The 72,089-nt window shown below is 41.7% G+C and overlaps 1 protein-coding gene across 4 annotated transcripts; it reads right to left on the reverse strand.

The window, feature by feature from the left end:
• Nucleotides 1–1,160: 1,160 nt before the first annotated feature.
• Nucleotides 1,161–56,443, reverse strand: LOC125454049 (SH3 domain-binding protein 4-like). Of its 4 annotated transcripts, none has more exons than XM_048534317.2 (6): nt 56,288–56,443; nt 35,139–35,282; nt 33,458–33,691; nt 23,822–26,190; nt 12,769–12,957; nt 1,161–6,213 (listed from the first exon to the last, which is right to left on the reverse strand). In XM_048534317.2, exons 3-6 carry the CDS (start codon nt 33,573–33,575, stop codon nt 5,989–5,991), a joined length of 2,901 nt encoding a protein of 966 aa, XP_048390274.1. In that variant the 5' UTR covers nt 33,576–33,691; nt 35,139–35,282; nt 56,288–56,443; the 3' UTR covers nt 1,161–5,988. The 4 variants fall into 4 exon arrangements, with proteins under 4 accessions (XP_048390274.1, XP_048390273.1, XP_048390276.1 ...); XM_048534316.2 differs by having other exon boundaries at nt 35,076–35,282; XM_048534319.2 differs by lacking the exon at nt 56,288–56,443 and adding an exon at nt 55,740–55,802 and having other exon boundaries at nt 35,076–35,282.
• Between the last annotated feature and the right edge of the window lie 15,646 nt (nt 56,444–72,089).

The raw sequence follows: 72,089 nt of genomic DNA on the forward strand, positions 1-72,089 counted from the left end.
TTCACTCTATCCGTGCCTCTTGTGACCTTATAAGCTCTCTAAAAGGTCATCCCTCAGCCTCTGACGCTCCAGGGAAAATAGACCCAGCCTATTCCGCCTCACTCCACAGTTCAAACTCGAGGGTCTCAGCAACATCCTAGTAAATCTTCTCTGCAGCCTCTCATTTAACAACATCCTTCCTATAAAAGAGGGACAGAATAGCATGCAGTATTCTATATGTGGCGTTACCAATGCCCTGTACGGCCGCAACGTAATGTCCCAAATGCTACACACAGTGCACTGACCAATGAAGATGTTGAGATGATGTTTTGACGAGTGGCATTCTTGTGCATAAACCACAGACAGCCATGATAGACATTTAAGTGAATAATACAGAATGCAAATGGAATGTTGTCCTTTATTTCAAAGGGAATAGAACAAAAAAAGTGGAAAATCCTTGTTAAAAACTATAGAAGGCACGAGTTAGACTATGCCTAGAATACTGTGAAGAGTTTTGGTCCCCTTATCTAAAGGAAAGATATATTGGCTTTGGAGACAACCCAGTGTAGGTTCACTCGGCTGATACTGGCAATGGAGGAATTTCTTAATGAGGGGAGGTTGAGTAGATCCTGTACTCATTATTAATCAGCAGAATGAGAGGACATTTTATCGAAAGGTGTAAGATTCTTAGAGAGCTCAACAGGATAGACGTGGAAAAATTGTTTGCACTTGTGGGAGAGTCTAGGGCCTGAGGGCATAGTCTCAAAATAATTGGTTACCTATTTAAAACAGCAGAGGAATTTCTTTTCTCTGAAGGTTGTGAATCTGCAGGGGGCTACAGAGGCTGGGCTGTTAAGAAAATTCAAGGTTTAAATAGGCAGATTTTTAATTTGAAGCGGAGTTGAAAATTATCAAATCAGTCATGATCTCTTTAAATGGTCAAATGGCTTGCTCTTGCTCCTGCAATTGTGGTCTTATGTTCTTAGGTAGTAGACATGGTAACAATCATCCTTCAGAGTTGGAGGGAAGTAGAGTTAAAGTTCCAGGTACATTTTAACACAGCTTCAAAATCATTCCAAAAGAATGCAACGACAAACTACATAACAAGGGCACGACCCCATCAAATAATGTGTGTTAACGAAGTTCACAAAAATGCAATGAGAAATGCAGAGTTACAAATTTTTTTATTTCAAAATGAAGATGTTTAAAACCAGACAAAGTGTGTCAATAGGCTAGAAATTACTTTTCATAAATATGTAGAGAAATGGAAAGCAGCGGCTTAAAAAAATTCACAGAAATAAGGCAATTCATATCTCCAAAAGAGCAGGCTACAATATCAGTCAGCGTAACAACAATGTGCTGCGTTGTGTCAGGAAGCAAGTGAGTGGCAATATTGCAGCAAATTTCAGTTAAGAGAGTATGTTTTAGAAAGTGCACTGAGGTGAAGATCCAGACTAGCTTACTGATTAATTTGCTGATGTAAGAACACGGATGGAAAAAGGAACTGAAGCATCACTTTGATCGAGACTGAATAAACAGATATTACAACATGGTTGTGAAAAATGGGAAGACATGAAGAGCTCAATGTAAATTAATCAGATCATTTCAAATTGCTTGCCACCTCAAACTGATGCATTTAATTTTCAACTTCCTTTTCTTTGTTCTTGGGATCTGAGCATCACGGGAAAGGACAGCATTTACTGTCCATCACTTCATGGAATGGTGGTGAGCCACCTTGACCCCAGCCATTCATGTGGTGCAGGTACAACCAGAGAGCTATTACAGAAGGGGTTCCATGATTTTGATGCACAAACAATGGAGAACTATTGCTTGCTCAACACAACTCCAGCATACAAAATCAATCCTTCTTTCAAAGGGTAATATAGTGGTAAAATCACAACTATGTTTGCACAATAACGTTCAAAATAAATATTTTAAATTTGGGGAAGTTGTAGATTTAGTTGTGTAGTTGTAAATTTGGGGCAAGTTGCATGGTGACATTGAACTGTGAAGAAACATGCATGCACACCAAGAAAGCTAAGATTGATCAATTTTGGGATAAAAGATTTTTGCTGGTATGCAAAACCAGAAACTACCATTCGTCTGACTGGATGACAGTCCACTATGGCCAGAATAGTGAACACATGACTATAATCCTGTACGCTGTTGAAAACCTGTATATTAGTCAAAGATCATGACAGTATGTATGAAGCAATACAGATCAGTGGAAGAATGTATGTTGAGGTTATGGCCTTCAAGTTTGAGTTGGAGCAATCAAAAGTGGTCCGCTTTTAAAAAAAAAGTCTGAACCCTACACAAACTACAACAGGCACTACGATTCTCTTCACAGGTGATATAACAGATCTTGAACTACCTTCAATCATCTTCCCTTACTTACAGCAATAAAACACTGAAAACAGGCCCAATCACAAAATATGATCAGAACTGCAAAGAGGTTACAAAAATGGTAAATTTACATTAATTTACAAGTTGTAGGTAAATATTTCAGGGTTAAAAACCATCAAACACTGAACAACACCTCACACTTAAAAAGGCTAATCTGGAAGGGTCACTTCGAATGTGCACGAATTGGGTTGAGATATGGACAAAACGAGCACTTAACTATCAAAGGATAGCCTTCGCACAGAACAAGAATTTAATCAGACTGCCTCAATTAAATAGTGTTGTTATTTCCAGAACAACCTACCATTTGAAGATAGCCTTCACCTGCCATGGCAATGAACTCACTTGATGTTGGTCCCCCGCCAATTCCAGCATCACAAAATATTCACCTAACCAAGCTAGTAGAAGGATAGGTCTGCTGATCAGACATCCATACATAGAATATTGTCATAAAAACAACTTTTCCAGTGGCTTTGGTCAATTTGATGACACAGTGCAGTGGGATCAAACCATGTGATCCAATTTCAACACCTTTACCAATTATTCAAAGATTTTCCAAATCCTCTGCGAGGATCAAAACAAAAAGGCTCAGAACAGATAAAAATTTATCAAGTGTCCTCTCAGAGGAATAAGAAGTATTTTATGACATCAATAAAAGTGAACCTAGAATATCACCTGCTAGATCAGGCCCACGAGCTAAAAGGAAATAATGCTCAATTCGAAAGAGTTTTAAATTGACCACAGGCAAGAAAATACTTTGTAAATGTTTTATCATGCTTTGACTTATTGTTCTACCAAGTATTGCCACGTGTTCCTACAGTTTAGGGGATTTAAGATACGGATGGTCAGTAGCGTTGGTTATTTGAGAAACACCAAGTGATGAGTTGGATAGGACGAACTGGAATTCGTAATCCAGACTATTCCTTCACTAAATTATTACTAACTCTAGAACAAGTTGTACATTATTTTAATATCAACAACTACTTATAAATATACAAATTCCCTTTACAAATCAAAAAGATTTAAATGAGTCAAGCATTTGGCACCAGCGTTTTTTGATAATTAAGAAAACTGGCTTTCTTAGAAAATCAATGCCTGGTCTTCAGATAGGTGGAGGAAACCTCCCACTCTTCTGAACTCAGTTAGGTATTAAGTATTAGAGTGAATTAAATCATTACTCAAAGGAAAAATTCGTCATCAGCTGCATATTAATTCCTGGCATCATGTCTATCAGTTCTCACCGAAATAACTGTCAATTAATCAATATCAATACTTCAAACTAATTTATGAGTCTGGCCTCAAAACATTAATAGCTTTACCAATGAAGATAACAACATTCAGTATACAATTTCTAGACACCAGTTCATAACCTTGCATCTCATAGGGAAATAAGTCCAGACAAACTTATTACAACTTAACTTAGGGAGTTGTCATTTCTGCAGAGTTTCACGGAGGTAGTACCATGCTATCAGCCATCGACGGAAACCAGAGCCTAACCAGTGATTAGAAAAAAGGGTTTCCCTTGTCAAAATCTGGGAGGTAGTTGGGCAGACTTCCAGATTCAGTTTGCATGATCTAAAACCAACAGGGAAAAACACTTTGGACTCTGCATTCTATGGTGCCTGATATACGTTCCACAAAATTACATATGGGGAAATAATATGGAATCCACGAGCAGGCATACGACCTACAAGACCGTCGAGTTAGTAACGCAGACAGAAAACTACCAAAAGAAATTCTGATTGCAACAATCTTTCACATTCCAAGAAACATTTTTACAGGCATGGAAAAATACGGTGGGTGGGGAGGTAAGTTCAAGCTGTACTGTTTCTCAGGGCGGAATAATGAAAAGGAAATTGCAATTGAAAAATAAAACGTTCCCAGGTCATTACAAATATTTGATAATCAAAAGTTTCGGAAACGAGTGATTATTCTGCCCAATAAACCCCAGCTATTCTCAAAGAAAATTGTGTGCTTTGAAAGCATTGACATTTTTGGCCGCAAATTAGATTTTTTTTTCTGCCGATTCGATTTCCCCATAGAGAACTAAGCGTTTACTGGATATCATTGGTAGCCTCACAGAGGCCAATTAGACCAGACTATAATTGGGTAGCTTAGGCTGGAAGGATCGGCTTCAATCCCACCTGCTACAGTGGTGTGTCATAACGTGTCTGAACATTTTGATTAAAAACATATAAAAATATAAAACTGGATCGCCGGATGTGATAATGTTACACTAATTAGCAAAACCTCAGTTAATGAAGAGGAAAGCCCAAAAGCGCACTCATTCTAAATCTTCAGAATTAAACCCAACAAGGAACAGCAGATAGTAATAATTCCATCAACTGCTACAGTCTTCACCTTCATCTCATGCCTCATTTAAAAGCCGTTAAGAAATTGTGACATTTAAATCGGAAATTCCAAATAACACACACCTTCAGCATTAGCAAGAGGGTTAACAAAAAGCAGAGTATGTGATGAATTGGAATAATGCGCAAGACTGGAGATTCAAAATGGCCTCTTTGTTTTAAAATGCAATGTGGACAGTCCTGGTTGAACCTTCACGGCACTTTTGTGTTTTCAACGAGCTGAATTCTTTTCTCTCATCTCCCCCAGGCCAGCAGCGTTTTCAATTCTTTAGTAAACATTCAAAGCTATGCCACTTGAAGACTGGAGGGAAAACACGGCCACAACTAAATGGCAACCGTTGAATAACCTGAATGGGACTTGCCAGTGGTTTGTCAGTGTTTCAGCACGCAGTAGCTGGGACTAGCTCCCTGATGCAAAGTGCAAGCATGTCTCAACATGTCCAATTCCCCTCTGTAGATTTTCAACCTACAGCCTCATAAGGTGGAATAACTTGGTAAACAGCCAGGACCAGCAAATAGTTGACCACAGCACAGGGTTTCTACAGCAAAGGAAGAAAGGTTAAGGCATGAGCATTCATGGTTAAAGCAGACTAGGGAAAAGCTTAAACGTACCTGAGGTAGTTAGGACTCCTGCAGTATACACAATGCTCAAAAACCACATTCAGTCAATTCTTTAAAATATAGGCTTAGGAACTATTCTTGAACATTCTTTGACACTGTTTAAAGTAGTACCAGAAAGTAGTGCTATTTAAAAGGGGGGGGGGGGTGGAAATCACGCAGTGAAAGTTTTGCATGTCTTTATAGTAAAGCACAATTGTAATTGAATCAGAAACAATATCAGGATTTAAGTTAGGAATTTGTTTATGACCCATTGGTGAATTCATTCTCACCCACCTCGCTATATTGAATTTGATTGATTTTGTGTGCAAAACATGCTATCAGGATTCACTCAAGTCACAAGATGAGGTGGCACTTTAAAATGACTTGGAAACGAAGCTGAAAATTTCCCTTGATGGCGAGTGTTTGAATACAGAGTGACAAAACTGATAACCGAGGCTCTTTACAATACAGAAAGCCCCACAGTATTCCATGTTACAAGATCTGTCCATCCAGCTGGCAATCTTGAAAAACTGGGTCCAAATGGCTCAAGCCATTCAAAGCGATGCTGTTTCAGTCACTTTTGCCTGGGGCCGGACTTACTCCACATCTTCTGGTGACAGGTTTGAGAATATCCAGGTTAAATAGCGATGTCATCCTGGTCAGGAGGGCTGAAGGCTGCAGCCCTGAGGATATCCAGAGCATGAACCAAGATGAGGGTTCCTGTCAAGTGTTTCCAGCGCTTGGTGATGGGATGCTTCATTTTATCGAGTCCCAGGTGCAGTTCCTGAATCACATCCCTGTAGCTGTCTCCAATCTGTGCACTCCAGGTCAGCAAGAAATCATATGCTGGTTTCCACATAGCCTGGAAGAGTACAAATCAATCAGACCTATGATTTTGTACAACTGCCTGCGTTTACATAACACTATTTACGTTGCAAATCATATTGACCCTTCCAGTGGCAGAAGGTAGTTTCATTTTACTAATCTTGTCACATCTTTGTAGTCTAATAATAGATTAGAAGCCGAATACTGTAAGACACAACTAGCCACTTTTGAAAATTGTCATTCATTTTAAAGGATTGCTGTCTTGGCGGTAACTATGTAGCAGATAAAGGGAGTGTTTAATTTAGAATCAGGTCCGACCTTATTGCTAAATACGCTTCTGCACATAACAAGGATGGGCTTTACCCAACACTGGCTCTTTGCTCACCCAATCAAACTGAGTCACTTAAACAGGAAAGGGGCTGACATTGTTAACAGCAGAATTAATTCTACATACCTAGGTTATAATCAAATTCACAGTGACCCATGCCTCAGAGTCAGCAATGGAAAAAAATCAGCTAGAACATTCCAAACACAGAGAACCAAAAACCAAACTGGTTTTCCAAGGCAATTAACTTGTCAGCGGCCACGCTCGATATTTTGGAATTTCTCGCAGTTATCACAAACGTTCATTCGCTGCTCAGCTGTACCGTATCCCAAGAGAATAATAAAATTCAATGCCTAGTTTGTTATGTAACCAAGGACAGAGGGAAGTAGAGAAAAATAAATGCAAGACTCCTGCTAGTAAGCATTATTACTATGACTACACTGCGTGTGCTATCCTTGACTAAAGACAGGATCAGCTTGGCTTTTATATCCTTAACAACAACTTACACCTATACAGTGTCTTTAATGTAATGAATGACTTCAAGGTACTTCCCAGGAGCATTATAAAATGATGACAGATGCAAGCCACATAAGCAGTTCTTAGATCAGACGGCAAAAAAAAACACAGGTCAAACATTTTCGAAAAGTGCCTTAAAATGAGAGAGGGGAGGGGAGAAAGAGGATATATACAGAGGAAATTCCAGAGTTTAGGGCTTAAATCTTGGCAACAATGGTGGTGTGATCATACTTGCAGATGCACAAGAGGCCAGAATTAGCAGTGCACAAATATCGCAAGGGAATGATGAGGTGGAGGAGACTGTAGAGATGGGAAAGGATAAGGCAGTGATGGAATTAGAAAATTTAAATAAGAAGTTTAGAATTTAAGCAACAGGTGAAGCTACTTCACAATGCTATAATGCAGTAATGAGTGACATTCACCATGATACCGCTGACAAGCCTAGGAAGCATTCTGCCTATCATACAAATGTCTTGTATGAATGCCGGTGCTGCTGTTATGCACATTGTATGTCTCAAAGACTGACAGATCATGTCAGACAAAACATTGGTTCGGTTGTTCACAACTGGTGAGGTAATGACTACAACCCAACCAACCTGCAAAACTGAAAAAGTATCTAACATCGGATGTGAATCTGTGATTGGACAATATGTGCCAAATAATCCTTGATCTGTGAATAATTACACTGACGACCAAATGAGGATTCTCATTTGGGTTCATAGTGTGATGCATTTGCATGCAATGGAAGCTACACATATTGATGCAGCAGGCCCTGCTCTTTGCAAACAGAAATAATATGCACAGGTATCAACCTAACAAAACAGGTGACAGCCAGTCTTTGGTTCATTTCTTAGGGCAATACCATAACAAACCAGAGTCTACATACCTGGTTAAAATTTAAACAAAGCTTGGCAGTTAACTGTCAGTGGTCATTTAACTGGGGGATTCTCCACAGCAATGCCTATAACAATCACAGTTCGTTGCCAACCAAGCAAGATTTTCTTCTCATACATTATTAAAATATTACTTTCCCTGTAAATTGACATTATTTGCCAATTGCCCTGATGAGTTCAAGGCAAAAAGGGAGAAGTTGAGTCCATTCATGGAAGAATTGAGAACCAGAAGGGACAGATTTAAAATGACTGGCAAAAGCAGCAATGGAGTTATCAGGAAAAACCTTGTTTATGCAGCGAATGATTAGGGCCTGGAACGTGCTGCCCAATAGAGTGTAGCGGTGACAGATTCAATTGTTGATTTCAAAAGTGAATTGGCACTTTATCTAGAAAGGAAGGAGGTGTGGAACTGAGGGGAAAAGATTGCTACTCAATATATTAGTCTCAGAGAGCCAGCACAAATGTGGCGGGCGGAATGGCACCGCCCCGCATCATGCTGTAAGCATTTCAAGATTCTACGAGTATTGATATACCTGCAATATCACTCAAACACTTGACGTCTTTGCCTCTTCAGTCTTTACGTCAACTTTATCACTTTAACAAGCACACTTCCACATTCTCAGTATCAAATTCTTGAACTGTTGAGTCAAAACCCATCGCTCAACATCAGCGATTCAAGCAGCCTGACAGTTAACTTTTTCCAAGCAGGCTTTGTTCCTCTCATAGCTGCGCTATATAGTGATATTTCACCATCTGATAAATCTATGTAACTGTTAAGTTTTCAAAATAAATACCACTGGGTTTCTTGCCAGAAGCAAGAAAACTCCAGATGAAACACAGAAAACATTCAAGGACACGGGCAGCACGGTGGCTCAGTGGTTAGCCCTGCTGCCTCTCAGTGCCAGGTGCCCAGGTTCAATTCCACCTTTGGGTGACTGTGCAAACTGCACATTCTCCTTGTGTCTGCCTGGGTTTCCTTCGGGTGCTTCGCTTTCCTCACACGGTCCAAAGATGTGCAGTTTCGGTGGGTTGGCCAAGCTAACTTGCCCATAGGGGTCAAGGATGTGTGGAATAGGGGTAGGGGTCTGAGTGGGGGGGCTCGAGGCATTGATTTGGACCTGTTGGGCCGAAGGGCCTGTTCCCACGATGTAGGGATTCTACGATTCACACTGGATATCATGCTGGACACAACAGCACAAAGGTCATCACCTTAAGCTGGAAACAAAGCCTTTTGGTATCTCAATTGGTGTTCTTTCAAGGCTTGGCTTAAGGTGCAACAAAGCAGCGAACATCACCAAAAACAGATTAACTAAATGTTTTTGGGGTCTTGCTACATACAAATTGGATCCCACAACTGCCCCCTAATTAGCACATCATTATTTTCGGACATACTCTTTTTGAGGACAAGGAATTTCTGTCCTTTGCAAAGAGATGACCTCTTTGTTAATGTGGTCAGGACAAACAGAGATGTTCACTGTCAAGCCTGGGCTAATATTAGCAATTTTGTTATTCACAAGTCAAGCTGTCCAGCTGTACAAATATACTTTGTTTTAGCAATGCCTGAGCAGTTAGCTTAGCCTAAAATGAGGGACCGTAGTCAGATTAGCAACAAAACAAAAATTATAGTGTGCCTCACACAACTTCACCCAGATAACAGCTTGATGGAGATTAGTAATAGTCGCTGTTTGTTACTGCTTACCCGGACTAAATACATCAGATAGAACAGCACAGTGTGTGTGGAATACACAGCAATTCACAAACTTCCCTACAGCTTGAGGGAGGGCGATATTAGGTCCGGTCTTTGTCTATTCGCATAGACATTACTTCTTATAAGAGTAAAAAAAGAATGCTGGAAAGCAGGATGGGTGCGAAGAGAAAGAGAAAAAAAAGAGATGGGGTAGGGACAGAGAAGGAATAACGAAAGCAGGAAACAATAAGCACAAACAAGATGACCTCAAATTGAGTTACTTCCAAGAAACTTAACCCACCTGGAAACAGAGTCTCCTTTGCACTGGAAAGAGGGGACACAGGAATGGCACATTGTCCTCCAGGTCGAGGAGGAGGAAAAGGAGCAAATTGAGAAAGAAGAAGAAGTAGGGACGGGGTTGTTGGCCAACTGCAGGTGAAACGTTTCAGGCGAGCATGCAAAACCATGAAGAAGCACTCATGCTTCTCCAGATCCTACAGAGCTGGAAGAGATAATTACATGGCTGATACTGAAAGAATACATGGCACTCTGCAGTGACACCTGGAATCCCCGCAGTACCATCGAACCATTTCAATATGGTCCAAAACTGCTGTTATAAAGTGGAGATTGTAGCCCTCTCTGAGAACTAATATCGAAGCATCCAAAGAGGGGTACTTTGCCCCATAATGTGTGAAAGGTGGTGTAATCTGCCTTTTGGCAACTTCTAATGGTTGAACAAAACAAATGCCTGACATTCTTTAAAATCAACAAGTGAGTGAACAAATTAGCTAAACTATTGACAAACCAAATAAATCCTTTCAAACTACTAACTATTCTCGAATAAAGCAAGATTCTAATGTATGCTGTTTTAATAGATACAAATCCCATGTATAGATTAAAAAAAATTCAGTCTTTCAAAATTACAGCCAGTTCTGTGCCTTCCAGAATGTTCTGTGCTTTCTCCATTGATTCTCCTGTCAGAAGTATCAATTAATTGTGCCGTTGTTATTCAGATGATAGTTTCTCTGAGACATTGTAGAGGCTGTGAGAGCCAGAAATTCTCCCTCGTGATCCAAGAGCCGTTAGCTCTGGCGAATGGCAGCTAGCTGTTGCATCTTTATCCAACTGTCACCTTCTTCTTATACCCTTGACGACATAGCAATATTTCTTACAATAGGATTTGTCCTATGTCGTTAACACATCAGACTTAAATTAAATAGGTTTTTGGTATCTAAGTACCTGGTTCAAAATGATTAGCTTAATTCAAAAGCCTGTTGTCATGGTAAAAAGGCTACTGCTTGGCCTGCTGACTGTACAGCCTTTCAATAAAATGTTTCAATTTGGATGCTGTCTCTGTACTTGAAAACTTTCAAGCTGCTGCTGCTCACTCTCTTCCATTCTTAATGTCTAAGCCCTGAAAAAGCACATGCTCTTTTAAAGGGAGTACACAATGCTATTCCCCCTAGCATTTCACAAACACCAAATTCTAACTTCCTGCATCCTATTCCAGCAGCGCTCTACCCAATTTGGCAGGAGTACACTGTTGCAGTCTTGTTGACAAAGTGTCATTTTCCACACTTTCTGGCACATTTTACTGGGTGGAATGGCTGAAAGATCAGCCCTGGGGTCCTAAAATAGAAACAACAAATTAGCCCGTTTTGAAACCATCACTCTTCTCAATAGAAAAGGATGTGCAGTTTAAATATATGTAGTCACATGGAACCAGCAAATATTATGAATTATGAGGAAGACAGTGACAGGCTTAAAGAGAACACACAAGGCGGTAGAATGGTCACACACAAGGCAAAAGAAACTTAACGTTGAGAAATGTGAAGTTATATACTTTGGTAGGAGGATTAAGATGATAGATCTGAACTAAAGTGTATAATTTTAGGAGCCAAGGCAATAGGGAGTACAAGCACATGCAAATCATTGAAGGTCAGGTAGAGAAATTGGGTAAAAAAGGCATACAATACTGAATATAACAAAGAGCTGCGAATGCTAGAGATCTGAAGTGAAAACAAAATGCTGAAGAAACACAGCAGGTCTGGCACATCTGCGGAGAAAAAACAGAGTTAATGTTTCAAGTACAGCGAACCTTCTTCAGAACCCCTCTTGCAGATATGAAGGGTCAGCAGATTCGAACGAATAGCTCTGGTGCTGCCAGATCTGCTGAGTTTCTTCAGCAATTTATGCCTTCAACACAGTACAGAATCCTGAGTTTATGCGGACAGCTCAGAAGAAATGAGCATTATGATGAACCTTGATGAAATAGGGCAGCTCAGCGAGAATACTGTGGACAAGTCCAGGTCCACGCTTTAGTGGTAATGCAGAAAGGTTTACAAGAATGGCTCGAGAGACGAGGACTTCAATTATGTCAGCAACTGGGGGCTGTCTTCCTTAAGGAAAATTTTGAGAGGGAATTTGTTAAGAGGTGTTCCAGTCAGGTGGTGTGGACAGAGTAAATGAGTAGAAACTGTTCTTGTTGACTGAATGGTCAAGAACCAGGGGGCACCAATTCAAGGGTATTAACAGAAGTGCCAATGCCAAGTTAAGGAAAAACATTTCTTTATGCAGTGAGCAGTTAGGATCTGGAATGCTATGTCTGACAGCATGGTGGAGCAGATTGTATTGTGGTTTTTAAAGAGAAAGGATAGAAACCACACACAAGCTATGATTAAAGGGCAAGAGCGACTAGCTGCACTGCTATTGTCAGAGCTAGCACAGATATAATGGACTGAATGGCGGCATTCTGTCACCATTCTATCACCCAGACTTGGAAAGAGGTGACACCGTCTGCAAACCTGCGCAAAATGTAACATGAGGGACAGCTTGAAGTGTGAAGGAAGCAGTGATTTTGGGAAGACTGGTGAGATATTTTGGAGCTAAATTACCAGGGGTTTTAAATAAAACAATTTGAAAGATAATATTTCAACTGATAATTACTAATTTGACAATGTAAATTCAAAAAGTTTCAAGGCTAAGGTCCCTTTGGGGGTTCAAGAAAAAAATTCAAATTGTTGCTTGAAGATAAAACACCTACCAGAGCCAAACACTGAAGACAGAAGTGTTTTTAAAAAGGATAGTTGTATCAATACAGTGCCAAAAATGTACCCTCTGATAGTGAGTGCTGACCCAGACTGTGTTTTGGTGCTGGCTGAATAATCTCACCTCGGTTTCAACAACTCCATTCTTGTCCCTGTGTGGGGCTTCATAGGCTTCCATCTGCTGCCGGGAAACTTTGGCCAGTTTCTCAGCCAACTCTCTCCATCTTGGGGCCACTTCAACGGCAGTGGTGAGGAGCACAAAATCCTGGATGAGCCTGGCAACCAGACCCTGGCAATCCAGTTTCAGCAAGGCCTGGGGATGACAACAGGGAAAAATTTAGTAGCTGAGAGACCACAAACATAGGGTGGTCGGGGAAAAGACCAACACGCCCATGAAACCCAACCCATGCACAACACGTGGAGCCCTGTGATTGATATATGAACCAACAGTAGGAGTAGGCCACTTGTATACTCAATCGTACTCCTCCATTCTATAAGACCCTGACTGTTTTATATCCCAGCCTACCAGAGAACCATTCACCTACTTGCACATCAAGAATCTATCTCTGCCTTAAAAGTAATCTAAGGTTTGGCTTCCAGAGACTTTGTAAATCTTTGGAATTCTCTTCCACAAGTGTCTGAGAGAAAACAATACTTCTCATCTCCATCATAAATGGGTGACCCCTTATTAATAAGCAGCGATTTCCATTTCTAAATCCACCCAGGACAGGAAACATCCTTTCCACAGCCATTGTGTCAAGGCTCCTCAGAATCTTATATGTTTCAACCAAAAGGCACCTCTGAGTCTTCTAAACTCCAGCAGATTCAAGAACAAAAACAAAGTTATTGGAAAAGCTCAGCAGGCCTGGCAGCATCTGTGGAGGAGGGAAAAAAAAAGTTAACGTTTTGGGTCCAGTGACCCTTCCTCAGAACTGGAGGAGCCTCAGAACTGAATGCAGCAGATTCAAACATACTTCATCTAACACTCTAGGTTTTAATCTAATTAGGAGACATCCTTAAACATTTCTTCCGGCCGCCCTATAGTTGCTTAGACTTCAGAGAGAGGCAAAAAAATACAGTAAAAGAAAAACACACAGGACCGATAAAGGAAGGTTATTCTGGAAAATTCCTGAAACTAGTCTGGGAGATCACATGGGCCAACAGTTAACTACGAAAACACTAATCTTCTTTATTTCTGCCCCAGTCAGGAACCCCAGCTGTCTGTCAATGGGTTACAGAGTATACCAGCTAGGAACACTTTCCTGACACACACTACAATCTGGGGAAGGAATTACCCAACAATCACTGAATTCCTACTCTCACTGTGAGTCATCTCCCTTGGTAACGCAGACTAACGTATCAATAGATTATCCAGCCCTTCATTATTTTATTGACTGTGATCCGCTCAGCTTCAAATCTGAGTTTCTCTGTAAACACACCAAGATCCTTGGGGCTGAGCAGATCAGGTTTCTTAAGCAGGTGTTCATCATTGTAATTCTCCATTGAACTCTTTCCAAGGGCTACATTCAAGGTCAGCAACCTTGTGGATGGGATCTAAACTGGACCCCGTACCCAAGCTGTGCCTTACTGTGGAATGTACTGCATGTCAAACCAGTGCCCTTTGTCATGTGCACCAAGATCTTTCCTCTCTTAAACTTTCAGTAATGTTCTCAACAAATAACACGATATTCTGTGACCCAAATGACATGCATAGCATTTATTTAAATTAATTACCATTTAACATTGTGGTGACACCAAGCACAACTCAACTTGTCTGCAGTTGACGGCACACCTACACACATTTCATCCTTAAGTTGATTTTGGCATCAACTTGCTGGCTGCCTGGAGTCACAGACAGCCTACAAGTGAACTGTCAAAATCATTGCCGCAGTCATTAATATAGAGAATTGCAGGCTTTGCACCAATCCCCTGGGTGGCCACCTCCACAATGATACTCATTCCCCTTCTGGGTCTTGGGGCTGGAGCCAATTCCCATTCCAATGTTACAAACTGCAATTGATGTCAAAAGACTATAATGTAAAATCTACATCAAACACTAAAGTGTTAATTTGACGAAGGGCAACACATAGCGGGGGCACAGTTGTACTCCCTTTTGCTAAAATCCTGCTGCTTTTGGAGGATAGAAACATTTTCTGAATTAGTCCTTTCATGGTGTTACAGGCACAACAGTACCAACAACTAACAGCAGGGGAGAATCAACGATAACAATAAGATTCTAACACAAGGCATTCAATCAATTGAGCACGTACATAATCTACTATGGCTATCAGTGCAGCCGAGTTAGGGAAATCATACAGCTTCAGGGTATATTGAAACATCTTCCATACTATTAAGCATATCTTTTCCAATAGCTTGCTTTACAGTTACCCTATGGAATTTGTTGAACTATAGAGTCATGCAGCTCAGATGAAGGCAACTCAGTCCATCAATTCTAGGCCAGATTAGATTAGATTAGATTTGATTACCTACAGTGGTGGAAACTGGCCCTTCATCCCAACAAGTCCACACCGCCCCTTGAAGTATCCCACCCAAACCCATCCCCATTCCCATTCCCCTATAACACACATACCCCTAAACACTACAGGCAATCTGGATGTGAGTTTGCTCACTGAGCTGCAAGGTTAGTTTTCAGATGTTTCGTCACCATTCTAGGTAACATCATCAGTGAGCCTCCGGCGAAGCACTGGTGTTATGTCCCGCTTTCTATTTATCTGTTTAGGTTTCCTTGGGTTGGTGATGTCATTTCCTGTTCTTTTTCTCAGGGGATGGTAGATTGGCTCCAAATCAATGTGTTTGTTGATGGAGTTCCGGTTGGGAATTCTCATGCGTGTCTGTTTGGCTTGTCCTAGGATGGATGTGTTGTGCCAATCAAAGAGGTGTCCTTCCTCATCTGCACGTAAGGATACTAGTGATAGTGGGTCATTTTTTTTTGTGGCTAGTTGATGTTCATGTATCCTGATGGCTAGTTTTCTGCCTGTTTGTCCAATATAGTGTTTGTCACAGTTCTTGCAAGGTATTTTGCAGATGACATTCGTTTTGCCTGTTGTCTGTATAGAGTCTTTTAAGTTCATTAGCTGCTGTTTGAGTGTGTTAGTGGGTTTGTGGGCTACCATGGTGCCAAGAGGTCTGAGTAGTCAGGCAATTTAGCATGGCCAATCCACCTAGTCTGCACCTCTTTGGACTGTGGGAGGAAACCGGAGCACCCGGAGGAAACTTATGCATACACGGGGAGAATGTGCAAACTCCACACAGGCAGTCACCCAAGGCTGGAATCGACCCCGTGTCCCTGGCCCTGTGAGGCTGTAGTGCTAACCACTGAGACACCGTGCTGCTGATCCTTATCCATTTAGTCCCACTGCCCAACTCCCTTTGTTTCAGGATATCCAGTGATATACTTCTGATATCCCTGCAGAAGCCAAGAAATATGTAGGCAGATAAAATGTGGGTTTCGCAGCTTTCTGACTTGGCTCAGTGGTAGCACTCTCACCGTGGCAGCAGAGGACTATAGGTTCAAGTCTCAGGGCGTATAGTCTGGACACATCCATATGTTCAAAGCTGGCTGCCAGAACAACACTCCCTTTAGACCAGAAGGTGCTCATCATTGAGGTTACACCCCTAAATAATATAATGGTTGATTTAATGTGGGTGGATGGGGTAGTAGTAAATTCATCACGTGTTTTCCTCTCTCCTGCCACTTTTACTCAGCAGCTTTGATGTCCATTCTTTGTGGAAACTACCTTCAAAGAGCAGGGAAAAAGAGGAGACAGATCCTGCCTCAATCAGGACTTGGAGAGGTTATTCCCATAGCTGTAAAACAATTTCTATCTGAAATGTGTTGAATAATTGTGAATGGCTCAACAGTTTCTTGGTTATAGGGCTCCTTCAGTCTAAACAGTTCAGCAACCTAGAAATTTGCCTGTAATTATTCATCCTTTTGGCTATTGCAGTGGAAAATGAGATGATGAATGATTTTATACGATTTTAAATTAGACAGGCACTTGAAGGAAATAGATGGCAGTGTTATGGGGTCAGCAGGCAATTCCCAGGTTGGCTTTACAGAGGCACATAGGATAGGATGGGCCAAGTGGCCTCTGTCAGTGTTGCAATGATAATATCATTGCTTACAGTGCTGTTTACATATTTGATTCAATCCACTTTGAGGAGGCAGGGTTGACAGCTGGGACAGCAGAAGACAACTGTAAATATTTCATAGTACAGAACTAGCAAAAATGAGTCCAAGCAGTTCATGCTAGTGTAAGATTGACAATTGACAGACTCACTTGGAATAGTGAGTGGACAACAAAAAAAATACCGCGAGTAGAGATTACACCAAAAGAAAACTGCAAAGATGAATTCCCACGGAAGACTGACATTAGAAAGACAGAGCAATTCAATCAGAGCAGATAATACACCCATTCGGATCAATGCACTGTGAATATAACAGTGCCAATGCCCTGAACTCTAAAACAGACAGGCCAGTTGTATCCTTCTCAAGTTCAATTTGCAATGTGCAATTTCATTTCGAGGTGCCTGTGTCAGAATGTGATGTGTGTAACAGCAAGAAACAATGAAGTGACCTCCCCCTCGCTTCCCAAGCTAAACTAAAGAAACATAACAACAGAGACATGTTGAGACAGCCAGGATTCAGGAATCATGACAACTATGCAAGGAAACTAAAACAACTGCAGAACAAAGAGATTAACTTATCCATGTAATAGCTCAAAATAAAAACAACGCAAAGTTGCTGCACCGGTTTATTTCAGTCCAATGCTGTAACGCGATATAGTTGCACTGTTCAGGACAGGCATAGCATTCACCTTAAGATGTAACATCTTATTGCATGGAGGAGCCTTATGCATTATATATCCAATAATTAATATCACCACTTTCGCTCCTCACAGCAGGTGGAGTGTCATAATCAGGGGAAGTGGAGATGCCCATTGCCAAAGTCTATATAGCCACGGCACGGTGAGGTGCAGAGCAGCACAGCGTGACGCCAGACTGCACAGTAAGGTCTGGATAAACCACTGCATGGCAATATGCATGGCAGCTGGGGTATAGCCAGGGTGAGTGCCCTGATCCTGGTTTCTGAGCTTATCGAGCAACGGAGCAATATGGTTGTGTTAGATTTTCCTAAACTGAGAAACATGGAAGAGAATTACTTTGGCTTCAGCCCCACTCCAATATTGGATTTGGGTTGTTACTCCAGTGTAGTACTGACCAAGAACAATGCTGCATTTTGAGAAGCACAAGCATTTGAAATGGAGCAACAATCCAAGGATGGGTCCACCTAAGCAGTCACTCAGGGGACTGTTAAAAGATCCAATGACTGTAATTCAATGACCATGCCATAAGTCATTCCAGTACTTCCCAACAGTGATGTGGATCAGGAGAAAGAGTTTGTTTTAAAACACATCCAGCCGGCTTGCTTTAAACTGATTTGTATGGATAAAACAGTAAAGCAATTAAGGATGCACTAAAGGTGTGTGGCCATTTGCTCTTTTAACATTTAAGAGACAATACACTATTCAGGAGAATTGGTGTACCTGATAGCATACAATGGAATTTAAATGGTTCCAATAATTGAGCATCATAGTGGAGGGATGGAGAACGCATCTTGGAGAATATACAAAGGTCTGCTCCCAAGAGCAAACAGAATGACTTTTAACATATGTCTCAGCGAGCATCAGTCACATTGTGGTGAGCTTTTTGCACCACTTCAGCATTGAGCTTCTAGCAGCCAACATATAGCATCAACGGCATGCACAAATTTTCATGAAAATTAAGGCACATGAGCGTTGCCTGGACATCTGTGCCCACTCTGCTAACATCCACGCTGAGATTACATTTCAAATAATTTTCACTGCTCCACCCATTAAGATGAAGGAACAAATACTTATATTTCACAGGCCGTGGTGAAATAAATATGGTGGGTGGCCTGGAAATGGCATGATTTCATCAAGGTTGGTACAGAAAATGGGGAGTATTTATACTTGAAAGAAAAAGGGACATGTTGACACAATTACCTGTAGTGACTCCTAACGTTACAATCTTATTGCATTGTCATGATGAATGCTACTTGATGAGTAAAGCCCCTGATGCGTTCCACTTGAACCATATCATGAAATGTCATTCCCCCAAATTGAGTTGTGCAATTTTTGGCTTGAACTGCGGTTTCACCATGATTATAAGAAATTATTTAATTTAAAATCACGACTTGGTGCATGGTAAAGTTTCCCTCCACAGTCTTCCATGAAGGCATTTTCACAGAAGGTGACCAATGAGTACAGTTGATTACATTAATTTAAAAAGAAATCTGCGTTGAAAAACTTGCACTGCCCCAAGACAATTTTGACATTTAATGATTTGACATTTAAATTAATACGAGGCTCATAACAACATTTTACAACAATTGAGAGGAAGACTGCAAGCTTCAGTTAATGCCCCGCCAACATTCCTCTGTATTCTATATAGAGTACACCCTCTCTCCTTGACGCACAAAACAGCAACGTGCTTTCTTCAGTTTGGAAATGCAATCAATTATGACAAGAACATCCTGCTTGCAACAATGCCAATAAATCCTTGAAAACAGGTCATTTCCTTTGTCGTCATTTCTGCTGCCGACCAAGGCAAGACAGAAAGAGTACTGAATGTTGCTTCCCATAGATTCTGTCACCTCAAAAAGGCTAGCGAATGGAGAGCCCATGCTAAATGCACGGATATGAGAGAAAGCTGAGGATCAGATGTATAAATGCATTGACACAGTTCTACCAGTTGAAAGAGGCAAAATTAAATCTGGTCCCATGAATGCGTTAAAATGACTCTGCATGTTCAAACATTACTAGGATCTTGACCCTGCAGCCCTCCAGACTCAATATCGAGGTCAATAATTTCAGGGCCTGAACTCTCCCTGTCCGAGATCCCCACCCCACACACCAGGCCTTGTTATCACATAAAAACTGAAAGAACTGCGGTTGCTGTAAAACGGGAACAAAAACTGAGGATGGGTCACTGGACCCAAAACATTAACTCTTTTTTCCTTCATAGATGCTGCCAGATCCATGAGCTTTTCCAGCAACTTCAGTTTCTGTTCCTGACTTACAGCATCTGCAGTTCTTTTGGTTTTTGCTAAGCCAGTATGGAGTTTTAGTCGATGTTATTCTAACTCTTGAGATAGGAGTCATGGCTGGCAACTGTACAGATGACAATAACATTGGCTAGTCTTCAGCACAGTGACACGTGCGACTCTGATTATTCTATAGACAATTCCTCACTTACCAATTGTTATTTGTAAACATGTCTGAAATCACAGGCTAAATGTAGAGCAATGCAACTTATTTTATTGTCAAGTGTGCATTGGAAATGCACGGAAAATCACAGTATGCGCTTTCTATACTCCTGAGTCATGCACAAAGTTGTATATCAAGTTTAGAAATATGTTTCTGGTTTAAGAAATGTGGTTAACAGAAACAGGAGTCAACAGATAAATTCACTGGATTTGGAAGCTAGAAGAGCTCTCGGTCCTTCTTTTCAAATATAAGTCAAGAAGAATGTTTTCTTGAAGAGTTTGCATCCTTAAAAAAACATACTAAGAAAGACAACTCATTAAGCTCTGCCTGTACATATAGCAATATAGCAAGATGACATCCAATGAACAAAGAAATTTGCACGTAACTACACGCAGTTTCTGTCTGCTGAATTGAAGATCGAAATTCCCTTCTAAAGTACTACAGCTCCCTTCTTTACCCTTCAGAAACTGACTGCAGCTAGTCACCCAACCCAGGATGGATCAAAACAGAGCTGTGAACTAGCAGCTCTAATATCTCTGAAGGCCTGATAGAATTTTAAGTGAAAAACTGTAAGGATGAGACCAAGATATATAATATCTGATCAATTGTGAGATGAACCTCCATTTCACATACCTGGCCCCAGTGTTGGATATCTTTGTAAGTGATGAAAGTAAGGCATTCAAGGCAAATAAAAACAAAGTTATGCAGAAATAGAGGCAAATTGTGAGTGAGGTAGGAGGCACAAAGGAATGAGGGATGTTGGTGCTAATTGGCAGGATGTGACCTCAGCTAATCACCATATTTAGAAATGTCTTGCATGAAGGAATCAAGAGCCATGAATTCAGATTCACTGACACCAGCAAAACGGGTGACACAGTAAGTATTTGGGATGACAGCAAAAGTTTGCAGAAGAGGCACTACTGGACTTAGTAAAGTCATTGATACTAACGAGTTTAGTGTGGTCAAGCCTGCGATCATTCCCTTTGGAGCCAAGAAAGGAAGGCAAGAGTATTTTCTAAATGCTGAGAAGCTATAAAGAGTGGAGGAACAGACAGATTTAGGGGTCCATAGACAGATGTCACTGACAACTATTAGACATGTTTAAAACAAAACTAACCAAAGAGAGGTATTTCAAGAGAATTGGATTATATTACAGCTGCTCAGAGCTGTATTATTTCTTTCCCTCTTTGTCTCTCTGTCTACATACCACGTCCTTCTCCCACCCTGAAAAACCCCTGAAGCTAAACAGGAGTAGAAAATGATGTGTTTCCATTTCCTCAGAACAGGACAGCCCAGTCAGTCAGCTTGCATTTCTGCCCTTACTGGAAATAGTTTACTCTAGGAAAGTTTCACACAGGTGCAGCAGACACTGCCAGTAAGCAGTGTTCAAAGCCCAGAGATCCAGATCACACAAAACATACACAAACATCTGCACAAGGCTTCATGGATTCTGTCAGGGTCCTCAAACTCAGATTAAAAGTGCTTCCTAGTACAGCGGTCCCTGAGAACACAAGTGTACTGGGCCTGTTTTGCCCTGGTTAGGCTCCATTTTACAAATCCACAATGTATTTGTCAGATTTCCAACAACACGCCTGGCAGACTGAAAGAGAACAAAAAAAAATCCGCCTTCTTCTCTGGCTGGAGACTTTTTAAAACAGTCAGCATGGAGAAATTTCACATGCAGGTTTATGGTACATATCATCGACAGACTGTTCTAAACAGAAAGGACAACCACTTCCCAATCTTGTATTAGTCATACAAATACTAAATACATTTCAGATTGCAGCGTTGAGGATATTTAAAGGGAGACGGGTGAAAATTGTCACAACCTATAACGGTGCATGGTGGCATTCACTATTTTGAACAAACACTGTTCTGACTGTTGCCAATTCTGAACCTTATAGAATACAATGAGTCCATTTCGCCTTGTTCCTGTCTCTGAATCCCACATCTCTGTTTTTTTTTTGTCTATAACTCTGTAAAATTCCTTGTCTTCAAGCAACTCTCTAACTCCCTTCTAAAATGGTTGATGGTATCAGCTTCCAATGCCTTATTGGGTCAAGCGTTTCAAAACTGAACAACTCTGACTGAAATCAATTCTCATCTCCCCAAACGATCTCCAATCGATGATTTAAAAATCACTGGCCTCTTGACTCATTAGCTAGAGGGAATAGTTTCATTGTCTCTTTATCAAAGCTGTCGACATTTTGGAATTAGGTCACCCGTTAACCCTCCAGTTCTAAAGAGAACAGTCCTAATTTTTCCATCCTGTCTTCCCAAGTGAAGTCCCTCATACTTGGTGAGAAATATATTGAACGTGACAGGGCAGATTGAGAAAGCAGTTACTAAAACACATGGGTTCCCAGCCTTTATAAACAACTGCACAAAGTATGAACACAAGCACACAATAACAATCATGTGAGAACCTCTGGCTTGGGCTCAATCGGAATATAGTGCCGATCCCAGCCCCTACAATTTGGAAAGGTTGTGGGGGCATCAGTGATGGAGATGGAAAAATGATTCACAAGTATGGTTCCAAAAGCAAGGAACCAAAAGTTGCTTGTTAAGATCGGAAAAACAGGGAACATTTCCTCAGTGGAGAGATTAGCAGAAAATTTTATTGAGGGTTCCAAACCCTGGCCTATACATGGTAGATAGGGAGAAACTGTTCTCAATGTGTCAAACTTCAGAGGACACGGAGGGTGGTACATGTATGGAATGAGCTGCCAGGGGAAGTGGTGGAGGCTGGTACAATTACAACATTTAAAAGGCATCTGGGTGGATATGTGAATAGGAAGGGTTCAGAGGGATATGGGCCAAATGCTGGCAAATGTGACTAGATTTATTTAGGAAATCTGGTCAGCATGGCCGATTTGGACTGTAGGGTCTGTTTCCGTCCTGTACGACATTATGACTCTATAAATGATTGGCAAAAGAAGCAACAGCAATATGAGAGAAAAGGTTTTTTTCAGGGATTTGGATAATTATCTGGAGACAAACAAAAAAATTGCAGGCTATAATCATTACTGCGGATTATGACTAGGCGTATTGCACATGCACACAGCAGGCATGGATATAATGGCCTGAAGGACCTCCTTCTGTGCTACTATCATTCTGTGATTCTACCTCCTGTTTCCTCCCAAAGATCTTCAAATCTTCCCTGAACTGGGTGCCCTGAACTGTTTTTGGTATTCCATCGGAAATTCTTTATGACAAAATAATTTAAAACAAGACTGATTATTTAAAAGAGCAGTCTCAGACAGGTTTCTTCTCCATATGACAGAGTTGCAGGGTCTGCTTCTCATATTGACTGTCAGCCAATTAGAAATCAGAAGTAATTCAAGAAAGATTTTGAATCTCATTGGACTGGTGCGCACACGTGTAAAAAAATCACAATTTTTCACATTCCTGACCATTGTTTGACACTTTCTCTTCATCAGACAAATCAAGACTAAACTCAAACAGAGGATTTTGGCAAAATATTCACATTTGTTTGTCACCGTGATATCAGAACAGCTGCTGCGCCAGGTTAAGTTTTAACCTCAATCCTGCTTTGGAGTATTCATTGTAGTCGGTCTCACTGACAGTGACAAAGTTTTTAAAAAAGAGCTCTTGCCATTGAGCAGAGCAAAAAGGCACGTGTTCTTCATAAATATGAAGTTATATTGCAAAACAGAGCGATTTTGTAAAGATCACATACCATCTTAAATTACGCTACACCAGACGGTTCATACCCATGAAAAATGATTGCACTGCAATTCATTGAGGAACAGCGAGTTTCCACAGGCAACACTGCAAAGCCAAACTTATAGCTTAGCAATTTAGGCCACTGCAGAGACCATACCAAAGCTATTAACGGGTACTCACAGTCATCAGCTCTTTTTGAAAGGACTTCTTTTCCTTGTTCTCAGTGTCATTGCAGTCCTCCTTGAGCTTTTCCAAGACAGATGCCACACGTTCTGGCTCACTGTCGATCTCTGTCCTGCAAAAGTGGACAAGTGGTATGTTTTTGTAACCCAGGGCATCTGCAAATGCTCTCCAGCTGCTGATATTTTCCATCAGCGTCATCCTTACAGAGGCATAAATGTAGGTGAGGAACTTGCTGGGTCGCAGAATCTGGTCCAAGAGTGTCGAGGTTGTGAGATCAGGCCCAGCGAAGAAGCTTGGCTTAATTTTTCCAACCACCAGCACATTCTTGGCATGCACCAGGCCAATTTTGCCTTGGTAGTAGCCCATGTACCATTCCTTTGTTCGCAGCTGTCCTTTAAACTTAACCTTCTCTTCGCTCAGCAACGCAATCACATCTCCCTTTTTGTACTCCAAGAGATAATAGTTTTTGTTCTGCCTTACTACAGTCTTCAGCAGTTTGCCATACTTGAGATTGTTTACACGGCGGTCCTGAAAGACGGGGTATTTACTTGTGACAGCTAAGGGTGATAGAACAATTTTTCCGACTTCTTTCTTCTTCAGAAATCTCCTCTGCCCGCTGTTCCGGGTCCCAGACTTTGGAGGCGGCTGCGGTGTCCTCACGCAGAACTGCGTGATCATCGCCTCCTGGTCGCTCTTCACCTGGATCCTCAACGTGAAGTCCGAGAGTTCTTCGGGGAGCCGCGAGTGGATGGGGAAGATGAGGCGGCTGACCTTCCCAAGCCTCACCTGGAATCCACGGACGACCTTAAACTGGTCGGCAGTTTTTACCTCGTAGTTAGAAATATTGGGGTGGATGCTGATCCTCAGGTCCTGCGGCCTGGCTAGCACAAACTGGTGCTTGCCCCATAGCTGCAGTGCCACCGGGGGTGCACTCAAAACCTCTCGGCCTACTTCATTGACCAGCAATGACTTTGGTGCGCTGTTATGCCCAAAAACAGCTACCACCGCCTTGAAAGAGGGGTGCATGTGCTTAGGTCCATAAACCCCGACTGTGATGTTTTTGTTGATGCAATCCCACACTGTGTTGGGGTACTGCAGCGTCTTGGCCTGAGATACCACAACAGCATACATGCAAGGCTCCAGACTGTCCAGCTGCACCTGCACCGTATCGCCGTAGTGATAAACCTGAGGCATGGGTGAGAACGGCCCGTCTTTGCTGTCGCTGAACAGGCAGGTTATCACCGCGTCCTTCCTGCTTGCTACATCTTCTTTTAGCTCAGCAGAAATTTTCATTTCCAAGGTGAGGAATGTTTTCACTTCCATGTTACTTAATTTAATCTCAACCACAGGGCTAATGGTTGTGCATTTATCATTGTTCAATTCCACAGGAGGGTCCAATAAGGCTTTCATTGAGATCTGCTGGCTTTCTCCAGGAAGGACATGCCCTTCTGGTACATGAATAGTGATATTGGTGTCTGGTAGTTGAACTGCCCCACCGCTGCTATCCAGTTTACATGCAATATTAGTCTCCACAGGTTGAGTCTGACCCCAGCCAGGGTTTTGTCCAAGAGAATTTAAATCATGGCAAGAGCGTGCCATTTTCCTGTGGTTAAGCCATGCTGTACGAAAGTCCTCCCTGCTCTTGAACTGTTCGGGATCTGGAGACTGCATGCCCATGAAGAAACCAGATGAGGAAGCTCCTTCAGACCTGGCTTGCAAGACTGAAAGCTCAGACATACTGTATGATCGCTTGCTTCTGAAGAAGGGATTGTTCCTATTTAGCAGCGGATCAAACTCGGCCTTGGAGCTGGTTGACAGGTCTTCCTGAAAAATATCTTTAGTTGAGTTGTTAGATGTTAATGGTTTGGAACTAGTAAAAGCTGGTGTTACAGAGTCAAACAAAAGTAAATCCACTTCTGATTTTGCTGCTTGTTGATTGCTGGAACTGACGCTTGGTCTGTTTCCATCTAGAAATGGATTAGAAGATGCCAAACCATTCAAAAATGGGTTGTTATGTTGGGGCCTCGAAGTCATTTTGTCAAAGACGTCTCCCCACTCTCCAAGTAAGTCCATTTCTTTGGCACCTTCATCAGAACTGTCCCCAATGTTGTCCACCATTCCACTGTCTCGAAGGGAGGAGCTCCTGCCCACAGGTTGAACATATGAAGCTGGAATGTACCCCATTTCAGTGTTGTTGTGGGCATACCACCATTCAGGTCCAGAAGTGTCCAAAACATATAGAATATCCCCCTTGTTAAACTTAAGTGTGGTAAAATTAGTGGGGCAGTAATCTTTGATAGCCACAACTTCACGAGCATCTCCAAAAGATGTAGATGAATCCAACCTCAAGGCACTAGGAGAAGGCCCTGCAAATTTAGAAAAAAGAAATAACAATTAAAAGCATGGATACCCAAGCACCAAGATTATATCTTTTGACATTAATATTCTGTTTGGCAGTTTCAAGCAAACAAAATGCCCAAATTTAACAACAGTTCTAGAAGAAAAAAAAATACCCGATACATCAAAGCTTTTGCAAACTGATAAATGCAGTGCTACCTACAAATACAATAAATGGTATATGACAGGTAAAAGCCATTTAGCCTATCGTAACTGCAAATATTTCGGTGAGCTGAACCAAAGGCAAATATAAATACACGAGCACATGAACAAGGAAAAAACAAGAGTAGGAAACTCGGTCCTTTAAGCTTGCTTCGCATTCAATAAGATCATGGCTGATCTGATTTTAACCTTAACTCTACATTTTTGCATACCCATAATAATTTTAATCCCCTTGGCAATAAAGAATCTATTTAACATTGCCTTATTCTTTTGAGGAAGGGGATTCCAAAGCCTCTCAATCCTCCACGAGAAAATGGTTCTTCCATACCTCTGCCTTAAATGGGTGACCGCTTACGTTTAAGCTATGAACCCTAGTTCCAGATACTCCCACATAAGGAAACACCCACCAGGTCAAGTTCCCTCAGGATCTTATATGTTTCAATTAAGTCACTTTTGACTCTTCTAAACTCCATATGATACCAGCTAAGCCTCTCTTGACGTCCCTTATAAAGCAAACCTGTCATTCCAGGTATTTGTCTCGTAAACCTCTGAACTGCATTAGCATCCTTCTGTAAGCAGTGACCATTACTATACACACCTCTCCAGATGCAGTCTCATGAATGCCTTGTATGACTGAAGCATAACCTCCCTACTTTTGCATTCTATTCCCTTCATGATAACGCATTCTATTAGCTTTCTTTATTACTTGCTGTACCTGCAGATTAACCTTCTGTGATCCATGCACTGAGACACCCAGATCTCTTTGCATCTCAGAGTTCTGTAACCTCTCATCATCATGAGATAACCCATATTTTCTTTTGTTCAGCCAAGACTGACAATTTCACAAGTTCCCACATTATACTACATCTTTGCCTGCTCGCTTAGTCTAATTTCCTTTGTAGGTTTCTTATGTCTTTGTTGCAACTCACTTTCCTACGTACCTTTGTGTCATCAGGAAATTTAGCTACCATACCTTTGGTCCCTTTATTCAAGTCAATTATTTGAATTGTGAAGAGCTGAAGTCTTAGCATAGACCTCCGTAGGAAACCACTCATGGCATCTTGCCAGCATGAAAAAAAATACCCTCTTACGCCTACTCTCTGCTTCCTGTTAGCCGGCCAATCAACTTTCCATACCAATATGTTCTGCCCAATACTGTGAGCTTTTAATTTCTATGACAACCTTTGATGTGGCACTTTATCAAATGCCTTCTAGAAATCTAAACAGTATACATTCACTGGTTTCCCTTTATCTGCAGCACACATTGCTTCTTCAAAGGACTCCAAAAATTTATTGTACATGATTTCCCTTCAACAAAACCATAGTGATTCCCTTGAACTTGGCCCAGTGCACTGTTATAATGTCTTCAATAATAGTTTCTAACAGTTTCCCTATGACGAATGTTAAGCTTACTGGCCTGTAGCTTCCTGCATTCCTTCCTTTTTCAACAAAGGAGTTACATTAGCTATAGGGAACCTTACTGAATTTAATGAGTTTTGAAAAATTAAAAACAATACATCAAATATCTCACCAATTGCTTCTTTTAAGACTCCAGGATGAAATCTTTCATGACCTGGGGACTTATCAACGAGCAGTGCCAACAATTTACTCAGTACCACTTCACTGGTAATTGTAATCTTGTTGAGTCACTCCCATTTTAATTCCGGATTTACAGCTTTTTCCAGGATGTGACATGCATCCTGTCTTGTGAAGGCCAACACAAAACATCTGTTCAATTCATCTACCATCACTTTATCCTTCATTACTAATTTCCCAGACTCATCTTTTGTAGGGTTAACACCTAGTTCATTAACTTTCCTTTCACTTAACTATTTGAAGAAACCTCTCCTGCTTTTATCTTTTTGGCCAAATTTTTCAATAATCCATTTTTTCCCACCTTATTAATCTTCCAGTAATTATTTGTTGTCTTTTATATTCTGTCCAATCACTGACCTGCCACTTATCTTTGCATAATTATATGTCTTTTAAGTTTGCTACTACCTTTGGCTTTGTTAGTTAACTGCAGACGGCAGGTCTGTCCCCTAGACTTTTATTTGTTGGAAAGTATTCTGCGCTTTCTGGTAGATCCCCTCAAAAATTTGCCACTGCATGTCGATTGACCTATCTCTTGACTTAACTTGACAATTCACTTTCACCAGCTCTGCAGTCAAGCCCATATAATTGCCCTTGTTCAAATTCAACACAGTAATCTTGGTCTCTCACTTCTTTTCCTTACATTGCATGTAAAAGTCAGCCATATCACGGTTGCTGCTACCCAGGAGTGCTTTCACTACAAAGTCAGTAATTAATCCTATTGGTCAAAACCAGATTTAGTACTGACTGCTCATCTATGGATAGTTATATGTCTGCCAAGCAAACCAGTATTATATTGTGCATATTGACAACACTTGCAAGTGAGCAACATTTAGAATAGCCAATTCTGTCATGTGCATTTTGAATGCTGCAACACAAGTTTGACACTGTGCAGATGTGACATTTCATGTATCCAGAGAGTACTCTGTCAGACAGCAACTGAATTTATATGTTCAGTCATATTTTGGCTGTAGCAGTCTTCTTTTAAAAAGAAAACACAAGCTGGAATTAAAAGATCAATATATCCAAGTACTTTGGCGTCCTGATCAATCGTCATGATGATAGTATCTCCTCTCTTTTGGTACTGTGCAGTAACTAATTTGCCATTTCTGTCCAAGTGACAACTGTGCAGATCAATGAATGACATCACCTTCTCTGATACTGAATACAAGAATGGGATTTTATTCAATTCAGGCAAGAAAAGCATCCAAATTTCATGTGTGTATGAATGAGCAACTTTGAATACAAAGTTAGGTGTGCTGCAGATGCTCTCCTCCATCATGGTGGTTCTTTTTCTGAAATGTCTGCCTCTATTACTGAGATTACTGAAATTCACATGAGATTGACTGGTAGTCAACAATTCTGTTATGTGGTATCACACAACTACCAGATGATCAAGATGTGGAGGTGCCAGTGTTGGACCGGGTTGGACAAAGTCAGAAGTTACACAACACCAGGTTACAGTCCAACAGGTTTATTTGGAATCACACAAGCTTTCGGAGCACAGACACTGCATCCCATGGGGCTGTGCTCTGAAAGCTTGAGAGATTCCTAGTAACCCTTTTGGGCAGGTCAAGCAGGATTGACCTTGGTCCATTTTTGCTCAGCATTTCTCAAGTTTTAGTAAGTGTGCTACACAAACCACAGAAAGTTTACTGAAATATGGGAAAGAGTCCTGCACCTTCTTTCCCTTGCATGAGTAATTGGAGAGCTTGCCAAAGTTGTCTCTCGTATTCTGTCAACTTCCAACACTGACTGGAAGGAGCAAGTTTGCTTAACTTACAAATCAGATACCGGGTGACTGTAACTGGTTTAGTTTGAAGGAAGGAAATGTCTAAGGAGGGAGATTTTAGATCATAAAACAGAAACACTCCTTCCAAATCGATGATGATAAGTTTGATTCTGGAACTTAATAACAGTACACGACAGCTGTCAAACCAAGTTTCCTCATGAATTCACCCAACAGAAAACAGCAGAGATCTTGATTTTTACAACACAGGCTTTAATGTTTGGAACAAATTTACACTCCTCTGAATACAGAAAATTAAAGGGCAAGTGAGCTCACTGAAATTGTTAATGTGTTTGAAAGTTTGGATAGGGTATGGGGTGACCAAAACAAGGGATCAGAACTTTAAATTTAGAGCCAAGCCTCTCAGGGACAATGGCAGACAAGGAGGAGCGGACATAGTTCTTTGAAGTTTGCGTCACATGAAGTCAGAATGGTTAAGGCTGCGTTTGGCTTGCTTGCCTTCATTACTTAGTCCTTTGAGTCAAGGAGTTGGCACATGGTGTTGAGGTTGTACAGAACATTGGTGAGGCCCCTTCTGGAATACTGTGTCCAGTTCTGGTCACCCAGTTTTAGAAAGGATATTATCAAGCTGGAGAGGGTTCAGAAGAGATTTACCAAAATGCTGCTGGGTATGGAAGGTTTGCGTTATAAGGAAAAGCTAGATAACTGGGACATTTCCCCACAGGAGTGCAGGAGGTTGAGAGGTGACCTGATAGAGGTTTATAAAATAATGAGGGGTATAGACACGGTTGATGGTAGTTATCTTTTCCCTAAGATGGGGAAATTCAAGACCAGGGGGCAGATTTTTAAGGTGAGAGGAGAGAGATTTAAAGAAGACATTAGATGCAAATCTTTTTACACAGAGGGTGGTTCGTTTGTGGAATGAACTTCTTGAGGAAGTGGTGAATGTGGGCACAATTACAATGTTTTAAACGACATTTGGATGGAGATATGAATAGGAAAGGTTTGGAGGAATTTGGGCCAGGATCAGGCAGGTGTTTAGTTTGGGATTATGTTCAGGCATGGACTGGTTGGACAGAAGGGTCCGTTTCTATGCTGTATGACTCTATGAAATCTGATGAATCTGGCAGTCAATTGCCAAATTCAAAATGGACAGTGATGGATTTTTGTTAGGTAACAGTACAAAAAGTGTTATAAAATCAAAGCAGGTAGATGAAGTTAAAACATAGATCAGCTTCGATCAAATTAAATGGTTCGCAATAAGTTTGGAGTGCTGAATGGACTCTTCTTATTACTGGAGTCCGAAGAAAGTATGCTGCTTGGTGAGCTATTCAAAGCCACTGCCACAGTGCAAGGAGTAAAATTTGCCATCTATACAGGACTGCCCATCATGCATTTCAAAGGGGTCTGCAACTTCAGACCAAGTTAGGCGTCAGTTCTTAGTTTCATGACCTGTAAAGACAAACACTTTGTGCAACACAAGGCCTCATCTTCACCCGCAGTTTAAAAAAACTGGAACAAGGCCGCCAAAATACACTTGGAATTAACAAATCACCCTTGGGATGAACTAAAAACAAACTCGTGCTGATTAGTGAGAATCATCACCAAAAGATAAGTGTAAAATGGCCACATGAAAGAAAAGGTAAGTATGGAGTTTTCAGAGTCTTATCCTTGTTAATGTTAATTTTTGTTTCGTTCACTGTACTGTTTAAGTGCACATTATCAACTGACCAGCCCGTTCATTCAGATAGAAGAATGGATATTGAACAAAAATAGTTGTCAAAAGTAAAAGGAGGTCAATTTCAGAACTGGCTTTTGCTTGGTAGTGTGACCACTTGAGCAATATGCTGGCTCAGGCTCAATGAAATTCAACCCTGACCCTCATTCTTCAGCACAAAAAAAATCTGTTCAATTTATGAACCACCAGTACACAAATCTGGGCTCGACTGCCTCTCAAACGGCACTCCTGCAGTAAGATACTCTGAAGAGATTACTGCACTGTTTGCACGTCAACAAACCAATGGGGAATTCATTATTTCCATTTACCGAATGGGAGCTTTCCTGATTTCTGCAGATTGATCTTCGTTGGCATGCTGTAGCAAGGCAGAACAGGCTACAACATGCAAGTCTGGGGCACTGTAACATTTGAACTATTGTAAGTTAATACACTGGATAACAACAACATTATAACCTCACTGGTTAAACATTTATTGGTAGGTGAACGTCTGCTTCCAAGAGCCAAGTACAATTCAATGTGTTTTTGAATAAGACTACTGCTTAGCAGTGAACAGTTTCAGGCCTTTCTATATCGAGCTTGAGAACTCGCATTTGCTAATCTGAAAAATACATAGAGGCTTTTTGCTTTTTGACTCATGACGTTCTCCCTTTGCCATTACATACTAGAATTCGATTAGTTTTTAATTCTTTCTTGGGATATGGTTATCCCTAGTTAGGCCAGCATTTATTGAGCATCCCCAATTGCCGTTGGTGCTGAGCTGCCATCTTGAGGTGCAATCTCAGTGTCAAGGGGGAGGGAGTTCCAAGTCAGCCCAGCTCGTGGCTTGGAATAGAACTTGTCAGTAGGTAGTGCTTCCATGTGTCCACTGCTCCTGACTTCTTAGAGGGAAAGGGTCACAGGTTTCCAAGGTACTTTCAAAGGAGGATCTGCAGATTCAACTTCAGCTGGGGCATTATACCCAGTTTTGGGCGCTGCACTTTTTTAAAAAAAGTGCAAAAGCATTAGAGAAAGAGCAGAAAAGATTCACAAGGCTGGCCCTAGTGACGAGGAATTTCATTTACACAGAATATAATGAAGTTGACTGTTCTCCTTGGAGAAGGTTGAAAGGAGATTTGATGAAGTCATTCAAAAATCATGAGCAGTCTGGGCAGAGATGAAATGGACAAGTCTCTCCTTTAATAGAAGGATCAATAATGAGAGGACAACATGGTTCTTCTCTCAATGACGAGAGAATAAATATTTTTAAGTTGCAAGTAGTTAAAACCAGAATACGGCCTGACACTGTATAGTGGCTGCACGTTCAATCATGACACTCAAGTAGGATTCGGATGACTATTTTCAAAGAAAGGGAGAAGGTGGGACAATAACAAAAGGTGAATTGTTTATTCGGCCAGTTAGCACAGGCATGGTGGCAAAATAGTGTCCTTCGTTACTCTAACAACTCTTTGATTCTGAGAACAGACTAACCCTTCAGAGCTTATTCAAGAACAATGAGTGAGATTCCAGACAAAAAGTACCCACAGGGCATCCCTCGTAGATTACCCATGGAGTTAACTTGTAAAAACTATAGCTATTTTGCTGTAAGCCTCTTCAAAGCAGCACGTTCAAGTTACAGAGCAGTGCCACTGATGGAATGTAAACTTGTTGGGATGACATTGGAAAGCTAACTGCATCTGTTGGTGCTTAGCAAGTACAAAATTAGCAAAGGTTGTAATACATCCTCTATTGTTTGCAAGTTATATTTTGAATAGTAGAGATCAAGATATGAGAAAAAAAGCATACACACTTGAGTTGAACTTGTCTAGGATGAGATTTAGTCATCAGAGACTGACATCAATAAAACACGGGTTAAAACAAATTCAGCTACTATACCGCAAAAAAAGCTAATATTTTAATAAATCAAACGCCTTCCAGGAGCCTGAGAATTTTACAGACTATCTAATGATGCAATTGTTCTGGGATGGTTAACAAAATATGAATCACAAGTATTTACCTTTGACATCATTCATACCAACATCGGAAAACCCATCACTCAAGTCGATTAATGTTCCTTCGGATTTACACCGAGGGAGTCCACTTGTGTTGGTCGAACGAATTCTCTGGGCTGCCATAGTTCTTTTGGTTATCAGATTCAATGCTGCATACAAAAGTTGTTTATTTGCAGCAGCTTTTATAATCCGATGACCAGCTCTTCAACTATTGTAGTCCCACTTGTTACGCCGATCATCTACGAGACAAATCATGTGACATTGCATCAGTTCATCCTCTAAAAATGTGCCAAAATTTAGCAAATACATTCTTCCATGCAACCCAAGTTTGCACCACAATTATTTCCATTTGTAAACTGTTACAAAATGAAAGTAGACCATAAATATTTAAGTTTCATCACTTCTCTTGAACATGTAAGGATTTAGTGGAATAAAAATGGATTTAAGAATATCACGAATAACTCATTAGTGGAATAAAAATGGATTTAAGAATATCACGAATAACTCAAACAAGGCTGCTGTGATCACTTGACACGCCCAGATAACTTGCATTGAATACACAAAATGGGCTGAAGGGCTACCATTTTAATTAAGAGGCATGGAAACTTAGCAAAGTATCAAAAAAATTTGCATGTCTTACTCAAACTTACAAAACTCTCATATCGGAGATGAAAAATCACCTTCGAAATGCTCAATGAAAGACAATGGAGCTAGACTTGGAATAAAAAGTTACTCATACTCCAGCAACTTGCTTCGAGCAAAAACAGGGGAAAAGTGACATGGACTGACAACGGCAAGGATACTTGGAGCTCTTATTTCTCTCAATTTCCTTTAAGCTCAATAACTAGCTGGTGAAAAGCAACTTGGAATAACAATAATTTACTGAGTACTCCAGCATATCTGCACTGTTGCCATTACACAGGAAATAAGAAAGCAGCTAAACAGGTAGATTTGTTTCACTCTTGTACACAAAGACTCTTTAAAGAAAAATGTAACTGTCTATACCTTCTTGACTGGACCACATACCTTCCCCCACCCGCCATGCCCCCACCCCCCACCACCTTCTTCGTAAGCTCATTATTTGCACTTGTGTGTTTGATGTTGCTTTTCATGGTTTAGTTACAGTAATAATACTATACATTTGAAAACATTGGAATTGGCCCTCCTTAATTGTTGATCTGGATAACTTTAGTTTAATTGAAGTGTGATAGCTACGTGTTAAAAAGGAAAACCATTTATTTAAAAAAACATTGCATATGACTGAGAGGGACTAAAAATTAATTTCAATGAGTCACTGGACTGTGTAATTCTTTTCACCAGATACCAGTGGAGGCCAAGTTAAACATTGATTGATAAGAGAGTCAAAGCGTGTAGCAGGCAGATAGGAAAGTAGAATTTAGGCCAGAATCAGATCAGTCATGGTCTGATCAAACGGAGAAGCTGATTTGCAGGGCCAATAGCCTGGCCTGTACCCGATTTCTATGTTCATATGTGAACACAAGGTCTAAATACATGGAAAAAGGTTCCAATTGGCTTTGTATCCAGCAGGGTCTTGTTTGTCGTCAATAAAGTTAAATTAAAAGCATTAGATTTTAGAAAAGTAAATATTTCTATGGCACTCACCACATTCTCTATACATTGTGAAGATTTTTCCAGCTGACAAAGTTCTTTATAATGTGTACTCACTGGTAATATAAGAGGCAGATTTTGTGCACAAAAATTTCCAACAAAACAAACAGATCATCTGCTTCCAAGATGAGAGATTAATGCTGGCCATGATAGCAAGGAGAACTTCCTAGTTCTTCTTCAAAGTGGTACCATAGGATTGACCTGAGAAGACAAAGGGCGACCTTCTGTTTAATAACCCACCTGAAAGATGGCACCTGGGACAGTGTAGTACTCTTACTGTACTGAATTGAAGCTGTCAATCTTGAATTATTTTCTGGATTCAGACTTTTGCTAAGTTTGATTCGTGACCAGTAGCAACATTCTCCTCACTGAATGACGGCATAGGCAAGAAGGGCTACGTTATTTCTAGAAGAGATCCAATGGGATGGGTTGACTGGAACTCCTGTTTCACTACATTAGATTTTTGATAGTTTGTGTTAAAACTCTACAGTGCATTTGTACTATTTTTTTGATGGGTGGCCAGGGAAGTTTGTTGTAGTCACCTCCAATTGGAGAACGTAAGAACCAGCAGGAGTAGGCCATCCGGCCCCTCAAGCCTGCCCCAGTATTCAATAAGTTTGTGGCAATCTTCTTGAGAATCAGCTCCACTTACCCGCCCACTCACCATAAACATTAACTCCTTTACTGTTTAAAAATTTATCTAGCCTTGCCTTAAAAACATTCAGTGAGGTAGCTTCAACCGTTTCGCTGGGCAGGGAATTCCACAGATTCACAACCCTTTGGGTTAAGAAGTTCCTCCTGACCTCAGCCCTACATCTGCTTCTCTTTATTTTGAGGCGATGCCCTCTAGTCCTAGTTTCACCTGCTAGCGGAAACAACCTTCAGGCCTCCACCTTATCTATTCCCTTCATAATCTTATGTGTTTCTATAAGACCTCCCCTCATTCTTCTGGAGTTCCAATGAGTATAATCTCAGTCTACTCAGTCTCTCCTCACAATCCAACCCCCTCAACTCTGAAATCAACAAACAAAAAAAAATTGGATTGGAGTCACAGCAAAACAATGGGTCTGTGTGCTGACAGAGAGATTCTAGTCTGCTGCTGTAATTTGCTACAATTTGTATTGGTGCAAATTGAGGCAGTCAGGGTCTGAGTCCACTCTAGTGAAGCGTGTTCAAAATTTCAAGTAATACCAAGGGAGCACCGCACTGTCGGAGATGCCAAGTTTATAAGATGGTAAGCCATGGCTCTGCCCAGTAACATCAATAATGTTATAGCAATATTCGAAGAATGGCAGGGGAGGTCTCCTCTAAGTCCTCACCCACATTTCTTCCTCAATTAACATACAAAACGTGGCCACTGTCACTTTGCTGCTTATAGGATGTTGACAATTTGTACAAAGTATCCATTTTTCCTTCAGTGACGACATTTCCAAAGTACTTTATTGGCCTTGGGACTTTATTGGAAATGTTCAGGAAATGCAATTCTTTCTTAACAGAAATCTTGACACAAAGTGTTGTCGTAAGAGTTCCATTGACACCTCTTAGATGTTTTGCATCCCTGAATGTTGCAGACTGTGTTGACTGAAGTCGTTCAATCCTAAGCCCTGTACACTGCCAACTTTCTGAGAGAGCATCAAAAGTCATATTAGACTGACTGCAGATAGACATTGCTTGTGAATAACGAGAAAAATTAAGGTGCAGCAAAACCTCACTGGAGCAGTTTTGTGCCTTGACTAAACTAGCAATCACACTAAATTATTTAGACAATTGCAGTGATCGCCATACATCAAGGTTTAGAAAATGCAACTATCAATTCCTACATTTCATAGACACATTGATTCACACAGGTCATTTACTGCATGGGTCATTGCTAAAGATCAACATACTCTAGAGGGAATTATGTAACATTAGGTAGCTATTACATTACAGAGCAAAAGGTTATTTAGACTACCTGGTCAAAATAGGAGTGTGTGCTTTATATGAGCCTCCTCCCACATCTTTGTCTAACAGCACAACCTTTCTCTTTCATGATTTTCCGATAAATGCATTTCTCATTTTCATTTCCACTACTCCCTGTCGTGTGTATCCAAATCTAATCTCTAATAAAGAAGTTCTCTTCACATTTCTAATTGGATTAATTACTGACATTTATTTGGAACCTCCTTGGTTTTTGCTCAGCTCAGTTGGCTAGATGGCTGGTTTGCTAATTGCAATATGGTTCAATTCCCACTCTAGCTGAGGTTACCATGAAGGTCAAATCTCTCAAGCTCTTGCCTTGTCCCAGACATAGTGGCCCTCAGGTTAAACTCATCATCAGTCGTCTTTCTCTGAAGAGAGAGCGGGTCCAAGGTCCTCTAGGACTAGCAGAGCTTTACCATAGCTCTGTTCCACCCACAGTGAGAAATGGCTTCTGTGCAATCCATCAGTCCACACTGTTCACATTTCAATGATTTTTATCAGCTCACTCCTTGTCATGCTTTTCTTTAAAGAACCTTGACCTATTCATCCCTTCCACTCAGGTGTGTCATCCCTATGAATCTATTTTACATTTGCTCTATCACCTCCTTACTTTTTCTATAACAGGGAGACCCAGAAGTACTCAAAGAGAGACCTAACCAAAATCCAGGACAGTTTATAGATATAACTTCTCTACTTTTCAATTTTCTCTCTCTAGAAATAAGAGATGACTTCCGTCCTATTCTGACAGATGTCCATTATCTCACAATTGTCTACAATGCTCTTTTACTTATTACATCGCTGTTCTACTTGTGTACAAACGTCATCCCGTGTTTTGCTGCAACTTTCCTTAAATGCTACACCTCCTCAATTGGTGTCTGTTAAAGTTTGCAAACATGCTTCTGATTCCCATGTCCATGACCCCTGCATTATTTGCCACCATTTCCCAGTCTGAATACCTAACCACTTTGTGCGTTTCCCACTCAGTGTGTCTTAAAAGTACCCACTTGCATGTGAAGTGTTTCAAGATAAAACAAGGTCATAAAAAGCATGATACAAATACAAATCTTTTCTTTCTACTCATTCTGTTACTTGTCCCTGACTCCAATGTTCCAAGCTGAGTCTACTCATTGAAGGCCTTTTTGAAAGTATAGCTATAGTACATCTTCTACATTACCATCAGTGGCTCTTGCTGTTACTCTGTCAAAGATAATGTTAGTCAAAGATCACTTGTCCTTTTGAAATCTAATTTCACAAATTCTATTTTGAAATCCTACTCAGAAAATGTCTAACTTTGCAATTGACACCAGATTTTTTTTGGTGGTTTTGAAACTTAAGATAACTACAATAGGCTTTATTTAACAAAAGTGCAAAATTGACAGAATGCAATCAAATTTCAGCCTCGCTAAGTGAAAGGCACATTTGCAGGAAAAATAAGGATATCAAAACTTAGTTAGAAATTTATAATCAAAGTATGAGGAGAACAGAATATTGTGTTGATAGTGTTGGATGAGAAAGAATGAGAGGAGGCTTGTGTTGAATATTAATATCACAATGAATATAAGAGGTGTTGTAATACATAGCCTGCTTCTGGGTCTCTCGTCCAATGTAGGAATATAAGCCGTATTGACATTTGTGCTGATTAGTCAATTATATTTTCAGCTTCCAGATTTTTTAATATTGCAACTTTAAATAACAATTTCATTAGTTTTCCTACCACCATTCTTTGCTAACTAGTTTGTACAGTACCCAAGACATTGTCATTCTCGCTCCTTAACACTGTCATTTCTAATGAACATGTGAACAAAGAATAATGAATAGCTGCTAATGTTTCCAGTATTTTTTCACAACTTTTAAATAAATGTTTCATTGTACTCCATCCAGAGACCATGGGTTTCATACTCACTAAACTTTTTTTTGCTTATCAACTTACCATCTTAAAGACTTTGTAAAATTCTTTTACATCATATTATCTTACTAGCTTCTGTGGTAAATGCTGGTGGCAAGGTCTGTGTTTAATGGTCAATATATGAGAGATTATACTGTCATTGCCCTATCCTAGTTCTGGTTTATCTTTTATTATTTGTGTCTGTAGAATACTTTTCCTTAATAATCAAATTTAATAGTTTCACTTTGCCTGCTAAGCTGTTTTCGGACTTAATTCCAACCTTTCATTATTGCCTTTTGTTATGATCTCCTTTTTGTCCACGTACTTACCGTGTACCTTTGTTTAAAAGCTTCAATTTAAGCTTCCGCCTTGGACTGAATCAGAAATCCAGGTGAAAACTGTGCCGGTTCTGTGGAGTATTTACTTTCCCACAAGTTTTGTTGTAAGCCGATTTACACAAGGCAAAATGCAAGATCAGCCATAAAACATTGAAAGCCAAGAAGCATTTTAGAATTTTTTTTTGAAAAATGGATGCTTAAATGCATTGGGAAAATAATTTGACAGGTGGGAACCCAACGGATCTGCAAATGGGCTCACCATAAAATTAAAAATTGAAATCGGAGTATCTAGTCAAGCAGGGTGCAAGTAGAATTTAATTACAGTCCTGATAATTGTCCTTTAGAATGATTATAGAATCACTTGCTGGTCCCATTGGGATACAACCATCAATTTCTTAGTAAAAGTTAAGAAAAAGATATTAAAAAGTTTTTAAAAACAGGAGGTCATTTCTGTCCTCTCACCCAACTTAATATTCAGTGCTTGCACCAAGGGGGCATAACAAATAGAAATTTCAAGTAATGAGGGGTGTGATGAAGGAGCAGGGCTAGTTTTGGCAATGGACCTGCTTCTAGGGCGATGCTTTTTAAATCATTGCAAATAAACAACCGCAGTGTGCACTGAAAATAATGTGTGCTTAAAATTCTACAAGCGTTAGTGCTGGTTATGCCAATTTTAGAACAGCCGAGTGGAAACTACAGGTCAACTCATCCAGGATATTGCACTTCAAGCTTGTATGATTTTTTTTTGTTAAGAAGAATATATTTCATCCAAACGCTAATGACCACTGTTTAAATATTTCCACTGCTTTACCACTTTGTTTGGCAACGTTCTTTCCAGAAGACACAGCTTCTAGCACCTCCATTTTATTTTGAATATTGTGTATATTGCAACACAGGTAGTTCAGTAAGCGTTTATTGACATAATTTATACTTCAAGTTTTCACAAAATGGTCTCTTTATACTTCTGGCACGTGGTGATATTTATTCTTCGTCTTGTTCTTGACCTTAGTGTCTCATCTCTTGGTTAACTTTTCTTTCAGTTTACATTAATGGAAGTTGTAGAATTTGAAGGCTACAGAGAATGCAGCCATAAGGAGATTTTTTTTAAAAGGCCAATTTTAACTTGATGACATTGAGCAAGCAAGGACCTGTGAAGGTTAGTGAGCGTCAGAACAAAAGTGACGGTTAGATAAACTGAAGGTTATCAGACTTTAAGAAGAAAGATGACCAGAATAACATTGTAAGAATGAGTACAGGCTTTTTTTAATACACTCGTGTGATGTGGGCATCTTTGGCTGGGCCAACATTTATTTCCCACTTCGAGGTACCCTGCTTTCTGGAATTGAAGTCCAAATGCTGTAACTTGATTCACAATGCTCTTGGGAGAGCAGGGTGGGACAGGGGCATTTCCAGGATTTTGACCAGCAAAAGCAATGTATTTCCAAGTCAAGATGGTGAGTGGCTTGCAGAGGAACTTACAGGTGGCAGTGTTCTTATGTGTCTGCTGCCCTTATTCTTCTGGATGGAAGTGGTTGTGGGTTTGGAAGGTGCTGCCGAAGGATCTTTGGTGAATTTCTGCGGCACATTTTGTAGACAGTATACACTGCTGTTACTGAGTATTTGTGGTGCAGGGAATGGACGTTTCTGGATGCAGTGCCAATCAAGCTGGCTGTCTTGTCCTGCGTGGTGTCAAGCTTCTTGTGTGTCGTTGGAACTAGACCCATCCAGGCAACTGGCGAGTAATCCATCACACTCCTGATATGTGCCTTGCAGATAATGGACAGGCTTTGGGGAGTCAGGAGGTGAGTTACTCGCTGCAGTGTTCCTAGCTTTTGACGTGCTCTTGGGAGCAGTATGCAAAAGCTGCAAGTTCGGTTGAGTTTCTGGTCAACCGTAAGCCCCTGGGTGTTGATGGGGGGAGATTCAGTGATGTTAACATATCAAAGGGCAGAGCTTAGATTGCCTCTTATTGGAGATGGTCACTGCCTGGCATTTGTGTGGCACAAATGTAATTTGCCACTTTTCAGGCAAACCCCAAAATTGTTGCATAACTCTTCAATATCTGAGGCTATGAATGGTGTTGACATCCCACTTCTGACCTTCTAATGGAGGGAGGGTCATTGATGATGCAGCTGAAGATGGTTGGGCCTAGGATACTGACGTGAGGAACTTCTGCAGTGATGTGCTAGATCTGAGACAACTGATCTCCAACAACCACAGCATCTATGTGCCATGTATGACTATATCCCGTGAATAGTTTTCCCGCTGATCCCCATTGATTTCAATTCTGTCAGGGGTCCTCGTGTTCACTGGCTCCGTGCCAGGCAATGACCATCCCTCAATCTAAGCTCTGCCCTTTGGCATGTTAACATCACTGAATCCCCCCCTATCAACACCCTGGGGGTTACAATTGACCAGAAACTCAACCGGACCCGCAGCTTTAACATACTATTTACAAGGGCAGGTCAAAGGCCAGGAATACTGCAGGGAGTGATTCACCTCCTGACTCCTATCCGGAGTGACACGGTGGCTCAGTGGTTAGCACTACAGCCCCACAGCACCAGGGACCTGGGTTTGATTCCACCCTCTGGCTACTGTCTGTGTGGAGTTTGCACATTCTCCCTGCATCTGCGTGGGTTTCCTCCGGGTCCTCCAGTTTCCTCCCGCAGTCCAAAGATGTGCAGGCCACGTGGATTGGGCATCCTAAATTGCCTGTACTGTTCAGGGTTGTGTGGGTTATAGGGGGATGGGTCTAGGTGAGATGCTCCAAGGGTCGGTGTAGACTTGTTGGGCCGAAGAGCCTGCTTCCACACTGTAGGGATTCTATGATCTATGATCTGGATGTGAGTTTGCTCGCTGAGCTGGAAGGTTAGTTTTCAGACATTTCGTCACCATTCTAGGTAACATCATCAGTGAGCCTCCGACGAAGCGCTGGTGTTATGTCCCGCTTTCTATTTATCTGGTTAGGTTTCCTTGGGTTGGTGATGTCATTTCCTGCGTTGGTGATGTCATTTCCTGTTCTTTTTCTCAGGGGATGGCAGATTGGCTCCAAATCAATGTGTTTGTTGATGCAGTTCCGGTTGGAACGCCATGCTTCTAGGAATTCTCGTGCGTGTCTCTGTTTGGCTTGTCCTAGGATGGATGTGTTGTCCCAATCAAGTGGTGTCCTTCCTCATCTGTATGTAAGGATACGAGTGATAGTGGGTCATGTCGTTTTGTGGCTAGAACAACACGAACATCAACCAACCACAAAACGACATGACCCACTATCAGTCGTATCCTTACATACAGATGAGGAAGGACACCACTTGATTGGGACAACACATCCATCCTAGGACAAGCCAAACAGAGACACGCACGAGAATTCCTAGAAGCATGGCGTTCCAACCGGAACTCCATCAACAAACACATTGATTTGGAGCCAATCTGCCATCCCCTGAGAAAAAGAACAGGAAATGACATCACCAACGCAGGAAATGACATCACCAACCCAAGGAAACCTAACCAGATAAATAGAAAGCGGGACATAGCACCAGCGCTTCGTCGGAGGCTCACTGATGATGTTACCTAGAATGGTGACGAAACGTCCATTGCTTGGCTGGCGGTGAGAGGGGCTCTGCCAGTGAGATCCTTTATGCATGCCCGGAATCTCTGCGCCACCGCACGCTGCCCTCGAGGTGGCTGCAGGGGGGACGAGACTGTCGATCACCTCCTTCTGGAGTGTGCCTATGCGCAGGAGGTCTGGAGGGGGATGCAGTGGTATTTGTCGAGGTTCGTCCCGAGCAGCTCCGTGACGCGGGACTCCGTGCACTACGGGCTGTTTCCCGGCACGCACACTGAAACCAACATCAACTGCGCCTGGAGGACCATCAATGCGGGGAAAGACGCTCTTTGGTCTGCCAGCTGAAAGAACTGACCCCGACCGAGTGTTGCAGACTGGCGCACTCCAAGGTCCAGGACTACGTGCTGAGGGACGCGCTAAAGCTTGGGGCAGCCGCCGCCAAGGCGCGGTGGGGAAAGGCCACGTATGAAACCCCTCGTCCAGAATAGAAAAAAGAAACCCTATCTGGTAACTGGGCCCAGCTGGCGCCTTCGCCAACTGGTCAGGGGGCCAACGGGGACTGTACAGGGTGACGACTGCCGGGGTATTTTCTTTGCTTTGTTTTTTTTTCCTTCTTTGTTTTTTTCCTTTAGTTGGTGTAGGTACCCCCCGGGTAACCTGGAGCGGCTTGCATGACTGGGTAGGTGTGTAAATATGTTTTATTTTTTGTACATCTTACGAATAAAGTATATTTTTCAAATAAAAAAAAGGTGACGAAACATCTGAAAACTAACCTTCCAGCTCAGTGAGCAAACTCACATCCAGAACCTCAACCTGAGCTACAAATCTTCTCAAAACTCGCTATGATCTATGATCCTTGTTGCGGTCTTGATGTCAAGGGCTGTCACTCTCACCTCACCTCTGGAATTCAGCTCTTTTGTCCATGCTTGAACCCAGGCTGCAATCAGGTGAGGAGCTCAGTGGCCCTCGAGGAGCCCAAACTAGCTGTCACTGAGCAGGTGCTGCTTAAGAAGCACTCTTGATGATTGAGAATCGACTGATGGGGCGGTAATTACAAGGGTTGGGTTTCTCCTGCATCTTGTGTATTGGGCCTACCTGGGCAATTTTCCACACTGTCAAGTAAATACCAGTGTTGTAACTGTACTGGGCAAGCTTGGCTAGGGGAGCAGCAAGTTCTGCAGCACAGTTTTCAGTACTATTGCTGGAATGATATCAGGACCCGTAGTGTTTTCAGTATCCAATGCCTCCAACTATTTATTAATAACGCATGGATTGAACTGAATTGGCTGAAGACTGGTATCTGTGATGTTGGCAACCATCTATTTGGCACTTCTGGCTGAAGATTTCTTGAATGCTTTGGCCTTATCTTTTGCATGGGTGTGTTGGGCTCTGCCATTGTTGAGGATGGGGATATTTGTGAAGTCTCCTCCTCCAGTGAGTTGTTTAAATGTCTATGGCCAATCACAACTGGATGTGGCAGGACTGCAGAGCTTAGACCTGATCCATTGGTTGTGAGATTGTTTAGCTCTGTCTATTACTTGCTGCTTATGCCATCTGACATGCAAGGAGACATCTCATTTTTAGGTATTCCTGGTGTGTTGCTCCTAGCATGCTTTCCTGCACTCTCCATTGAACCAGGGTTGATCCCCTGGCTTAACAGTAATTGGGGGATATGCTGGAAAACGATGTTGCAAATTGTGCTGGAGTATATCTCAGCTGCTGTTAATGGCCCACAGCATGTCATGGAAGCCCAGTCTCGAGTTGCTAGACCCACTCAAAGTCTGCCTGATTTAGCACTGTGATAGTTCCGCACAACACAATGTAAGGTATTCTCAATGTGAAGCTGGGATTTTGTTTCCACAAGGATTATGCAGTGGTCACTGTTACAGATACTGCCGTGGACAGATGCCTCTGCAACCAGCAGATTGCTAAGCAGTCTAGCAGCTTTGTCCTTTAGGGCCTGACCAGCTCAATCAATACATTCTGTGGCCTTGCCTCCGTTAGTGTTACCTCCATGTCTTCTTCAAATGCCCAGAGATGATGATATATGGTATTCGAGATAGTAGGAACTGCCGATGTTGGAGAATTATTCATCCGAGATGAACACAGCAGGCCAAGCAGCATCAGAGGAGCAGGAAAGCTGACGGGTCTAGACCCTTCTTTAGAAAATCATATGGTAATCTGATTGTCCTGTCTCCATTATCAGTGACATATGATATATGGTAATCAACAGGTTTCTTTGCCCATGTTTAACCTGAAGCCATAAGAGTTCATAAGGACCAGAGTCAATGTTGAGGACTCCCATGCAACTCTCTCCCAACAGTATCACCATGCCATGGCAGGACAGGACATATATCAAGGGATGCTGGGACATTGTACGGTAAGGTTCTACGAGTATGACTGTGTCAGGCTATTGCTTGACTCGTCAACAGATGGTCTCCCAATTTTGACAGCGCTTGAGAGGAAGGGATAGAAGAAAAACAAGAGAAAGACACAGGCTCAGGGTTAGGTCAGTGGGAGCTTAGGCAAGTTTGGTTTCCTGGGAAGGGTCATGGTGTGATGGGGTGTCAGAATGTTGTGACAATGGAATAAACTGTCTCAATTTTAATGAAAAAGAATCCATCCAAGGGATTTCTTGCAAATCCAGGCAAACAACTAGGGTTTGGAACTTTAAAAATGTAGCTCTAAGTGCGGTAGTTTCTAAGCCCCAGGTTGGACTAAGAGAGGAGAAGGATTGGAAAGTAATTACAGCTAAAAAGAAGGGGTCAGAAATGGCCTTCCAACTGAGAGTATGGATTAGACAGGCCATATGAAATGTCATGGACGTTAATATGTTCAGGAGAATTTAGCTGAGAGGCCAAGGTAGCTGCAGAATCAGAACAGAGGGGGCAAGGTGAGACAAGTTGGCAATTGTAATTATTGTGGATGAGGAGTAGTTTAGTACAGAAGGTGAGAAAGAATGATTTAAAATGAGATTGGGAAGGCAGAGAGTCTGGGTTTCAAAGGGGGAGAAGAGTGGTGGCATGAGCACAACAGAGCTTAGAAATATAGGCATGAAACAATGCATGGGGGGGGGGAAGAACCTCTAATGTGGCAAAAATTGAAGTTGAATTATGATGGGGCATTGCGTACTGTAAATTCTGTGGGAATGAGAAATCACATGCAGCACCAATAATCCACAAATCAAATATCTGCAAGCAAGTTAACATGTCAAACCAGGAGATACACTAAGTAGAGAACTGGGAATGTGGACTGAAAGAAATTCTGTTCACCCCACAACTGGCCATTGTAATTACTTAAATTGAACTAATGAATTACCACAAAATCTCTTTCCAAATTCAAAACATTCCCTGTTTACACTGATAACTTAAGGATGTGTTATATCTTTCACCTGGCCTTGTACCATCAGTATAAACACACTCAGCCCTCATAGAAAACCAATCCAGGATAAACCAAATCAAATCTCAAGAGTATACTTCACATCTGAAACAATTCCCAGACAACAAAGTGCAAACAAACATGGCTGCATGATTCTGCCCCATCCTGATATACAATGCAAGAAAATAACTTTTCGGCGACCTTGTATTCATACATTCAGTAAGAAAAACGAGTTTTACTCAACCCTTCAACACAATTTCAATTCCTCAGTCTGGGTTTATTGAATGTACAAACTAAACTAGGGACTATGTAATTCATAAATGCAGGCAGAGGCAAACAGAAACATTTACAAGCACAACACTGGGCTGAAACACAATTTCTTTGGCCGGTGAATGCATTTAATTCAATGTCAAATTGTGCTCACTGAAGTTCTGCCCGTGTCATACCAGTTTTTCAAGCATCAAAGCACTGTTTATCTTACTATGTTTATTATATTTCGCAGAACTTTGTACTTTCAAATCTCCTTTCAAACACATTCCTCGTTACATGTTCTAGAACTCTATTTTTCAGTTTTCAACAAGTGGAATACAACATTTTGAAGTAATCATAGGAAGTTATGACATAGAAGGCGGCTATTCGGCCCATCATACTCATATCAGCAGAAAAGTAACCATCTAGCCTAATCGTTGTTTCCAACTCTTGGTTGGTAACCCTACAGTTTACAACACTTCAAGTGCATAACCACATACTCGTTAAATATGTAGAAAACTGTCTGTCTCTATGAGTTCCAGATCCCCACGAGTCTATGTCAAATTATACAGGCCACAAATCCAACTTTTCGGGGAATAGTTTCATTTGATAGGCAACAAAAAAAAACAAATCATGCTGAGGTGAAGTAATCTGAGGTAAGAGGTCAAATCAATCAATCACTAGCTGACTCTGACAGAAGGGTAACACTACTAACTATATGGATTTGATTAGGTTATGGGACAGCCAACACTGGAATACTGTCCAGAAACAATCTTCCAACTTTCAGCTGATAAATGCGCTGCCTCGGGCTGAAAGTGTTGAGGGCCAAACAGGATGTGGTGCTTGAAAATAAAACATCAGAGTTTCTTTTGTCACTTTAAAAACCTTAATTATTTCCAACAAACTCCCACTTGACTGGTCATTTCACCATGACAGTACAACTAGCTGCATGACTCCTCCCTGATTTCATGCAATGGTACAATTGCTGGTAGATCCTTGTAGCAAATAAAAGGTGATCAAGGAGGAAAGAAATCTAACTACAATTGCACACAGCACACCTGGTGAAATGAACTCATGGAATAAAGGGTCTTTGTTGGAACCCTACAACGCCATGGTCTAAATGTGGTCCTTACGAGCTTCGATATCTCCCCACCCCGACCTCATCCCAAGACCAGCCCCCCTCCCTCGTCCCCGGCTCCTGCTCTGCCCGCCTTCTCTCCCACCTATCCACTCCTCCTACCTCACTGACCAACCCCAACTTCCTACTTACACTCACCTCTACCATCTTCACCCCCACATCCTTGACCTGTCTTCTCTCCACCTATCTTCTCCACATCCACCCTCTATCACCACTTTCCCCTCTCTCTGTTTATTTCAGAGACCCCTTCCCCTCCCTCATTTCTGAAGAAGGGTCCAGGCACAAAACTTCAGTTTTCCTGCTCCTCTGATGCTGCCTGGCCTGCTGCGTTCATCCAGCTCCACGCTTTGTTATTTCACAAGACTGGTGCCTGGTAAAACAGGGTTGTCCTATGCATAATTGACTGGGCTAACTCTCCATTCTCAGGGATTTGTAGGAATGAGAAGTGACCTTAAAGCATACAAGATTCTTAAGGGGCAAGAAATGGCAGGGAGAAAATAGTTCTGATGGTAAGGGAACCTAAAAATGAGATTGGTATCAGAAAATGTAGTATGCAATTTAGGACTGAGATGAGAAGAAATTTCTTCATTCTAAGAGCTGTGAATATTTAAAATTGTCTACTTGAAAGCAGCCGATGCTCAGTCATCAGGTACAGTGAAGCTAGTATCCACAAATCTTTTGATATCTAGGGGATCAAAGGGATATGGGATGGTGCAGTAAGGTGAAGTTAAGACAGAAGGTGATCTTACGGACATGCACAGCAAGCTTTAAGGACTGAATGACCGACACTAGCTCTTATTATTTATGCTCTTCAGATGTGTATGGAAGATAGGTGCTGGCTAGGGCAAATGATAATGGAAAGCAGCTAACCAATGTGATGCAGTGTTTTCCAATAACGTGCATAACAGACCAGTAATTTCTGAAAGAAAGGCTTTATTCATCCATTTCTGTCCCATTCATGCATTCCTTCTCATGCTCAGGAACTCATTGACTACCCATGCAGCTGTGATGTCAAGGAAAAAACTATGATGGTTGCAGGTTGCAAGCAGCCAAGTGTAATTTCAATTGCCTTATAGCATTTTAAAATAGAAATACAAAGTACAAGAAGGAAATGTTGCAAAAACTGAAATCAAACATTTAATTCTTGCAAGTTTCCTTAGCTACCTTTATTTACTTGTACAGCAACAAAGCACCAGCAGTAAACTCAAAGTGCTGGCCAGACAATGGGTTCCTTCAACAGCAAATGCAGGAACAAAATTTATCTGTTTTTAAAATATCTGGCGAGGTTCGATTCTTGCTTTGAAGCACACTGCCAGCTGTTACATATTGCACATTTTTCCTGACATTTAGCAGTCCAGTTGTCTTGAAGGGTATTTGCTCCAACGCTATTGCCTGCCACAGTCCTGTTATAGGAGGTCTGTGGTGCTGCCCTTATCAATGTGCGCCTGGAATTCAGCACCCAAAGACACGGGCGCGTGTGTTGTTGCTGACATCAGCAATGGGCTCCCACTTGTTGCTCTCTGAACATGCGGCTTGGTGGTCCTATAGATGGTCTGCTTGATGTCCCACTTCCAAGCCCTCTCTGCCTCCTTTCCTAATTCAGACAACTGAATAGAAAGCCTTGTCTTGGCCGTATTCTCTAACAGAGGCAAGTACCTACAGGGTTATAAAGTCTTCAACAGCAGAGGCAGCACACACTCTGCCCCCCGTAATTGTGGTGGAAGCAGATAACATGCTACTCACTTCAAAGAACTTAATTAGCTCCTTCAAGAGACTGGATTCACGTTTTAGCGTATCCCAACTTCTGCAGCGCTGACTTCTACAACTGGGTTCAGTAGAGTGTATAACAAACAAAGATGTCATGATTAAAAACAGCAAAATGACTTGCCCTCCCCTCCTCCAAGATTTATTCCTCTCTTAGACAGAGTTGCCTATTTGTACTGACTCCAGTGTGTATGCTATCCTTTCTGGATTCTCTCCGATCTAGCTGTGTACTGGTGAGGATAGGAGTCGAAAATGAAACGACAGAACAGTATGAGGTTCCCCATTGCAGTTCACTAGCCAGTGAACAGTGAGATCACAGTCAGTAGCTGCAGCTTTGCAAGGGCTGAGTAAGCTACCCTTACTTAGATGGGACATGTCTTCACACAGATATCCACACATCCCAGAAGTGAGGACAGAATACATGCTGACTGGATTCCCACTAATCCATCTCTTTATTGAGCACTGAAGCTAATCGAGACAAACTTCTGGAAAACCAAAGCATAGTCTGGGGAAAAAAAACTCATATCAGTAATCTGGCAGCAGAGCCTTTTCCAACAAATCATGAGGAGTTTGAGGTATTACTTACTGAGCTATTTTGAGCTCAACAGTACCCCATGATTTATGTATTTCACATTCTAATTTTTTTCCAGAAGGACTGAAGCATCTGAAATCAGCAGAAAGAAATAAAATCTAGTTGACAGAAGCTTCCATTAAGAATCTCTGCTTGGGCTCTCACAACTGACAAATATTTCCGTTGTTTTCCAAATTAACTTAGCCAAAGGGTATAATAAAATAGGAACAGCTTACAGTTTTCTAACCATAATTGACAGCATTTTGGGTAGTTCCAAAGCCAATAAGTTAAATGTTTACAACATGCCGAAGTTCTTTGCCTGTAGGCAACTGTTCTCTGTTACAGTCTTCTGCTCTAGCCAGCCAAACTATCCTGGATTAATCTACAGCTCTTATCACTGATAATTGATAGGGGGGCCACGGACCCACTTAGCAAAAATGAAAAGAATGCGCACTAGTCACTGAAGGAGGCCCATATTTTACTTGGGGCTTCTGAAATCCTTATGAAAACCAGTAGGCATGCTGCACTCACGATTGGTTCTCTCCTGACCTTACTTAAATACGCTGGGGTGAACTCCAAAATTAACTGGGTGCCAAATTTAACTAGGCTTTCTGGATTCTCTCAGATCTGTGTACTGGTAAGGATAGCAGTCGAAAACAAAAAGATAGAAGAGCACAGGGTTTCCACTGTAGTTCACTGTCCAGTATAACAGTGAGAGCACTGTCAGTAGCTGCAGCTTTGCAAGGGTTGCAAGTGCCCAATGGAATAGAAATCTATTAATACGGGTGCATGTTACTAAAAACAGCAACAAACCTCACTGTCCCCACCACCTTTCATCTGAAAGGTGCTGACTCATGCTGACTGCACAGAGCATCAGGAGTGCTATTCCACAGGGGACCACAACCGAGACAAAACTTGCCTTCATCAGATATCCACACATTCCAGGTGGTGTCACGGCAACAACGCTGATTGCCCCCACCCTAGGCTTGGGGACAACTGCAGGAAAGCAAAAAATTTGCAACGGCATGAGGAAAAGAGTACGCCAGTGAGACTGAAAATAGCTTTTCTCATAGGGGTGATACAAGCACAAGAGGTCAAATGACCTCCCATTCTGTCTCATACAATTCCACAATTAGGTTTTAGCCGTACTCTCCTGTCTCTCCACACTTCTCTTGTGGCTTTAATAGTCAAGTGAGGCATGGGCAGTGAGCTGAGGGACCCAGAAAAGCCAACCACCACATCAACAATGTCTAAGGTCGAAATCAAAGAGCAATGTGAAAAATTAATCTAATGAGACTGAGCAATTAAGAAAATTTGCACTGAACATTTCCTGTTAATGGGAGTTGGTTATGCCTTCGAAACTAGACACAACAACAAAAAAAGGAGGAAGTTGCATTTGGAAAAGAAACTGCAATATTGCCGCAGTGCTAGCCTTCAACAAAGCAACGCATTAATTACCACACATGTAAGGGATCAGCCATGACAGCTACCATTCTGCACCTCTCTTCAGCCTAAATGATCCATCTTCATATCAAGGCCACAGTACACTAACAGGCAACTGTGCAAAGAAATTATAGGAAAATCTGATTCTATCACCTCGTGGCCACCATGTGTACACCCAGTGTAATCTAGACTCATAAAACATGCATAGAAGAAATCATTCACTTTAGGCTCAAAAATTATAGAAAAGAGTACTTGCTCAATACTTCAAAAGCAAGGAATTGAGGGATTTAGATTAGATTCCCTACAGTATGGAAACAGGCCCTTCAGCCCAACAAGTCCACACCGCCCCTTGAAGCATCCCACCCAGATCCATCCCCCTATAACCCACACACCCCTGAACACTACGGGCAATTTAGCATGGCCAATCCACCTAGCCTGCGCATCTTTGGACTGGGGGAGGAAACCGGAGCACCCGGAGGAAACCCACGCAGACACAGGGAGAATGTGCAAACTCCACACACACAGTTACCCGAGGCTAGAATTGAACCCAGGTCCCTGGCGCTGAGGCTGCAGTGCTAACCAGTGAGCCACCATGCCACCCTAGTTTAGGAGACTAGTGGACGGAACACAGCAGCGAGCGTATCCAGGCACACGGATGATCACAATGCCATTGATAAGCACAGAAAAACAAAAGAATGAAGGTCAGAGTGCTAGCTTTTAAAACAAGAATAGGGTTAGAAGGAGAGAAAACAGTGTGGTGCTGGAGGAACAAAGCAGGCCAGGCAGCATCAGAGGAGCAGGAAAGTTGACGTTTCTGAAGAAGAGTACTGACCAAAAATGTCAACTTTCCTGCTCGTCTGATGCTGCCTGGCCTGCTGTGCTCCTCCAGCTCCACACTGTGCTATCTCTGACTCCAGCAACTGCAGTTCTTACTATTCCTAGGGCTGGAAGTCATGCTTCAACAATACAAAGCACACTCGGAGTAAGTATTGTGTTTATTTCTGGGTACCTCAGGGTGTGGAGGTAGGACAGTGTACATTTATCAGAATAATACCTGGACTCCAAGGGATAAATTACAAAGAGACAATACAGTGCACAAACTAGGGTTGTAAACTCTGAGATTTTGAAGGTGATGGGATGATTTGATTGAAGTTTTCAATGACAATAAAGCGAACTGAGGACAGATGGAGGGAAAATATTTCTACAGGCGAGATAACTTTAGGACAGAGTTTGCCAGATTTTATTTGCACTGCAACATCACTTGAGACATGAAAATCATCATGAGCCCTCAAAAAAAGTGGCATGGAGGGTCGGGGGAGGGGGCGCGGTGAGGGGTGGGGTGCAGATGTGAGAGCACAGGCCAGTTAGAGGGGGAGCACACCACTTTAAGTTTGATCAGAGCTCAACTCTGGGGCAGCAATGGCTACTGTACACACTCAAAATTTCACGTTATGGCACCCGTCCCTTGGGAAATACTGGTCTTGGGCTAAAAGCCTAGTTTACGTACTGGAGCTAGACCATTCAGGAAAGAACGGAGCATCACTTCTACATGCTATGGCTGGTTGTAAGTTTCAAGATCTCTTTCCAAATGACAAATGAGGCTTGACAATTTTTAAAAATTCTTCAATGGAATGTGTTGTCACTGGCGAGGCCAACATTTATTGCCCATCCCTAATTACCCAGAGGGCAATTAAGAGTCAACCATATTGCTGTGGGTCTGGAGTCACATGAAGGCCAGACCAGGCTAGGATGGCACTTTCCTTCCCCAAAGGATATAAGTGAACGTGACTGGCTTTTTTGACAATCAACAATGGTTTAAATGATCATTAAACTCTTAATTCCATATTTTTATTGAATTTAAATTCCACCACGTGCCATGACAAGTTTTGAAACTGGGACATTATCTTGGTCACTGGATTAACAGTCCAATGACAATACCATTAGATCATTACCTCCCTGTATTTTTAATTTTAAATCTGAGACAGGCTGATTTTTGTTAACCCAAAGTACTGAGATGTGTGGGGCAAAATGCACACGGAGTTAGGTCACAAATCAGTCACAATCTCATTAAATGTCAGCAAAACAGGCTGCAGAGGCTGAATGGCCTCCTCCAGTTCCTAGTTCCTGCTTCTGAAAGGACTGTACCACTTTGCTGTCAGAAATTATGTCAAGAGGTCTTTGGGAGTACGCCAGTGAATACAAATTCAGAAAATGAAGGGCAAATGCTAACCAAATTTCCCTGCTTGTGCTCTTCTCTGCATGTTTACAATTTTAGAGGCCACAAGACTAAAATTAAATGGTATGGTATGGTGGGGGGTGATTGGGTCAGCAGGATTACAATTCCCTGTGACCTTATTTATGCGCTTTTAACTGTCTGTACTTCTGGCAATACTGGCATGTTTTCTTGGCTACATCATGCTACGACAGCTTTGTCGAGAACAAGCAAAAGCACATCGACATGCCCGCAGGTAGTGACCCTGTGCAATGTACATCATCTGCCGCCTGAAAGCTGTTGCTTTAAAACACATTGCAAAAAGCAAGAGATGCACCGATAGAGGGATTGTAACGGCAGGAAAAGATTATTGTGGTGAAACTGAAGTCAGCCAATCTCTGCCTCATCTACTAATTACCATCTTTTTCTTTGTAAAAAGCTGCCCTCCTCCATTTTTTAAAAATTCTACAAACTAAACAGAATCCAAATCAAAATGGGCTGGAAAATTCACAGTCACTTGGGTATGAATGGTGCCATTAGAAAGGCTGGTCTAGCCCTGGTGAATATTTAGAGCATGACATTTACAGGATGATACCTCACTGTGCTTTTGAAACCAAACCATGGTGGCCCACTGTAGCTCCAATTACCATTTTAACAACAGCAAAGGTGGCAATTAATGCTCAGGGTAGGCAGTTTTATATAAATACGCACATCACGCTGCAATTCCAATGTTACAGTATTCAAATGTGGCACCTTGATTATATCACTCAGACAAAATAAGGGCCCACCGTTGACCTGAAATACTCCACTACTGTGGTCTGACCCGCTCAGTATTTTCAACACACTGTTTTTATCTCAGGTGTCCAACAACCGCATGTTTTGCTTTCATATCCCTAAGACTTTTGGTGCATGCAATGTTAAAATTACTGAGGAAAATTACTGAGAAATTACAGTTCTGAGGAAGGGTCACTGGACCCAAAATGTTAACTCTGTTTCCTCCTTCACAGATGCTGCCAGACCTGATGAGCTTTTCCAGCAACTTTGTTTTTGTTCTTAAAATTACTATTCTATTCCCCTGCTTTCTTTGGACATAGTCCCATATGAGGCAGATCCTGAATTCTTGTAGTGGCCAGCCATTCAGTAGGATGCAGATTTAACAGCTATAGCCCACAGAGCTCCTTAGAAGTTCTGGGAACTGCTACTTTCTCCTTCTGATCACCGGCACAGGACGTAAGGCAACAGCAAAGTGACAAACTGCAGCATCGAGCAAGTCCACCCTCACTAATATTATGGCATCAAGCAGCTAATATTTTCTTTCTCCTCAATACCCCACACCAACCTACCCAAGTTTGTGATCGCAAAGGGTCAAATCAAAAAATCAGAACTGATTTAAAGTGCACTGCAATGCTGGTCTTTGCATTCAGACTGATACAGGCTGAATTAAGTTTACAGGTTAGAAAATTAAGACACCGGATAGCTTTCTCTTTTTAGCATAGTGTACCCTGTTATCAAACTCCGTGACTATCAGCTACACACTATGAAGAAACATAGACAAGCACCATTAACAGATCTGTTTCCATATGGGTGGGCAAAACATTCCAGCTGCATCTGTTAACCATGAGAGATTTATTGCAACAAACTGAAAAGTATGTTTAAATCCAATTCTATTGGATGATAAAAATAAATTCATTTTGAATTTTGAAAATAAAACTTAAGTCACAAAAACTGTATTTCTGTACAATTTAGCATGATTGGAACAGCAATACCTGACATACTGAATGCACCACGGGCAACAAATTTATCACCCAAATTAGCATTAGTTAAAAATTTGCTACAATTAATGAATTATTAGCTTTACTAAAAATTAAACAGAAGGGCACATATTTTTTACCATGACGTGCAGAAGGGAGACAGGGCTCAAGAACATGTTTGAATGGTAGCAATGAAGGATACTGTACCCTATTTTCAACATCCAAGAATAAAGCCTGGAGAACAGTGGAATTATAGTTGTCAGAAGTCCATTCACTTACACAAAGTTTAAGTGAGGCCCAGGAGCCAGCCACAGCTCTGTGCTGCTCACCTTAGCTTGCACCACGACAATAGAGGCAACACAAGCTCAGCTCTCAACAAACTGGAAACAATGGCAAATTCAGACTCACCATCTGAGGTCAACACAATCAGTGGTCAACTTCTGAAAGAATGGGCCCCTCACTCTTCCCCCTCCCCAAAACTTTCCCCACTTACACTGATCCTCACCTTCTCAATCCCTCTCATCCTCCCCAGCTCCCGTTCTGTCAGAAGCCCTCCTAAGTGCACCTCAGCCCACTACTCACTCCCTCCTCCCCAAACTACTCTTTCCATCTCATTGACCCCTGTCGTTAATGCACCTGTATGCACCTCCCAATGCCCCCTCCCCCTTCACCCTTACTCCCACCCCAATCGCCCACTTCTCCCCCACTCAAACCCCTACTCTCCACTCGATCTCCCCACTCTGCTCCTCTCCCGTGTGCACTCTCGCTTTTCACCTTCCATGCCTCCCTTCCACTCGCTCTCCCTCCCTCCAAACCCCCACCCACCTTCTCATGTGAACTCACTTTCCGTTCTCCCTCTGTTTCCTCAATCCCCCTGACTCCCCCTTCCTTCACGGTTTCCTCAGGCTGAAAGCACATTGCAGAAGAGGGGTGGGGATAAGAACTGAAACTCCAACCTGGAGCTCCTGATCCATTTTTCGGGTTGGAGTTGGCTGGCAGTCTGTTGCAATTCCCTGAAGCTGGATACAATGTTAACACTGAGAAGCAATCACACTGTATCCCCGAAGACAGTCTGCGCTCCCTCCCGCCTCATCGACACAATCGGCGACCGTCCCGCGCGAGCCCGTGGCGCGCTCCCGGCGCCACCGAACGCACAATGGACGGACGCCGCGCGCGGCCCCGAGGCGCGCCCACCGGCCTCGAGCCTGCGCGGCGCGGAGGTTTGCAAACCGGTCTTCCAGGCTGGCTTCCTTTGCAGAGATAATGCTTTCCCTCCTTTTCAGACACATCCGAATTCCCGCTGCATCTGTCCGAACTTGCACTCCGCTTCACCCCCACCCCACTTTCCAACTTACTTGTAGCAGCCCTAACCCAGCAAAACAGTCTGTGAAAAGTGACAAATCAACTTTGGGAAGTGGAAGCCAGCGGCCGTCACCTTTCTGGTATCCGTGCCCCATAGCAGCATCAAAAGGCAAAGGGCCGCAGATGTTGGGCGCCAGAAACAAAATCAGGAATAGCTGCTTTTTGTTAAAAAAAACTCAGCAGGACTGGCGTGCATCTGTTTTCTCTCCACAGCTGCTGCCAGACCTGCTGAGTTTTTCCAGCAATTTCTGATATTGTTGCAGCACCTTTCACCCTCCCACTTTGAAAAGGAAGACCGCTTCGGATTTCTCCCTGGTTGTTAGAGACCCAAATCACATACCCCCTCATAAGATAACAAAGTGTGGAGCTGGATGAGCACAGCAGGCCAGGCAGCATTTCAGGAGCTGGCTGCTTGGCCTGCTGTATTCATCCAGCTCCACACTTTGTTATCTTGGATTCTCCAGCATATGCAGTTCCTATTATCTCTGATCACAATTTTACCCCCTCATAAGGCCTACTTTAATTGCTGTTTGGGCCGTTTCTGGGTGCAGAGCCTGATGCCATACTGATGACACTGGGACCTGGAAGGAGCAGCTCCCTGTTGCGGTCTCAGTTCTTCATCCACATCTGGCCTCTGACTTTCAACAGCGACTGCACCCCAAAAGGACTGCTAATAAGAGCTTGGGATATCCCGAGCTTGGACAAGCTGATGTTGAAATGCAAGTCTATAGTTTTCTTGTGAAGAAATCATCATTCATGGTGATCTTTTCAAATTAATAACTAAAATGAAACTTGTAACAGGTAACTGAACAAAACTTTAAGCCCCGATTTTGAAGCGGTGAATAATGTGTAAAAATGGGATTGGAGAAGTGAGTGCCAGATGGGTTCCAGCCCCTGATAAGGGACTCAATGTTTAAGCTTCATTTTACTGGACCAAGTCCAAATCCCAAGCGCACACAACTGACCCAGTGCCAAAGATGTCAGGTCAGTGAGTGAGAATTGGACAAGTGTGGTAGATGGTAACTCCTTGCCTATTCCAATAACCATCAAAATAGTGATTAAAATCAACACCATATATCTTTGTAAATGAGAATGAATTTAAGTGATCTATTGAAGTGGACTGACATTGGTTATAGTTCATTTTTAAGGAACAGTACATGATACACAGATGGTGGTGTGGGGGTAGTAATTTTGTGTGCCAGGTACATACTGGACTGAAATTTCAGTTCTAACAGTCTGTGAAGTTTGCCTACAAATGTGCGTACTGATAACTCCTTTATCGTTTAGTTAAACCAGTACGAGAAACATTTCTGCTCTTCAGACCATCCCATTTATAGTGCAAAATTAGCTGATAATGACACATTCCTCTGTTAAAAATCCTGGGAAAATATATTACTCAGCCTGTTACCAGGTTCTGCTTTAAATAGACCAGTCCTAGACATGTCACCACATTTTTGATGAATGGTGCTCTTAAAAATAAAGACTGCTCGATTTGCTTTAATGGTTTTGCTGTCCTTTTCAGTCTTTGCATTAATAAATCTCACACTTGCCCTGTGTTAAAAGTCCTGTCTTAGAACATTACACAGCATCTCAAGAGGACAAAATATATATATTTGTACTGCATTTATGTATGGGAAAATTCTGAGTGAATATGGTTCGCTTTATACATTTTAAAAGAATGGAACTGTGAAGATCACTGATCTTAATTAATTAGTATGCATGTTGCTGTGTTTCAGCAACTTTCAGGAGAATAGCTACAAGTGAAACATCAAGTTCAGCAAGATATCTCTATCTGTCAAGTGGAGAGTGTTGTACAGAACCGGTTATAATCGGTTTTGAAGTGTAACCAAGCCACTGCCACAACCAACAACAACACATACAGAAATTGCTGGAAAAGCTCAGCAGGTCTAGCAGCGTCTGTGAATAGAAATCAGAGTTAATATTTCAGGCCCAGTGACCCTTCCTCAGAACTCCCAAAGCTATGGTTCTCTCTGGATTTTGTTTACTTCATTGCAGGATGGCCATTGCAATATTTATTGCCCATGTCTGGTTGCCCAAAGGGCAGTTAAGAGTCAACCACATTCTGTGGGTCTGAAGTCACATGTAGATCAGATCAGGTAAGCACAGCAGTTTCCTTCCCTCAAAGATAATAGTGAACCATATGGGCTTTTCCAGCAATTGGCATTTGTTTCATAGCCATCATTAGACTCTGAGCTTCAGACTTTTATTGAATTCATGTTCTAGCAGCTGCTGTGGTCTCCAGAAAATTACATGAGCCTCAGGGTTAATGGTGTAGCAATAAAAGCACTAGCCCATTGCCTAGGGTCTAGGCCCGAAACATCAGCTTTTGTGAAGGGTCTAGGCCTGAAACGTCAGCTTTTGTGCTCCTGAGATGCTGCTTGGCCTGCTGTGTTCATCCAGCCTCACATTTTATTATCTTGGAATTCTCCAGCATCTGCAGTTCCCATTATCTCTGAGCCCATTGCCTTCTTTAATGTTGAGAAGTGTAACGTAATTGCCAGAATTGAAGGGGCTGAACACCACTAAGAATGTATTTGTTTCATTTAGGGTATTGCTCAAGTGAAACCCCTAACATCTCTGCCATCACACCACTCCATTTCTTAGAATCCCTACAGTGTGGAAGCAGGCCATTTGGCCCTTTAAGTCCACACTGACCATCCTAAGAGCAGCCCATCCAAATCCATGCTACCCCACCCCGTCTCCATAATCCTGCTTTTCTCATGGCTAATTCACCTAGCCTACACATCCCTGGATGCTATGGGCAACTTTTAGCCTGGCCAATCCATCTGACCTGCACATCTTTGGACTGTAGAAGGAAACCTTAGCACCTGAAGTTAAACCCACACAGACAGTTGCCTGGGCTGGAATTGAACCCAGGTTCTTGGCACTCTGAGGTAATAGTGCTAACCACTGAGGGATCCTGCCACCCAACATATCTCAGGGCTGTGGATGTGGCTTTGCTTTAAATGAGCCAGCACAGATTCAGTCATATCAGCTTTCTTGTCACCTGAAGCATCTCTACTTGCTTGAAGAAAGGAACAAGAAGGAAGTAGAGGAATAAATAGGCTAGAATTGCCTTAGTGTCAGCTATGACTCAGTGGGTGATGCTCTCAATTCTGAACCAAACGGTAGTGGGTTTAACTCGCATGTGAGCAGAGAAGAATGAGTGTCAGAAAGAAGGAATAAGCTGAGATCTAAAAACAGTTATTAGGAGTTTTTATATTGCCCTGGTAAAGACACAAAGTAGGTGTGAGTCCTATATAAAGTCAGTCTGGGAAATTAATAATGGAAAATAAGAAGAGGCCTAATGAATTAAATAGAATTTATCTGTCAACCAGGAAATGTGAGGGATGGAGTAACACAAGGAATCTACACTCACCAGGGAGATAGAACTGAGCCATAGTTGTAGTTGCCTGCTAACAAGTGTTTGGGTATGACTGTATCCTACGGTCTTAAAAGAAGTGGCTAGTGACATAGTTTGACTTCCAAATTTCCATAGAACTGGGGAAGGCTCCATTAAGTTGGCAATGAGCAAATGTAACTATTTTTCTCAAAAAGAGTGGGAAGTAGAAAGCAGAAGGGATAGGCCAGTTAGTTTAAATCTGTCATAGGGAAGATGTGAGAAACTATTATTAAAGATGTTATCACAGGGCACTTCGAAAAGTGATCAGACAGAGTCAACCTGGTTTTGTGAAAGGGTAGTCATGTTGAACTGAATTAATGGTATTATTTGTGAAAGTAACATGTGCTGTGTATAGGGAGAAAAAAGTGGATGTACTGTACTTAGATTTTCAGAATGCATTATATTAAGCATACCATCATAGATTATTGTGGAAAATAAATGTTCATAGTGTTTTGGGTAACATATTGGCATGGATAGAAGGTTAGCTGCCCACCAGGAAGCTAACAATAGGAATAAGTGGGTCTTTTTCATGTAGCAGAATGTTACAAGTTGCATGTAACAGGATCAATGGTGGGACCTGTTTTTTTTAACTATATGTACATAAAAGACTTGGGTGAAGGGACCTCTGATAAATTTGTTAATTGCACAAAGTTGGCTAGGAATGTAAATTTTGAAAAGGACGTAATAAGGCTACAAAGGGATATATATCAGATAAGTAAGTGGGCAAAGATACGGCAAATGGAGCAACATATGTGAAAATTTGAAATCGGCCATTTTGACAAGAATAATAACAAAAGAAGTGAGTGGCTCAGCGGTTAGGACTGCTGCCTCATTGTGCCAGTGACTGGGTTCAAATCCACCCTTTGCCAGCTGTCTGTGTGGAGTTTACACATTCTCCCCATGTCTGCACGGGTTTCCTCCAGGTGCTCTGCTATCCTCCCACAGTCCAAAGATGTGCAGGTTTAGTTAGTTTGGCCTTGCTAAATTGCCCATTGTATCCAGGGATATGCAAGCTCAATGGATTGGCCATGGGAAATGCAGATTCATAGAGATGGGGTGGGTCTGGGTAGGATGTTCTTCAGAAGATCAGTATGGACCTAATGGGCTGAATGGCCTGCTTCCTCACTAACAGGCATATTAATGAACAACTTTTCAAGTGCAGAGTTCTAAGAGGTAGAGGCACCTGGCTATCTTATTGCACAAATCATAAAATGTCGATATGCTGGCACAACAAGTAATTAGGAAAGCTAAGGGAATGTTATTATTGATTGTGAAGGGAGTTGGTTACAAAATTATGGTTGTTATGCTTCAGTTATACAGTGCATTGGTTAGAGCACATCAGGACTATTGTGCTCAGTGTTCCTCCCTTTCTTTAAGCAAGTATGTAAATGTGTTCGAAGCAGACTAGAGAAGGATAATACCCAGAATGGGCAGGTGTTCTAATGATTGGACAATCTATGCGTACATTCACTGGAGTTCAGAAGTGTAAAAGATGACTTAATTGAAACATTTAAAATCTTAAGGAGTTTTGACAGCTTGGATCTGGAAAGAATGCTGTTCCTTGTGAGAAAATCTCGAAATACCAGCCACTATTTATAAGTACAACTTGTCCATTTAAGATGAGAAGTTTTCATCACAGTGGGTGATGAGTCTTTGGAATCCTTTTCTTCAAAGGGGAGTGAAAACAAAGTCTTTAAATATTTTTAAGGCAGAGATAGATAGCTTCTAAGTAAACAAGGCGGTAAAAGGTTATCAAGTGTAGATGGGAATGTGGAGTGATCAGGTAAGCCATGAATTAGTGAATGGCAAAACAGGTGACGGGCTGAGTGATCTATTCCGGCTTCTAATTCATATGTTCATATGTTTACAAGATCTAGGCTATCACAGCAGTTTGGTTCTAAGAGGCTGTTAAATATGTCAGCTTTCAGATGAAATTAGAAATCCTCTCTGCCATTTTCAAGTGCATGTAAAAAGATCTCACATCAATGTTTTGAAGAAGAGCAAGAGGGATCCCTTTATTTCTGGCCAGTGTTTCTCAGTCAACCAACGTCACTAAAAGTGGTGATCTGGTCATTATCACATTATCACAAGCCTTTTGTGGTAGTTTGCTATGTTCATATAGGTTGCCATATTTTGTATAATAGTGACTACAGTTCAAATTAGCAATAAAGCAGCTTTGAAACTCTTGGAGTTGGTGAAGAACCCTATGTAACTGTGAGTATCATTGCCTATTGCTTTTTACAGAACACCCAAAATCATTCTGTAACAGACATTGTAGCGACTGTCAGGTGTTAACCATTCTCTGCATGTTAATAAATCCAGATGATGGAACCAAAAGGAAAATTAAACATATTAATTATGTAAGCTTTACCATTGAGTGAAATCAAACACATCACCTTCTTCATTTCTAGCTCCTTTACCAACTAATGAATTCTCAGCATGTACATTTCATTCCATTTACTCAAACAATGGTTACTGCATTGAAAGCTAGTTGTTTTCAAGATTGTATCCATTGTCATTTTAACATTTTAGAAGTTGGTAGGTAACAGATCTGCATTATAACATGAGCAAGGAGAGGAAGGAAATGAAACACAACATAAACTTGGAGTGCCTCTCCATCAGTCCCAGCATAAGAAGCCACAGAGCCTGGTGCTTTTGGGAACATAGAAATTTCTGTGTTTCAAGATGTCTGTCTGCTTCTCAGGACAACTACAGTGGGCAATAAATGAACCTTTGCAAGCAGTGTCCTCCTTCCAAGAAAAGTAAGCGTGTCTGGAATCGAATAATTTTAATTCTACCCCAAACAAGAAGTCTTGTTTGAGGTCACAATTATTGCATGACACAGTGACTCAAATATCAGAGTTCAGTGTGTCTACATAAACTTACCATATTCACCTGTTGTAAATAATGTGCACCTTTTAATGGGGTAGGGATTGGTTTCACAAAAGATTTTCCTCCTACATCCTGAGAGCATTGACATGCCATTGGAGTACAGTTTTCTGGGTACTGGTTGCCAACTTTTCAAGCACCTATTTTCCACATGTGAACCCCTGATAAGCAAGAATCAGTAATAAAACTGAAAGAACTGCTGATGCTGTAAATCAGGAACAAAAACAAAGTTGCTGAAGAAGCTCAGCAGGTCTGGCAGCATCTGTGAAGGAGGAAACAGAGTTAACATTTCGGGTCCAGTGACCCTTCCTCAGAACTAGTGGGTGGTTTTCCCAGCCACCACCACTTCTGAGTAGTAAAGAAGCCAAGAGCGGTTGGTAGCAAGATATTTTAATATTTTAAACATCAATACCTCTCTAAGACAATTTTTAAACTTCTACAATGGAATTACAGTGGATTTCTCAACACCCAGATATTGGCAAGGAATGTACTTTCTGGGAATGTATACATATCCCACTCTTTGAAAATTACATCTTGTACCTCCAGAAAAATGCTTGAAACTTCTAATTCCATTTCCATAAAAAGTGAATTTATGCCATTTGTTTTCACTGTAGTCAACACAATGAATGGCATAATTATTCATGCTCCAATGTAACTTACAACAAGTTCAGATTGCTGTGCCCACTGACCTATATTGGCTTCCAGTTTGGAGTCACCTTACTTTTCAAATTCTCATCCTTGTTTTCAAATCCTCCATTTCCTTGCCCATCACTGTTTCTGTAATCTCTTCTGGTCCAGCAACTCTCCAAGATATCCTCTGAGAATAGACTCAAGAATAGTTTCTTTCCTGCTTTTATTTGCTTTCTGATTAGACCTCTCAAATTTTAAATTTGATGTTCATCTCATTCTCTGTGCACCTTCTTTGCAATGGCAACACTGTATTCTTCACTCTATTCTGTTACCCTAATGAACCTTTTAAGCTGTGTTCTTCCTATACTGCACACAGAACACAATTTTTCACTGTACTTAGATACATGTGACAATAATAAATCGAATCAAACCAAATCAAATCAAAGATGCGTGCACAGCTCCACTTCTGGCTGCAGTGTTTGTTGCTTTTTCTTAAGCTGCCTGAACCTTAAGCTTTGGAATTTTCTCGTAAAGACTTCTGTTTCCCTATCCCTTCCTCATTCATTAAGATACATCTAAGAACCTATTTTGTTTTGCTATGCTCTACTTTAACAGTCTTGAGCACATAAGCCAAAGTGGCACTCCAGTGTTAGAATGAGAGAGTGCTGCAACATCATGAATGCCAAATTCTGAATTTGATTTTATTCTGAGGCTCTATCTCCCTTCTAAAGTGGGCATTGTAGATCCCATTCACTGAAGTCGGAAAGTTCTTTTGTTGCCCTGGACAATGTTTATCCCTCAACCAACATTGCTGAAACAAATGATCCAGTCGTCTATCTCCCAACAATTCATGGCACCTTGCTTTATGTAAATTAACTCTCGTACTTCTCCATTTTACAACAGTGACTTGGAATGTACTTGGTTTCCTGTAAAGTGCTTAGGTTGTCCTGAGGTTGTGAAAGGCAGCATAAGACATAAGTCCTACCTTGTCATTATTTGTTTTTCTCATTGGTACATATTCCAATGCGAGTGAGTTGTTTGAAAACCATGGCTTTTTTTTCCCCCCAGAAGCATCCAGGCTCAATCTAGTGGTCACCTAAATCTTGGCTTTGACTTGTCTTTGGTGAGATCCACTAACTCAACACGTATAGAAGGGTTGAACTACAGATCATCCTTGATCAATGTCACATAAAGAGGCACGTTTTTCCTCACATAAGCACTGGGATCTTACAAGGAGTAGCCACATTTTTTCAGCCTATATCTCAGAAAGTGCACAGGAATAGAGCCCATAAACAATTGTTTTGCATGACCAAAATGGAAACATTCCAACATGGCTTACACTGCGGAGAAATCCCAGCAGGTTTCCAAGTACTGTAACTGCACAACCAGTAAAAACAGGAAGCAGGGGAAGATTTTGATCTGCAACTCAGTGCGGGGCTTCTGTGTAATAGTTCTGCTTTAGTCACACTTTCTTTCCAAATATTTCAAAGATTAACTATGCAGAGTAAATCTAACAGTATTTGATCTGGTGGATTGTTTACATAGCAGTTTGGAAAGTATACTACTGTTCCTGTTTTCTTCCACAGATACTGACTGAGAGTAACGTTGCTGCTTCCAATGAATCAGTCTGGATATATACTGTATAGTGTGTGACTGAGCTATGCAGTCAAGTTTCAGTCCTTAACCCAGTGGGCATTCAGAGGGCTGAGTGCTGGGAGCTCCTCAAACTTCATGTCACTTCATTTATATTCTATCTGCACTCAGAATTTCCCCTCATACATTGTACAACTGCAATAATAAAACTAGCCTGACTACAACAGCAAACCTGAGGAACAAGATAGCAAGCTACAAAGAAGACATTTAGCAAGTTTGTCTTCTTTGTTCGGACCTTTGAGTATAGGAGTTGGGATGTCATGTTGAGGTTGTACAGAACATTGGGTGAGGCCTCTTTTGGAGTACTGTGTGCAGTTCTTGTCACCCTATTATATGAAGGATGGTATTAAACTGGGGAGGGTTCGGAAAATATTTACCAGGGATGTTGCTGGGAATGGAGGGTTTGAGAGGTTGTATAGGCCGGGACTTTTTTCATTGCAGTGAAGAAGGTTGAGGGGTGATCTTATGGAGCTTTATAAAATCATGAACTGCCAAAAGAAGTGATGGGTACGGGTACAGTTAAGGCTTTGTAAAAAAACATTTGGATAATTTCGTGAATAGGAAAGTTTTGGAGGGATATGGGCCAAATGCAGGCAGGTAGGGCTAGTTTAGTTTGGGAACAGGGTCAGTGTGCATTGTTTGGACTGAAGGGTCTGTTTCTGTGAGGTATAGTTCTAGGACTCCACTGAACACTGATGCAAATACAGAAGTCAGAAAAGGACAAAATCAGCTTTGATCTCCAACATAGTCTCAAGCTGGCTGTGAGTCAGGGTGAATCTATTGGTCATTTTTATCACATCATTGATATACAAACAACTTGAGATATTTTCCTCAGCCAAAGAAATCTGGCGGAACTTGCTTCCAGTTGGTTTCGCATTTTCAAAATTTTTCCTCATAATCGATGGGCATCCTGATGATTGACACAATATGAACCTCAATTTTGTAACCCAGCAAGCCAGTTGGCAGAGGAAGATTCTTACTAACAGGTATCAGTGGAAGGCATTTTTCTGTACCTTGCGGTCTTACACTTCCCTCCCACTTTCAGTTGTCCTGTGTCACCATTCTGTTTCCCATTCTTGATGAATATTCTTCGCATCTGCCTTCATCACCTCCTTCAAATTATCACATTTTAGAATATAGGCATTTCAATCTTGTTCCCTTTTCAAGATGTTGCTCACTAAAGATGTTTCCTCCTACATTATCCTGACCCCATGGATGGCGAGGGATGATGTGAGTGCCAACATTTCCTCAGTATTTCATTTACTTGCATAGTGAAACATTACTGGCATACACCTCCGAGCTAAGCTACATTCAGTGTTAGTAAGTGTTTCCTTACATGTGCTCAAATGAAATGCTGATTAGTCCCCTCCGTCTGGATTGCTAAACAGGAAATAAGAAAGAGATGATCACCTTAATGGAGTTGCACCCAAATAGTCAGTATGAAATTGTGGAGCAATTATCTAGGAAGATCTCAGATATCTGTAAGAATAGTAAGGTGGTTGTGGTAAGGGACTTTAACTTTCCAGTCATAGACTGGGACTGCCATAGTGTTAAGAGCTTAGATGGGGAGGAATTTGTTAAGCGTGTACAAGAATATTTTCTTTGTCAATTTGCAGACGGCCTACTAGAGAAGGAGCAAAATTTAGCCTTCTCTTGGGAAATAAGGCAGAGCAAGTGACTGAAGTGTTGGTGAAAGAACACTTTGGGACCAGTGACCATAATTCTATTAATTTTAAAATGGTTATGGAAAAGGATAGACCTTGTATAAAAGTTAAATTCCTAAATTGGGGCAAGACCACTTTTGATAGTTTGGACAGGAACTTTCAACAGTTGATAACAAAGTCTGAAGCTGGATGAACACGGCAGGCCAAGCAGCATCTCAGGAGCACAAAAGCTGTTATTTCGGGCCTAGACCTTTCATCAGCGGACCCTCTGATGAAGGGTCTAGGCCCGAAACGTCAGCTTTTGTGCTCCTGAGATGCTGCTTGGCCTGCTGTGTTCATCCAGCTCCACACTTTGTTATCTCGGATTCTCCAGCATCTGCAGTTCCCATTATCTCTGATCACACTTTCAACGGTTGATTGGGATTTGCAGGTTAAGGCGCAGCTGGCAATTGGGAAGCTTTCAAAAGTGTGATAATGAGAGTTTAGAGACAAGTATGTTCCTGTTAGAGTTAAGGACAAGGTTGGTTGGAATAGGGAACACTGGATGACTAGAAATATTGAGGATCTTGTCAAGCAAAAGAAGGAGTCAGGTCTAGACTGCTGGAATCAAGGAGTATAAGAGGAATAGGGGCATACCTAAGAGGGAAATCAGGACACAACATGGGGATATGAGGTAGCTTTAGCAGATAAGGCTCAGGAGAATCCAAAGAATTTCTACAAATAAATTAAGGGCAAAAGAGCAACTAGGAAGAGAATTCAGCCCATTGAATATCAATGAGGCAGGATATGCATGGAACCACAAGAGATGGGTGAGATGCCAAATGAATATTTTATGACAGTATTTACTGTGGAGAAAGACATGGAAGCTAGGGAACTCGGGGAAATAAACAGTGGTGTCTTGAAAACAGTCCTCATTACAGAAGAGGAGGTGCAGGAGGTCTTAAAATGCATAAAGGTAGATAAGCCATTGGGACCGGATCAAGTGTATCCCAGAATATTGTGGGAAGCTAGGGAAGAGATTGTGGGACCCCTAGCAGACATATTTGTATCTTCTACGGCTTTGGATAAGGTGCCAGAAGACTGGAGGGTGGCTAATGATGTGCCTTTATTTAAGAAAGGCTGCAAGGAAAAGCCTGGAAACTGAAGACGGATGGGCCTGACAGTGGTGGGTATGTTGTTGCAGGGTATTCTAAGAGACAGGATTTACGTGCTTCTGAAGAGATTAGGACTGTTTAGGGTCAATAAGCATGGCTTTGTGTGTGGGAAATTATGTCTCTCAAACTTGATTGAGTTTCTTGAGGATGTAGCCAAGAGGAGACATGAGAACAAATTAAGGCCTTCCACGAGGTTCCTCATGGTTGATTGGTTAGTAAAATTTGATCATATGGGATCCAGAGAGAGCTAGCCAACTGGATACAAAATTGGCTTGACAGTAGGAGACAGAAGGAGGTGTTAGAGGGTTGTTTTTTCAGACTAAAGGCCTGTGACGAGGTATGTTCAATAAGAATCAGAGCTGGATCCACCTATGTTTGTCATTTATCTAAATAATTTGGATGAGAATGTAGGAAGCACTTTTAGTAAGTTTGCAGACAACACCATAATTGGTGATAGAGTGAGGAAGATTATCTATAAGTACTGCGGGGTTGGGCCCTGGAGTGTGTTGTTGAACAGGAAGACCTAGCGGTGCTGGTACGTAGTTCCATGGAAGTGGCATGACAGGTAGGCATGGTTGTGAGGAAGGCATTTAGCATGCTTACCTTTATTGGCCAGAGCACTGAGTTTCAGAGCTGAGAATTCATGTTGTGGCTGTACAGGTCATTGGTGAGACCACTTTTGGCGTAGTGCATACAGTTCTGGTTGCCCTGCTGTAGGAAACATGTTATTAAATTGGAAAGGTTGCAGAAAAGATTTACAAGGATGCTACAAGACTGGAGGGTTTGAGTTGTAGCGAGAGGTTGGAAAGGCTGGGACTTTTCTTGCTAAAGTGAGGGAAGTTGAGGTTGAAGGGGGAGCCTAGTAGAGTTTTATAAATCATGACCTGAGGGCTGTATATGGAATGAACTGCCAGGGGAAATGCCAGATGCAGGTACAGTTAAAGCATTTAATAAACATTCGGACAGGTACATGAATTGGAAATGTTTAGAGGGATATGGGCCAAACGCTGGTAAATGGAATTATTTTAGTTTGGGAAACTTGGTTGGCAGGGATGAGTTGGACTGACAGGCCTGCTTCCATGCTGTATGGCTCTGCGACAGTTATGAAACAATCAACTGCCTCATTTGTGTCTCTTGGTGAGGCAGCAGCTATGAGTTTCCTGAGTTGTACTGTGGGTGCATACTGCACAGATTAGACTCAGATGTATGAGGCACCGCAGTCGATTGGATTACTTGATTGAAGTGTGATGAGCTTGGGAGACCACTGTGTTCGCGTATTGATTTTGACAGCTTTGAAGAGTAATTTACGTCTGCAAAAATTAACACTTTTGCAAGACCAGCGCATCAGAAGAATTGCAGATATCTCCAATCTACCCCCCAACCCATCTATGTCCCGTCAACCTCAGCCAGAACATTTCATTTGGGAATATCAATCTATGTTATTTGCATGAAGCATCAGGGCACCAGTACTGGAGGGAATTAAGCAACTCAGGCACCATTCATGGAGGATTCAGCATTGTGGGTATTATTTCCCTAGTAAGACATACAGGCAAACATGCCCCTTTAACGTCAGCAATGCATTTATCTGGTCACCATAGTCCATTACAGAAGAGTACGCCCAATTTACAAGCTTTGCAGAGACTGGACTTTCTGGCTCACCAAGGTCCAGCAGGCAATGATGGCACCCGCATTGTGCTAAATCACCCAATAAGCTACCACAGAAGGGAAAGGTTTGATTCCCTCAGTGACATCAATCACAACATCCTCCTCATCAATGCAGAAATAAAGTGAGCGTTGATAATTGTTTTTATAGAACTCTACCAGCTTCGTAGTCAAACTAATAGTTCATGTTGTAACTCAGTGCTGGGATAATCATATCTTGAAATTGCTCTCCTGTAGATGAGACATTATTCCAAGCACCATTCTTATCCTTGATAACAAAGTGTGGAGCTGGATGAACACAGCAGGCCAAGCAGCATCTCAGGAGCACAAAAGCTGACATTTCGGGCCTAGATCCTTCATCAGAGAGGGGGATGGGGAGAGGGTTCTGGAATAAATAGGGAGAGAGAGGGAGGCAGATCAAAGATGGATAGAGGAGAAGATGGAGGAGAGATGAGTGTAGGTGGGGAGGTAGGGAGGGGACAGGTCAGTCTGGGGAGGATGGACAGGTCAAGGAGGCGGGATGAGTTTAGTAGGTATGCAATGGAGGTGTGGCCTGAGGTGGGACGAGGGGATAGGTGAGAGGAAGAACAGGTTAGAGAGGTGGGGATGAGCTGGGCTGGTTTTGGGATGCAGTGGGGAATGGGAGATTTTGAAGCTTGTGAAATCCACATGGGTACCATTGGGCTGCAGGGTTCCCAAGCGGAATATGAGTTGCTGTTCCTGTAACCTTCAGGTGGCATCATTGTGGCACTGCAGGAGGCCCATTCCTATCCTTTTCTGTATTCGCGTCTATTTTTAAAATCCCTTGGCATAATTTCAGGGCGGGAAACCTTCTTGGAGTCTAGCAAAGATTCCGCTTTCAACCATCACTCAAAGAAGAAGGCTAATGACTTGTTCAGAGATAATGGGAACTGTAGATGCTGGAGAATCCAAGATAACAAAGTGTGAAGCTGGATGAACGCAGCAGGCCAAGCAGCATCTCAGGAGCACAAAAGCTGACGTTTCAGGCCTAGACCCTTCTGAGACTATCCTGTGTGCAACATGGCTGCCACATTTAGTTTGAAAATGAATCAATTCATTCAAATCAAACTTACTGGCTGCGAAGTTTTGAACGCTTCCTGTAGTGGTGTTGCAGTGGTCAACAGCAGTTTCTATCTTTCCTTCCCAATAAAAAAAACGAGTTGATTTATGTTATTACCAGAAGCAATTAATCCAATCACCAACTCATAGACTTCAACCTATCCTCCAATCCACTATTCTTAAGTATAACTGGAACCCCATTCCTTGATTTAACAGTAAAACCAGAAAAAATACTGACTGTCCAATTACTCATTTTGGATCAGGGTAGATCAAGTCTGTACGGTTCACCATGACTCGACAATATCAATAATCCTATGAGGCTGTGAATTATTACAATCAAACCTGCTTAATGATCCCTAATTTTTTTTTGGTTCCTGATGAGATACCCCAAATCATTAAGCTGTGAGTGAGGAGGAATGAACAAACTCTCCTTTGTTATTCATCTGCCCTACTCACATGGACACATTAAAGTTATTTTGAAATAAAATCCTTTCCCATCTGGATACCTTTCTCCAGGACCAAATGAACCATTGTTTTAAAGGGAGCCGATTTGACTAGGCTTTCTTGAATTAACAATAAGAGTGAACTTATTCATTACTAAATGTGAGGAAGGCATACACATTGAAAGAATCAAAAGGAATGGCCGGACGCAGTGACTGAGTGAGCTAACCAATGAAAGTATACTCAGACAGCAGTGAGGATTTTAAATTTAACATCTCGGTGGAAAGTGACCAGATAGAAGTTGGTGAGGACACTGCTAGGATTAACCAGAGGGCAGGATGTGGGTAGCAGGGTTTTAGATATATGAGATCTCATTAGCAGGCAGCTGAAGAACCAATTAAGAAAGTGTTGAAGAAATCGTGTCTGGAGGCTGGAAGAGAGCAGATGAAGGTGGATATTTCAGCCTCCTATTGATTCTGTTCTGCATTGAAGTACGTCCATTTGTTCAGACTGTTGCTGTGGTGATAATTATGTATTCTAGCTGCAAATCATATTGATTAAGCTCACCTTATTGCATGCAACCTGGCTAAAATCCAACACTGTTTTTATTCATGCTGTACAAAGCATTCAAATCAACTGTAATTTGACATCATTTCATATATGTCCTTGCATAAAGATTACATGCAATATATTCAAGGGACAACAATAAATTTAATCAACATAAGTAGAGCTGAGCTGAGTGAATTCAATGCATTGTGTATAAGGGGTATGACAGGATGATTTTCATCTTCCCACTCTT

The sequence above is a fragment of the Stegostoma tigrinum genome, chromosome 7 (assembly GCF_030684315.1).
Source record: "Stegostoma tigrinum isolate sSteTig4 chromosome 7, sSteTig4.hap1, whole genome shotgun sequence".
Classification (NCBI taxonomy): Eukaryota; Metazoa; Chordata; class Chondrichthyes; order Orectolobiformes; family Stegostomatidae; genus Stegostoma; species Stegostoma tigrinum.

Coding starts and splice junctions, on each gene's coding strand:
- LOC125454049 (XM_048534318.2), bottom strand. CDS start 33,575: ATGGCAGCCCAGAGAATTCGTTCGACCAACACAAGTGGACTCCCTCGG. Junction 26,191..33,457: donor TGGTATGAATGATGTCAAAG/GTAAATACTTGT, acceptor CTAAATTTGCAG/GGCCTTCTCCTAGTGCCTTG. Junction 12,958..23,821: donor TTCAAAAAGAGCTGATGACT/GTGAGTACCCGT, acceptor TGTCATCCCCAG/GCCTTGCTGAAACTGGATTG.